The 68565-nt window shown below is 55.7% G+C and overlaps 3 protein-coding genes across 6 annotated transcripts in view; 1 reads left to right on the top strand and 2 right to left on the bottom strand.

Annotated features, from left to right (window-relative positions):
- Window positions 1-1189: 1189 nt before the first annotated feature.
- Window positions 1190-21998, top strand: ALDH3A2 (aldehyde dehydrogenase 3 family member A2). Of its 2 annotated transcripts, XM_081110172.1 has the most exons (12): window positions 1190-1263; window positions 1433-1591; window positions 4058-4289; window positions 4936-5021; window positions 7050-7258; window positions 8671-8788; window positions 11453-11594; window positions 13344-13510; window positions 14662-14761; window positions 16892-17127; window positions 17907-18009; window positions 20438-21998. In XM_081110172.1, exons 2-11 carry the CDS (start codon window positions 1439-1441, stop codon window positions 17970-17972), a joined length of 1509 nt encoding a protein of 502 aa, XP_080966298.1. In that variant the 5' UTR covers window positions 1190-1263; window positions 1433-1438; the 3' UTR covers window positions 17973-18009; window positions 20438-21998. The 2 variants fall into 2 exon arrangements, with proteins under 2 accessions (XP_080966298.1, XP_080966297.1); XM_081110171.1 differs by lacking the exon at window positions 17907-18009 and having other exon boundaries at window positions 1205-1263.
- Window positions 21999-23814: 1816 nt separating this feature from the next.
- SLC47A2 (solute carrier family 47 member 2) lies at window positions 23815-43660 on the bottom strand (the record flags this gene model as incomplete). Its single annotated transcript, XM_081110215.1, has 17 exons — window positions 23815-24294; window positions 25077-25170; window positions 26020-26114; window positions 26185-26317; window positions 31621-31690; window positions 31969-32044; window positions 33077-33185; window positions 34258-34325; window positions 35092-35205; window positions 36155-36252; window positions 36525-36622; window positions 36841-36885; window positions 39884-39926; window positions 40756-40904; window positions 41808-41876; window positions 42105-42206; window positions 43538-43660. 17 exons carry the CDS (start codon window positions 43658-43660, stop codon window positions 24074-24076), a joined length of 1707 nt encoding a protein of 568 aa, XP_080966341.1. The 3' UTR covers window positions 23815-24073.
- Window positions 43661-68179: 24519 nt separating this feature from the next.
- Window positions 68180-68565, bottom strand: part of ALDH3A1 (aldehyde dehydrogenase 3 family member A1) — an 8729-nt gene continuing 8343 nt past the window's right edge. For all 3 annotated transcript variants that reach the window (XM_081110483.1, XM_081110484.1, XM_081110485.1), the window contains exons 10-11: window positions 68437-68565; window positions 68180-68327 (exon numbers count right to left, since the gene is read on the bottom strand). The exon at window positions 68437-68565 is cut by the window's right edge and continues 2 nt beyond it. In XM_081110483.1, coding sequence (XP_080966609.1) covers window positions 68313-68327; window positions 68437-68565 — 144 coding nt within the window. In that variant the 3' untranslated portion in view covers window positions 68180-68312. The remainder of the gene's footprint in view (window positions 68328-68436) is intronic.

Consider the following 68565-nt stretch of genomic DNA (forward strand, 5'->3'; position numbering starts at 1 on the left):
CTTCAGGAGCCATGAATGGCAGAGGAAGGCAGGTGGTACCGACCGGAGCTGCCACACTCCCCTGCTGGAACCCACGAGCCACCCCCCGCTCCGGTGCCATCTGGAGACGCTGTCACCGCCACCCTCCACTTCCCGGGTGTGCCATCCTGCCCACGGCGGGCACTGCGGGTCAGGAGGCACCCGCCTCACTGCTCCTAGGAAGGGGCCACACACCGACTCCAGGAGCAAAAGGAACCCCCCCCCCCCCAACCCTTCCTGCCTCATTTCCCGCTCGCGCCTCCTTCGTTAGAAGCCGGGGGCGTGAGAGCCTGGGCAGCGGTTAATCCGCTGGGGCAGGGGGTGCCGGGCAGCACCCAGGCTGGCAGGTGCGGAGCGGAGAGCCGGGGTCCAGAGTCGTACAGGGAGGCCAGGAGGGTGCGGTGCGCGCCCGGCGGAGGGTGCTCGGGCCTGGGGCCCGGCAGGCGGCTGGTTCCAGCTGCTTTGGATGGCTCCGGGGCTCTGGCCGGGGCACGTGGGCACAGGAGGCACCCCGCTCGAGGCTGCGTTTGTGTCTAAGTTCACGTGGAGATGCCTCTTGGAAGATCAAACAGACAAATGAGGTGCGGATGGACGCGCCCCTCGGGGTCTCGGGGAAAAGGGTGCGGCTCCAGGGGGGGCCCACAGCCTCCCCCACCGCCACCCTGGGGACGCGGAGGGGCTGGGCCAGGCCCCGGGGCGCCCGGCCGGGGAGACGCGCGGGGAGGAAGAGCGAGGCCGCGTCTCCGGGGGCCGCGCCGGGCCTGCAGCCGGGGGGCCGAGGCTGCTCCGGATCCAACGCGGCGGCAGGGCGGGCGGCGCCTCCCCGCGGAGCTCGCCTTAAGGGAGGACGGGAAGGAGCGGAGGGCGGCGCGGGCAGGGCGACCTCTCCCCCGGCCAGGCCCGCGGGCGGCGCACCCACTCTCCGCCGCGGGGGCCCCGCCAGCGCCTCCGGCTCCCGCGAGCGCCCCGCCCCGCTCCCCCTCCGGCGCCCCCGCCCGCTCCCCCCACCCCACCGGCACCCAGGCCGCTCCGGATCCCCCCGCCACCACCCGTCCGGTCGGGAGGCCGCACCCAAACCCACACCCGCCCGGGGTCAGCTCCCGGCGGGGGCGGTGGGCGGGGCCTCCAGCGAGGTCACGCGTCCCGCCCCAACCAATAGGCGCGCGGCTCGGGGTGGAGCCGGCCCGGCGGCGGCGGGCAGTCGGGAGCGGCGGGTGCAGAGGACGCGTCGGGCGGAGTGAGCGGGTGCGGCCCGGGGTCCACCGCGGAGGGGAGCGGAGGGGAGCGGAGGGGAGCGGAGGGGAGCGGAGGGGAGCGGGGGGAGGAGCGAGCGGGGAGCTGGGGGGAGCGAACGGGGAGGAAGCGGGGCGGCCGCCACGCCCCGACCCCCTGACCCCCTCTCTCCTCGGCGCAGGGAGCCATGGAGCGCCTGGTCCAGCGGGTGCGCGACGCTTTCCAGAGCGGCCGGTCGCGACCCCTGAGGTTCCGGCTGCAGCAGCTCGAGGCGCTGCGCAGGATGGTGCAGGAGCGCGAGCGGGACATCCTGGCGGCCATCGCCGCGGACCTGAGCAAGGTGCGCGGGCGCCGGGCCGGGCTGAGGACGCCCGGAGCGGGGGCGGGGGCGGGGACGGGGGCGGGGACGGGGACGGGGACGGGGACAGGGACAGGGTCGGCTCCGGCGGGGCGGGGGGCGCAGAAGGTGCCCCCTCTGCCGACCGCCCCTGCTCGGACAGCCCCGCGGGCGCTTTGCAGACACCGGAGTGCGTGTGCTTTCTGGCTTGTGTTCGTGAATTGCCGTGTATAGTTTTGCCTGTTTTCTATGGCATTTATGGTCCTTTTCCCTAGGAACTTTTTTACGTCCTGGATTTCGGTCATTTGTCGGCGTAATACATTGCAGATCTTTTTCTCCGAGTCTGTTTCTTACCTTTTAACTTTGTTTGCTGGTTCTTTTGAAGAAAGAGGGCTATTGGTTGCCGTTGCACTTAAATTTACACCCATGGCTGCGTTTAGGTCAGTGCTCCTCCCGCCGGCGCACTGGCGACCCCTGGGGACCTCGTGAAATGCAGACTAAGGCTCGGAAGGTCTGGAGGCGGGTCTGAGAGTCCGAGTTTCTAATAAGCTCCCAGGTGACACCAGGCGCCTGTTTTGGAACCAAGCTTTGAGTAGCAAGGTTAGGGTAGTGCTTAGGGCATACGTATATCCCCCTGTGTTTTCTAATACTATTGTCATTTTGGTTTTACTTTTTCTAAATTGTTGATTGTATTACAGATATCTCCTACCCACCTCCCCCTTTATGTTTTTACTTTTTATGTTTATTCCACAGGGAACAAGATTTTGCTCTGGCTTTGTGAGTCTCCCTCTCCCTCACTTCCCCCAAAAGATTATTTTGCAGGGTAGTAGTATCTTAGTAGTAGTAACAACAGGAACTATAAAATTCCCTTTAGTGTGCTTTAGGTGAAGGGCTGTGGTATCAAATAAACAAGATGGACTAATTAAGATTTCAAAACAGTCTGAATCATTTATTCTACAAGCATGAAATGTTTGTGTGAATCTATCTTCCTATATAATAAAATCCTAATATGCAAATTGACCGAACAGCAGAACAACTGGTCTCTATGATGTGCACTGACCACCAGGGGGCAGATGCTCAATGCAGGAGCGGCAGCACTAAGGACCCCTCAGGGGATGTCCGACTGCTGGCTTAGGCCCGCTCCACACTGGAGGTCAGACATCCCGCAAGGGGTACCAGAGTGCGAGAGGACACAGGCCGAGCTGAGGGACCCCCCCCCCCCCAGTGCACAAATGTTGTGCACTGGCCTCTAGTCTATATAATAAAAGCCTAAGCAACCGTTAAGGCGGAATGACCAGAACAACCAGTTGCTATGATACACACTGAACACCAGGGGGCAGACGCTCAGCAGGAACTGCCCCTGGTGGTCAGTGTGCTCCCACAGGGAGACCACCACTCAGCCAGAAGCTGGGCTCACAGCTGGCGAGCACGGAGGTGGTGGTGGGAGCCTCTTCTGCCTCCGCAGCAGCACTGAGGAGCAGCAAGCAGGCGGGTGGTTAGGAGCGAGGGGTCCCAGACTGCGAGAGGGCACAGGCCACACTGAGGGACCCTCCCCCGCCCCAGGGCCTCTAGTGTGTGTGTGTGTGTGTGTGTGTATGTATATGTATATATCCTATATAATAAAGAACTAATACGCAGTAGAATGACCTTCACAGACGACCAGTGGGCGGGGCTGCAAGGGCCGAGCCCCTTGATGCATGAATTTCATGCATTGGGCCTCTTAAAAAAAAAAAAAGAATGACAAGTCGCTGTGACACACACTGCGGCAGCCAACTGGCCCAATTGGTGCCCTGATTGGTCCCCCCCCAATCTTCTTCAGTCCCTCCCTCCGCCGGCCCAGCCCCCAGTCGGCCCCTCCACCTCAATCAGGGTCAGGGCCAGATGGCCAACATCCTGCGTCCCTCCCCCCAGCTGGCCCGGCCCAGCCCTCATGGCCCCTATCGGGGCAGGCTGGCCGGACCCCACCCATGCACGAATTCGTGCACTGGGCCTCTAGAGTCTGTGTGTGTGTGTGTGTGTGTGTGTGTGTGATTACTAAAGAAATACAGTAACTTCCTTGCCCTTGAGAGTTTTAAATTTGAGAGACAAAATATACACAGATAAAATACAAGAATAATTATAAACTACTATATTAAAGTGAAATATTAAGATGCAGGTCAAAAGCATAATTGCTATAGTTTATAAAGTGTGATCAAGGCAAGCCGTTATTAATCAGGGAAGTCATCCTGAAGGTAATGTTTAAGCCTGGTTTTAAATGCCTTGGGTGAGTAAAGAGGTTTTAGAGGGATTGAGTCTATTAGAGAGGGAGTTAGCAGGTCTGACAGCTTGGAGGTGCACAAGGCATCTGAATGGCAAGCCAGCTGGTCTGATCATGCCAGTGTGCCCTGCAGGTGTGCCTGGCCTGAAGTTTCTGACACTCGGGGTTGAGTGGTCATGCTTATGCAAGGTTTACTGTGACTCTCCTGACAGAGTGAGCTGAATGCATACAGCCAGGAAGTCATTACCATTCATGGGGAAGTTGATCTCGTGCTGGAGCAGCTTCCTGAGTGGATTACTGCTAAGCCAGCCAAGAAGAACCTGCTCACCATGATGGATGAGGCCTACATCCAGCCAGAGCCTCTGGGGGTCGTCCTGATTATAGGGGCTTGGAACTACCCCTTCGTTCTCACCATGCAGCCACTGATAGGAGCCATTGCTGCAGGTCTGATGTCAGCTTATGTCTTTATACCTTTTCAGAGGGTCCTATTCTCCTTGATTATAAATTAAGGATGGTGGCTAATTAAGTACGTTAGCTTTGATGGAACGCCTTGGTTTACACCAAGAGAATTTAAGAATATAAAGGCGTGAGTGGAATTGGAGTCAGGACTCCATATTCTAATATGGTTTCAGTTGCCAGCTGTGGCCGTGGATGAACCATTTGATTCTGTCTGGCCATTTCTTCATTCAGATAAGGGCTATGGGAGCAATGTTGGCCTGGGTTTATAGTAAATACCAAGAGATTAAGGTCTCATTTCTGCAGGATCCAGAATGGCAGCTTTATGTTGACAAGGCCTGTTTGCCCAATAATTCCAGGGCAGAGAAGAAAGTCCAGGCGTGGGAGTAGGAGAAAAATGATTGGAAGATAGAGGAGTGGGGGTGGTGAGTGATCGGAAGACAATGAGAACCAGAAAGTTAGCATTGGAAAAGAGAAACTGAGACAAGTTCTTGGGCTCAGGAGGAACAGAATTAGGAGCAGCAGAAATAATTGGCGTCCTTAGCCTGTACTGCCTGCATGAACACCATTTTGGTAGCTATTAAAAATTTAATCAAGTATTAGATGATACTGTTCTGCTTTTTGCTTTGTTTAGGAAATGCTGTGATTATCAAGCCTTCTGAACTCAGTGAAAATACAGCCAACATCTTGGCTAAGCTCCTCCCCCAGTACTTGGACCAGGTAAGTTCCTCCCCCAGTACTTGGACCAGGTAAGAATGCCTTGGCCGTCTTCAGAACATCTCTTTGTTGTGGGAAACGCCCATTTGACCTCTCTTCCAGTCATGTCATGGATGGCTGGGGATCAGTTTGCACTTTCCTTAAGCCTCCAACAGTTGGCTTAATAAAAGAAGTTGGCTCCAAAAAAAACTTAGAACAGCTCAGCTATTGTGTTTATGCAATACATTTGAGCCAATGGCTTCATGGGCACCCCTGCTACTTATAGATCCTCTTCTGCCTTTGGCATTTGTTTGCTCTAACGGGGTTTTCGGTGTGTTCAGTTGGTGAATTATTTAATGAGGGACCAGCACGGCGCTGGGTTCTGTCTTAGTGGAGTGTGACTATATAAGAACACTTCGCTTTAAAACGGGCCTGTTTGTGGCATGAAGCTACAGGGAGGAAATGGCCTCCCAAACCAGAGCTGTCCCTCGGGTTAGTGCTGGCGTTTAAGAGTGTCCGCGCTGAATAGGGGAGATGCGCTCCGACCACAGCTGCTCCGTCCCTGTTCGGGTCGGAGGTCCTCCCGCCAGCGTCACGGAGCTGGCACTGGTGAGTTCTGCGTGGAATGGCTGCAGGAAGGAGCCCTCATTTGACTGCCTTTGGGAGGCAACTTGGAAATATCACACTTGGAAATATCCAGTTGTCCACGTGGATTTATAATCTAACTCCGGCCCTTGGAGTAATATGGTTCTTTGTTGTCTTAACCACAGAACAGGTTTGTTCTAATAGCTGTGGTTATCGAGCTCCGAAGGATGGTGAAAACAGAGAGATGTTGTGGGTTGAGTAGGATTAGGAACCAGAGGACAGAGGTTGCAGGGCCTGCCTCGCCCCTCAGCAGGGGTAAATGCTTCACTTTCTGACCGTCCAGATGGGCATAGTAATGCCCACCCTGCCTCACTTCGCTGCTGGGGCATCGATCACACATGCTCTGTAGATTAAGCCGTACGCAAGTTCAAACGAAACAGTCGGGCAGCTGAACTCTGAAGTGAATGAGGACTAATTAGCCCTCCTAATTAGCAGGAGACCTAATGAGTGGAAACATGAGGTCCACAAACCAACTTTTACTTTCATGCCAGCACCTCAGCATGTTCTGAACACATCTCCCTCCGTCTTCCTCGTCATCTGTCCTCTGTCGTTGGACATTTCCAAATGCACTTCTTCCGTAGTAGTGCCGATGACAGCACCGTCCTGCAAGGGCTCAGCCCAAAGCCGTGGGACTTCTCCCAGTAACAGACGAGGCAATTGCCAAAAACACGTAAGCTAGTAAGTCACAGAGCGAGGAGTCGGTCAGATCTGACTTCAGAGCGAGGGTCCCGCCTGCTGCGCTTTTATCGCAGTCCTCAGCAGGCGGTCCCTTGGTTCTGCCATGGGCTAGCCCTGCGCTGTGCTGTGGAGGGGAATGTTCAGGTTCGGACTTTAATGGGGCCTGTTCCACAGTCACTCGTAGCAGCCACGTTTTCTCACCTAAATCCTCAACGTGCACAGTCCCCATCTTACACATTTCCCTGGCCAAGTCCAGCCATTTGCTCTTCTGTGTCTTCACTGCTGAGCTCATGCAGCAAACACTGCACTCTCCGGGCACTGCCACTGAGGGTGAGGTTCCCAGGTGCCACTGGAGTCTGTCCCACCCTTGTCCTCCCTCTGCTCCCTCTTCTGTCCTCACAGGGCTGGTCACCATCTTTTCTTGGTTTTACTGAATGTTATATGTCCATGTTGAAGAAACGGCTCGTTAGGCCATTGGATTAATTTGGCAATGCAAATGTTTATCTTTCTTTTTTTTTAAAGATTTTTAAAAAATTGAATTTAGAGAGAGAGAGGAAGGGAGAGGGAGAGAAACATTGATCAGCTGCTGCCTGCGTGCCCCCCCAGCCCCGGGGGGCGGGGGCGGGGGTTCGAGCCCTGACTGGGAATTGAACTGGCAGCTTTGAGGTGGGTAGGACAACATCCAACCAGCTGAGCCACACCGGCCAAAGCTGTTTTTCTTTCTTTAAGGACCTGTATGTTATGGTGAAGGGTGGTGTTGAGGAAACCACCGAGCTCCTAAAGCAGCGGTTCGACCACATTCTCTATACCGGAAGCACTGCGGTGGGGAAAATTGTCATGGCAGCTGCTGCCAAGCACCTGACCCCTGTGACGCTGGAGCTGGGTGGGAAGAGTCCGTGCTACATCGACAAAGATTGTGACCTGGACGTCGCCTGCAGGTGAGCTGGCTCCCTGGTCAGGGGGGCTTTCCCAGCACAGAGGGGACTTTTCCTAACAGGTTGATGTATCCTCTTTGCACTGGAACCCTACGCCTCTTGGCCCGAGAGACATGAAGCTTTAGTGGTTGATGTCCTCACGGGTAACAGAATTCTTGCACAAACTGTCTCCTCCTGCCACTGCCAGCAGCGGTGCGCAGTAGGTCCTCACTCCCTAGGAGTCACGGGAGGGCCTTCTGTACTGAGATTATAGATCTACAAGAAATTCTACTTTCCTGCTGGTCGGTGATCCAGGAAGTAGGTAATCCGAAGCATTGTGTATGCCTAATACAATGCTGACATTCCCAACAGAAAGGGCATTCTGTCCATTTCTTAGCTGAGTTCCTTTGTTGATAAAACCAGTATTACTTATCTTTTAACTTAGATTAGCATTTTGCATCTGGGAACTAGAAAACAAAAGGTGTCAGGTTCTCTCTGCTAACTCAGGTTTCGCTAGCAGGAAGGACCAAAACCCAGAGGCTGTGTGCTCAGGGTGGTGTGGCTCCTCTCCCTCAGAGACACGGAGCGAGGGGGAGGTAATGAGGCTTCGCTGGGGTCCGGGCTGCCTTCGTCAGCAGAAGTCTGCTTTTTTGCCAGAATATGGGACCCTCAGTTGGAGAATGTTCGTGTCCCAGACTTTGACCCATCCATGGGCACAGCTTTCGAGGGGAGTGGCTGCTGTTCTGCGTGCCTGAGCATCCTGCCAGCAGGACTAAAGCCGCAGCCAGGAGGGCAGAGCCTGTGTGGAACTCCTGCCATCCCTCATGTCTTTTTGGCTGGAGTGGGGGAGGAAGAGGGTGGAGAGGCTACTTCTCTCTTTCCGGTAGCAGGCAGTGGTTTCTCTGTGCGCCAAGGACTGTTCCCCGTGAGTTGGCATGAGAATTTCCCCGTTCCTTAGAGCACTTCACATCAATTGGAAAATGCACTCCAAGTTCCAGCCAGCTGATTTAGAGACGAATGCTTAAAATATTTTTATTTTTATAAAGATGGCCAAATGCCCTGGCTGGTTTGCTCAGTGGTTAGAGCATCAGCCTGCGCATGGAAGGGTCACAGGTTCGATTCCCAGTCAAGGGCAGGTACCTGGGTTGCAGGTTCGATCCCTGGCCCTGGTTGGGGCGCGTGCATGGAGGCGATCAATCGATGTGTCTCTCTCACATCGATGTTTCTCTCTCTCTCTCTCCTCCCACTCTCCTTCCTTTCCACGTTCTCTAAAAATCAATGGAAAAAAATATCCTCTGGTTAGGATTAACAACAACAACCAAAGATTACCAAGTAAGTGTTTGCACACATGTTAGTTGAAAACATTCAAACAGCACAAAAGAAGTAACAAATGAAGAGTAGACTTACTCCCGTGGCTCTGGGCTTTTCCCCTTCAGACGCATAGCCTGGGGGAAGTACATGAACTGCGGTCAAACCTGCATTGCTCCCGACTACATTCTCTGCGAGCCATCTCTCCAGAGTCAAATCGTGCAGAAGATTAAGGAAACCGTGAAGGTGAGTGTGTAACATGTCTGACTCCGCTGGTTTCATGAAGATGAGTCAGATCAGCTGTTTGCAGGCAGCATCCTTATACCCTCCGTTCCCCGGGAAAATCCCAGTAGTCTGTGTGACTACGTTAACTTCCCGGCCAATTAAAAATGCTCCCTTTCCATGGCGTGTCTGCCGGGAGGCAGGGTGGGTTGGTGTTACGTCCGCTTGTCTAATTGATTTGTTGATGGATAAACTGGTTAGTTGTGGTACATGCTTTAAAACAGCAATTTCAGCCTTTTTCATCTCATGGCGCACAAACGAATTACTGAAATTCTGCGGCACACCAAAAACTATTTTTTCCCCCCAATTTGATGAAAAAAATAGGTATAGTTTTGATTCGTTCACACTGGACGGCTGTTGTGTTGGCTGCTGTCATTATTTTATCTGAAAGGCTAAAGGGAAAGAGGCAGTGCCCCTGACTAAACAGTCGGGTATTGCATGTTTTAACAACGCTTGCTGCACACGGGTAAATAACTGTGTGTGTGGTTTTGAGAGAATGTTGCCAGGCTTTTGTAATCAGGTGGCATAGTGGTCATGCTAATTAAGGTTGCCGGTGGTTGTGTATGTAGAGTGTTTGGAGGAGTGAGTTAATCAACCACCTACTTCTAGTATGTTCTTGACATGGTTATTGGTCTTCCAGGTGTTTAAAGTAAAGATCTCTAGCAAGGAAATCAAGGAAGGCTGTATGGGAGTGTCCTCAGTGCCTTGAAGAAACACATGATTTGGATTGAAGAAAGGAATGGGATAGACCAGTGTGACGAGTTCCCCAGTGGGAGGGGTCACTAAGCCCCCTGGGTGGGAGAAATTACTGGAACAGTCGTTCACTTGGCAGGTGCTAACTGAGCACTGAACAGAAGGGTCAAGAACAGAGAGCACCGCTTTCGATCCGAGAACTGACCTGAACGCCAGGAACTTAGGGAAGTGCAGGGCCCCAGGCAGGACCACTGGGCCTCACGTGCCAAGGGGCTTGGAGAAGTGATGGGACGGAAGATGGAGCCAGACGAGGAGAAAATGAAAGGAGCATTGGCCAGACGCGGGGAATGTGAGATGGCAAAGAGGGGATTAAAAATCCCTGTGAGACATGAGTCCTTGAGAATCGGAAGTTGTGCTTTGTTGAGAATGGTGGCGAACCTGGCTTCAAAGGAGTAAGACCCCGTGGGCTTTGAGACATTTATTCTCTGAGCCCAGTTCTCAGCTGAGGTCCCCAGGGAGCCATGTAGGAACAGTTCCCGGTCCTCACCCTCCAGCTGTGGCTCAGTTGGTCTAAGGTGCCACCAGCATGGAAACCCGTGGTTGGTGGCACGGGGGGGTGGGGGGGGGGGCAGGAACATACATGTCAGCAAGCTGCTGGGATGATTTTTGTTTGTTTGGGGGCGGGTTGGTTTGTCTGATTTGAGAGGACGTTTATGGAAGCTGGGGCAGTGAAACTAGGGGCGCTTAGGAGAGAGGCAGCACAGGAGAGCCTAGGCCGGGCTGCTCTGGCTCTCTCGGGAGTCAGGGAAAAGGGGCCTTGGAGACAGGTTCAGGGGTCCCCTGGTTGCAAGTCTCCTGGGGTCCCTTGGAGTTTCAGAGGTGCCTGTCTGAGCGGAAAGGAAGGCGTGGCCGCTCCTTGCCAGAGAGTCTTGCCCAGACCTGAGCTGTGTGTGCAGGTGGGCAGCAGTGCTCATTTTGATTGAGAGTAAGCTGAGAGCTGTCATGAGGCTTTGAAGTGACGCAGCAATTCAGTCATTTCGTGTTTGTTTTACATAATAAATATTGATTCTACGGCCTTAGAGGGTTTTGCCTTGTTCAGTTGACCGGGCTCTATTTTGATCTGAGTGGTTGCCCTGTCATCTGTGACGGGTGGGAATGCCCGTCTGGAGAACATGGAGAACGATGGAAAAGCATGCAGCTCAGCCACCTGCATGCAGAGGGCTGGATGGTAAATATTCTAGGCTTTGCAGGTCCTGGGGTCTCTGCTGCAGCCACAGCTCCGTGCAGGGAGCAGCCACAGCCATAGGGAAGCAGGGTCCTCAGATGGAGCAAGACCTTCTACCCGCTCTCGCGGCCCCCGCTCGGGCTCGGCCCACAGGCAGACGCCCGAGATCCCTCTGACCCGGAGACCGTGGAGAATGACAAGCGTGTGCAGCTGCTTGAACTCCTGTCCTTGACATGCCAAGAGGCCTGGATGTGCCTCGATGGCAGATTCTCCGTGACTTGCAGCGGGTGACGTCTGGTGAAGCCATTATAAGTTGGAAATACAAGTGGAAGTTGGTTTGGCACCTAACCTGCTGAACATCCTCGCTTTGGGCGGCGGAGCTTAAACGCGCTCAGCACTCACATTAGCCTGCTCTTGGGCACAGCCACCCGCTGCCGCTGCCCAGCCGGAGCTAGTGCACACCGTACCTCGCTGGCCCGGGAAAAGGTCAAAGTTCCAAGTACACTTTCTGCTCAAGTTGTGTCACTTTTGTGCCGTCAAAAAGTCAGAAGACCTAAAGTTGGGAACAGTCAGTACCAGTAAAGCACTTGGTGGAGGGAGATGTGATGATATAAAACCAGATCGATTTCTGAGCATGAGTGGATTTTGTACTTTTAAAGAAGTTGAAATGTGGGTCTTTTGTGACAGTTAAACACTGTTGTTTTAAATAGGAATTTTATGGAGAAAATATAAAAGAATCTCCTGATTATGAAAGGATCATCAATCTTCGTCACTTTAAGAGGCTCCTGAGTCTGCTCGAGGGACAGAAGATCGCCTTTGGTGGAGAGACGGATGAGGCCACCCGCTACATCGGTGAGGGGAGCCCCTTCCTCACGGGAGAGGGCAGCTGGACAGTGTTTACTGACACTAAGCAAACAGATATTTAGTGTAAAATAAGCTTAAGTGCTGCTTCAGGTAAGCTGTACAGATGATCACACACACACACTCACGTTTAACTATACCACATGTGTTGCACTAGCTTTTCTGTATTGACGCATATTTTTCTTTTTTTTTCTTTTTTTTTTTTCTTTTTTTTTTTCCAAAATATATTTTATTGATTTTTTACAGAGAGGAAGGGAGAGAGGTAGAGAGTTAGAAACATCGATGAGAGAGAAACATCGATCAGCTGCCTCCTGCACATCTCCCACTGGGGATGTGCCCGCAACCCAGGCACATGCCCTTGACCGGAATCGAACCTGGGACCCTTCAGTCCGCAGACCGACGCTCCATCCACTGAGCCAAACCGGTCTCGGCATGACGCATATTTTTCTTCCTAACTACCCCGAGAAGCAGAACTCTGTAATTACTTCCAGTTTACGCCTGGAAAAACAGCTCAAAGAAATAGCTGAGCCATCATTCCACAATTAGCCACTGGCAACGCTTTTGCAGAAATTATTTTTTGATCTGTCATGCTTGACATTGGTTCACTTTCTGTGGCTTTTATTTTCTGCCATAAACCTATATTAGTTTTGAATTTTAAGCACCTTTTCCAAAGTAATATATAACAGAGGACTGACACATTGAGTTGGCAAAAAAGCTGCCCGGACCAGCTTTTCTGCTCTTATCAGGTAGGATGCTGCGTATTACAAAACCCACTTAAAATTCACAAGGCTCAACCCATCAGGAAGACTGTTCTAGGATAAGGAGCAGCTGAGTGCCGCCTGTGAATTCAGTGGCTCAGTAATACCTCGGGAAGCCCCGTGGTTGGTCTTTCTGTCCTCCATCCTCAGCCTGTTGACTTGCCCACCACTTGCCCGTCCCCGGCTAATCAGTGGCCAGGGGGACGGTCATTCATGATTAGCTCAGACTAGTCAGGAGCTTTCCTCTGACCCGGAGTCAGGGTCACCTGATCTGAGCTCATGGCTATGCGAGGAGGGTGGACACCCACACCGAACCCATTCTCTGACCCGGGGGAGCACGGATGGGGGTGCACATGGACACCCCTGAGTGCTGGCAGAAGCTGGTCGGAGACGAGGAGTCAGGGAGGCGCACAGTCGCTGCCGTCAGGTGCTTCCTTCGTAGTTGACTGTCCAGCGTGTGACAGGTCCCTGGGGTGTGCTGATGCGCCAGGAGGCTGGGGTGCTCGCCCAGCTCCTTCCGCGTCCACAGTGCCTCCCTGTGCCCCTGCCCGCAGTGGATGGAGCACTGAGCTGAGGGCGAGGGAATCTTGGCCATTTAAGTATGTTTTCTTAACGTGTAACCGAATGGAATGCAGGCAATGAGACTGCAGGAAAACACTTGTAAGCAGTGCTGATGTGACCCAGAGGGGCTCTCTGCTCCCGGAGCTGTGCGCACAGCCTCCTGTTAGGCGTGTGCTGTGACCGGGGTTAAACATGAGCAGGATGCATCCAGGCACAGCTCTTTCTCTTGGTTTGCATGGTCACCCCGAGTCAGGTGCTTGCAGACATTCAGTTAGCACAGGCTGGTCCCATACTCGGGGCTTTCCCGGGCGGGTCCTTGTGGGGGGAAGGGATGGCGAGGCGGCCTGCTGAAACGGGGGGCGGGGAGGGGGGCTGCATCTCTGTCTCCTATAGCATTTTCATGTGCTTATTTTGTTTTCAGCCCCAACAATACTTACTGACGTTGATCCTGAAACCAAGGTGATGCAAGAAGAAATTTTTGGACCAATTCTTCCAATAGTGCCTGTGAAGAATGCAGATGAAGCCATAAAGTTCATCAATGACCGCGAAAAGCCATTGGCTTTCTATGTGTTTTCTCATAACAACAAGGTAAACGTTACAGAGCGCAGCACACTCACAGCCACTATTGTAAGTCCGGGGCCCTTTGGCAGCAGAGCCAGTGGTGTGTTTTGTGTGATACTAGGTCCCACCACCTCTTCTCGGGAAGCTGGGGCTGTGGTGACTGCCTACCCCCTGGGGGTAGATCTCCCCTGTAATCGGGAGCCTCGGGCCGGCATTAGAAGCTTTTCTGTGCCGCTGCTCAGGGCTGGGGGGCAGCAGTCTCTGGCTGCCGGGAGGTGGTGCGATGTCTTTAGCTCCTCCTTGCTGAGCGCTGGCGAGAGCTGTCCGCCTTGCTTGCCGTTGCGGGGAGCGTCCGGCAGGTGAGCACTGCACGTGTGACCCCAGCCTGGGCAGCCGCACCCCTTTTCTGAGTGGCTTGCCCACGTGCATTACAAGGGGACTGGCTGCTGCTGAGGGGCAGGGGCCTCGAGGTGGGCACGCGGGGTCCAGAGGCTGATGGAGCCGGCGGTCGAGGTCTGAGGCGCTCCCCGGTGCAGCGCTCGGGTGTGGGGAGACGGTGTGCGGGCTGCGTGAAGAGCGGGCTGGCCACGCACAGGCCTGACATCTCAGAGGCCGTAGTGGCGATGCGGCCTGGAAGCTCAGGTCCCGGGCAGGTGCGCTCGGTGGGTGGCCTGTGCGCAGTCCCCGCGGCGTTTCCGGTGGAGCGCCCGGGCCGGTCGGCTCCCGGGTGACGTGGCACTGACCCGTCAGGTCTCACTGTCCCCATTCGGGTCTTAGGACACCGTTTCTTACATATTTGTTGCATTTCATAAAAGCTAAATGATATCTAGAAGTCATACTCTGTAACTTAAAGCAGAGGTGGAGAAGTAGTAACAGTTTAAAAAACCAGAGTAGAGACCGGACCCTCCCTTATTGTTAAAAAGGCTTCGCTGCCATTTTGGGGGTCCAGCTCGAAGGGCGATTCGGGGCTGCCTCCGTGAAGTGCTAGCCGTGCGCCTGCCAAGTTCAATAGGGGTCACGTTTGCTGTCTGCCCTGTGCGGGCGCCTCTCCTGTACGGGCTCATGGTTTGAGAAGAGCAGGGGCTCCCCGAGTCCTATTGGAGGTGAAGCGCGGCTCCCCCATGCCCGCGCGCAGCCTGAAGCGCTGACCCAGCCTCTGACCTCGCTCTGTCCCTCAGCTCGTCCGGCGGATGATTGACTGCACGTCCAGCGGGGGTGTCACGGTCAACGACGTGATCATGCACTTCACGCTCAGCTCCCTGCCCTTCGGAGGCGTGGGTGAGTGTCCCCGCGCCGCCCCCAGCCGCGCGCTTCCCGCGGGTGGTCCTCTCCGAGCGCCCTCCCGGTGCCCAGCGCCCGGCGCCCGGTGGCGAGTCCTCTTCCTGCTCCCTCCGGGCCCTCTGCGGGGGCCCCTCTCTGTCCTGCCACCACCTTCATCCTGAGTCGCACCTGCCACGGCCTCCAACTATGTTGTTCCTTTTGTTGCTGTACGTGTTGATTGTCCTTCTCCCACATTTAGGGGATTTTGGAGCCAGCAGTCAGGTCCCTCCATCTTGGTTAGGGAGGTAGTGAGTGGCAGGGGAGAATGCCAGGAGCACAGTGCCAGGCTGCTCGCCCTGAGCTGTCCCCTGGGCACTCACCTCGGTGGCGCTCTGGGGCACAGCCTGTGGCTCCCTCGGGGCTGTGACCTACCGGCCTCTTTCACACCTGGGAGGACTGACTTGACTTTCTATTTAAGGAGGGAGGGATCTCTTGGGGGTCGAGCAACATGATCTGCTGGTGGATTGGAGTGTTTGGGTGTGGAGGGAGGTGGTGAATGAAGGAAAGGATGGTTAGTGAGATTTGGGCTGGAGTTATGTGGTCTCGCTGCCCACATCCTTCAAGGATTAGAGTGGACGCCGTTGTGCCTGGTTCCTCCCTGCCCGCAGGATCCCGCGGCGCCCTGCGAGGCCACAGGGCCTCTAAGTGCTGATCCAGTGACGGGCTCAGTCCTGTCTGACTGGGTGCACTTGGCACCATTGACCAGATGCTCTTCTTTGTAACAAAACAAACCTTCCCCCCAAATGGCTGAGTAAGAAAACTCGGGAAAGATAGAGGAGCCCCAAGAAACAAACTCAGATTACCCATAACCCACTGGCTAGAGATAGCCTCTGCTGATGTGTTTCAGGTTCTTTTCAAAATGCTGACCTTTTGATCCATGTTGCCAGATTTCCCTGCCGCTTCAGCTGCCATCTAAGTGATGGACCAGTGAACTGTCTCCCGGCACCGGGTGTCTGGGCTGCGCCACGGTCCCGCACACGTGATGGCCTGTGCCACGGCCCCGCACATGTGATGGCCTGTGCCACAGTCCCGCACACGTGATGGCCTGTGCCACGGTGCCGCACACGTGATGGCCTGTGCCACGGTCCCGCACATGTGATGGCCTGTGCCACGGTCCCGCACATGTGATGGCCTGTGCCACGGTCCCGCACACGTGGTGGCCTGTGCCACGGTCCCGCACACGTGGTGGCCTGTGCCACGGTCCCGCCCATACACATGATGGCCTGTGCCACGGCCCCGCACACGTGATGGCCTGTGCCACGGTCCCGCCCATACACATGATGGCCTGTGCCACGGCCCCGCACACGTGATGGCCTGTGCCACGGTCCCGCCCATACACATGATGGCCTGTGCCACGGTCCCTCCCATACACGTGATGGCCTGTGCCACGGTCCCGCCCATACACATGATGGCCTGTGCCACGGTCCCTCCCATACACATGATGGCCTGTGCCACGGTCCCTCCCATACACATGATGGCCTGTGCCACGGTCCCGCACACGTGATGGCCTGTGCCACGGTCCCGTACACATGATGGCCTGTGCCACAGTGCCGTACACATGTCTGTCCAGCACACACAGTAGATTTGAGACGTGAAAACTGGCCGAGAGCATGGCTTTTGAGAGGCAGAGACTGACACTTGCCTGTCACCACCCAGCGGTGTCACCTGTCGCCCTGGTCTTGGGTGCCTTCTGGGAGCTTGGAGGCAGCCGGTGGGTGCGTAGGGCTGTGGAGTGGAGCCACGTGCCGGTCTGGGCTCCATCCTGGCTTTGCGTTTTCACCTCGGGCAGTACCCGCCCTTGCGGGCTCCCTCCCCTCTGGACTCGGGGTGATGCACTTAGCACTGTGGGGGGTGGTGAGTGAGGTCAGAGGCCGCACAGCACTGTCCCTGGCGTCCTGAGAGCCCTGCCGGGGAGCTGCCCACCTGCCCTCCTCTTGGGGAGCCTCCTGTTTTATAGGGAGGCCCGCCTGGTGGGGACGCTGGGAAGAGTGTCCTGAGAGGAGCCCCTGCGCCGGCCCAGAGGTGGAGCCGGTCCGAGGCAGCAGTGCCGCCTGCAGCACAACCGCGGCGTCTGTTCCTGTCTTTCAGGTTCCAGTGGGATGGGAGCTTATCACGGAAAACATAGTTTCGATACTTTTTCTCACCAGCGTCCCTGTTTATTGAAAAGTTTAAAGAGAGAAAGTGCTAACAAACTCAGATATCCCCCCAACAGCCAGTCAAAGGTGGATTGGGCAAAATTCTTCATTTTGAAACGATTCAGCAAAGGAAAACTCGGTCTCCTGCTCCTCGCCGTCCTGGGCATTGTGGCCGCCGTGCTGGTCAAGGTAAGTCCCGCGGCGCGTGCCGGCGTCAGGTCCTGCCTGGGTGGCCGCCAGCTGCGTTCCTGCTGCCTGGGGGGGCTCCTGGGATCTTTTCATGAACTCTGGCTCAGATGAAGGCGGTGGGCCGCACAGCCTGCTGGCCAGCCTCCTGTTTTTGCAAAAAGGTGGGGGCACAGCCACGCCCTCGCTGGCTTGGCCTCTGGCTGCTGTTGTGCTGACTCGAGGCCACAGAGCCCACGGCCTGCGGCACAGTCGCCGACCTCTGGTCTCAGACTTCATGCCACGAGGACCGCCTGGCCGAGCTCTGAGCCCCCCGGCCCTCTGGTGCTTTGCTCTGGGGCCTCGGTTTCAGTTTTGTTGGTGAATGTGCCTGAGAGGGCGGAGGAGCTCTGGTGGCCGTGGTGGGGAAGCGACCGCTGAGGGAGGTCTGGGTGCTTTTCCTCCAGGTTTGACTCCCGTACGATTCTCTTGGTGACGCGACATAGACACGGGCTTGCTGAGAGGCCCTGACCGCCGCCTCCCAAGGCAGCTTGTGTCCTTGAAGGGCGAGCCGGTGCGAGCTGGGGTGGGAGGGCAGGCAGTGGTTCTGGGCTGACTCCCCCCCCACCCCCCCCCCACCCGGCGGCACTGAAGGGACTCGTCTGTGAGGAGCAGGCTGGGGGAGCGGCGGAGCTCGAGGTGCCGTGGGAATAGCGTGTGTGTGTCTGTCCTGTTCCAAAGCAGCAGGGCTTTGGTGGACTCGGAGATCCCAGTTGCATGTGAGGTCATTTGGGTTTTCTCAGAAACACCGGGCTGTGCTGAGGAGGGAGGCCCCGCTGGGCCTCCTGGCGGCCCAGGGAGCCGTGTGAGCGGACGTGTCAGAACCCAGCTGTCTGTGGGAGTGAGGTAGGACTTCTTCTCTCTATGCAGCGGGCTGGGGCTGTGGAAGAAACAGTGTTCATTTGCCTTCGATTTGGACTTTGGCCCGAGTGTCAGATGTTAAAACTTAACTTTTCCACATTTCAAAAGGGTGAGTGAGGGTGGGTCGCTAGAATCTTAAAAAGTATAGAGGTGCCGTAACCGGTTTGGCTCAGTGGATAGAGCGTCAGCCTGCGGACTGAAAGGTCCCAGGTTCGATTCCGGTCAGGGGCATGTACCTTGGTTGCGGGCACATCCCCAGTAGGAGATGTGCAGGAGGCAGCTGATGGATGTTTCTCTCTCATCGATGTTTCTAACTCTCTATCTCTCTCCCTCCTCTCTGTAAAAAATCAATAAAATATATTTTTTAAAAAAAGTGTAGAGGTGATGGTTAGCTGGGTCTGGATGAAGGTGCATCAGTTTTACAGAAGGACAGGCACTCACTGCCCCTTCCTCTCCCCATCCCTCCACGCTCCAGAGCCGGACCGCCAGCCAGTATAGACCTGCAGTCGCTTTAGACACCGAACGCTTTGTTTGATAATTTGAGAATCTTCTAAGAATCTCTCAGTCACTTTTAGTTTTGTTTTGAGTTGTTTGGTTTTAAAATGTGACTTTAGGATTCATGGCAGCACCCGGCGTGTGCGCTCAGGGCCTTCCATTGTTCGCCTTGCTGCGGCCCCAGCGCGCCCGGAGCAGCTCTCTGCCGGCAGCAGCCTGGTGCGGCTTGCTGCCCCTCTCAGCTGCAGCTCCTGGGCTGGGCTGGGACTTCTCAGCCTCGTGGCAATTTGGAGCCCGGCTGACTGCTCTCGGGCCTGCCATGCTCTCAGGAAGGCTCCGCGTTAGGGTCTGGAGAAGCAGCGCCGTGCAACAGTGCGTCGCTGCACCCGGCGGCGTGGCTCCGTGCGTGAGCATCGACCTGTGAACCCGGAGGCCACAGTTCACTTCCCGGTCAGGGCTCAATCCCCAGTAGAGTGTGTGCAGGAGGCAGCCGACCAATGATTCTCTCTCACTGATGTTTCTCTCTCTCTCCCCTCCCTTCCTCTCTGAAATCAATCTATATATATATAATGTGGCTTTGATTCCTGGCTTTGAGATCAACCTAATTATGACGTTGGGCAAGGCCTTTCCTTAGGCCTCAGCATCCTCGCCTGTAGGCAGGGGAGGCATCAGGCTTCCCAGGTCCCTTCCAGCTCCACCTCTCAGGGCTCGGTCCTGTGAGCTGGTGTGCTAGCTGTTCAGGTTGGTTGAATTCAGTGAGACTATGGAAAGATTTGGTTTTCTTTTCCTCTTAGCTGCTTCTCTGCTATTCTCTCTGAGCTTGTATCCTTTTTTTTTTTAAATCACCTTTTATTGTAAATAAATGACCGAGCCTATATTGGTCATTTTCTTGAGGAATCTTTATTATAATTATGTGTGGATGTGATTGTATTCATTTTGCTAGAATTAGGATGGATTTAAAACACTTCTTTAAAAATCCTCTCCCAAGGATATGTTTTTACTGATTTGAGAGAGAGAGGAAGGGAGAGGGAGGGAGAGACAGAAACATCAATGTGAGAGAGAAACATCGTTTGGTTGCCTCACACACACACCGACCGGGATCGAACCCGCAACATTTGGAGTCAGGACGGTGCTCCAACCACCTGAGCCGTGAGGCCAGGGTGGGTCAGAAACACGTAAATGGGAAACGGAAAGCGTGAGTGCTGATCTCCAGAGAGCCTTTCGGAGCCTCGGGCAGTTCTCTGCAGACATTGGAACACGCGCACAAGTGCGGTCTGAGCTGCGGGAAGCCTTGCGGAGGGCGCGGAAGGGTCGGGGGTACAGAGGCTGGCGTTGGTAAGTGTCCTCCGGCCTCTGGAAATTACATGACAGTTGAACTCTAAGGCGTGTGGCAGCGCTTCTTCAGCCTCACAGCATGGCTTGGAGTTAGTAGGACTTTGGAATTTTAGTCGTGTTTTAAATTAATTTTTAAAGGGAGAGAGAGAGAGAGAGAAACATCGTTTGTTATTCCACCTACTTATGCGTTCATTGGTTGATTTCCTGTACGTGCCCTGACCGGGGAGCACGCCCTCAGCCTTTCTGTATGGGGATGGCGCTTTAACGAGCCACGCTCCGCCATGGTGAAGCTTTAGTGGGACTGCAGCTGCCAGCAGTTCTCAATGTCAGGTAGCGGCTGCTCGCAATGCGAGGACAGTAAACAAGCATTTTCAGCTCCCGTCTCTAGCCAGGGCTGTCCCACTGGCCTGGAACAGGGCGCCGCCGCCGGCACCAACCTGTGTGGTTACAGGTGTTGGGGGAAGAGCATAATCTTGACCCAGTTCACACCGCACTTAGACCCTGAGGGATACGCGTTTGGAGGGGGCATCCTCGGCTCCCGCCCCAGGGCTGGCTGGTAACCTGGTCTCTCTCTCCTCTGCAGGCTGTGTACTACTGAAGCGTGGCCCTGCTCAGCCCCCTCGCTGCCCCCACCGAATCATTCCTCTGTGAAGTAGTTCATGAAGCCATAGGTTTAGCATCCTGCCAAAAATGGAAAGAGGACACGCAGCCCTGTACTCCACCCTGACGCCATTGCCAAGCGCCACGAATGCAACTTGCATTTCAGCCAAATCCCAGCATTCCCCCCTGAGGACACTCAGAACCCACTCTCGACTGTGCTGCCCGGGTTGGGCCGGGGAAGGAGAATGTCTGGAGCTACCCCTGCGTTCCCTGGGAGCTCGGAGGAGCCTCAGACCCGCCCAGGGACCGCCTCCCCCATTCATGGGACATGGGACACCCTGCCCCGTCCCTGCTGTTGCCTCCATCACTCTGGAAACTTTCAAGAGTTCAGTCCGGAGAGATGAGGATGGATTTTCCCCGGCTCTAGAACTCGGGGAGAGGGGTCCCTGTCCCTTGCTCACCCCTTGGGACTTGTGGACCTGACCTCCACGAGTTGGCCCGCCCATCAGGCCAGTGGTGCTCCTCCGTTCTCGTCCGTTCACCGTCCTGCCTTGTGTTTGGTTGTGGCATCTCTTGTCCCTGCCACGGAGGCTTATTGTGACGGTAACCCCGAAGCATCCTGTGAACCCTAGGGCTTCCGGGAAGACAGTGCCCGTTTCATTCGGGTGTCACCTGCCACTCTCACGGTGTAGGCGTTACAGATCCTACATCTTGCAAAACCTAACTGGCATTTTCAGACGGAGTAGAAGGAGTTCTGTACTTACAATCCTTACCCTCTGTCAGGACCCTGACATTGCAAGTTAGTGGTTTTCCAGGGGCAGATCTTCACGTTGTTTATTCTCTAGCAACAGTGCAAGGAAGTTTCACTTCTTTAAGCTGCAGAGAGGCCCCTTGTGGGGAACCCATTTCCTGTCTGTCGGGGACAAGAGGCCTTGGATGCTCAGGGCCTTGGGGTGGTCCTTTGGAGAAACCTGCAGGAGGACTCACACCGTAGCAGTTGGCCAGGCTGAGGGGATGGAGGGCCAAGCAGCTGCCCGCTGGGGAATGTGCTCAAGAGGAGCCCAGAGGAGGGCGGGCTCCCCGTGGGGCCTGCTGGAGACTGGCGGCCTGAGCCCACCTTCCCCCAATTTGAAACAGACTCCGCCCACCCGACGAGAGAATGTAATTTGCTATGGAATGTGTAATCAGCTTCGTTGGGTGAGTTTGTTCCTTGAAGACGGTCTGAAGTGTGTCTTTATCACAGAATGAGGCGTCAGGAATTAATCACTACACTGGTTTAGGAAAAAGCTGCTTAAACTGTAACTATAGAATAATCATAATTTCAAAATGGCATTTTCATTTAGTAAATTGTAATTATAATTTCTAGTTAAACTAAATTATTGGCTTGTCTACTAGTACATTCCGCTTCAAAATAAACCATTATATTTGATGAAAGGGTATGATTTCCATAACATTCTTAGTGTGGAACCTCAGACATGATCTTTGGGCAGAATTCTTTGATCATATATTTTCTCCAACTATAAATACATATTTTGTCTTTACCGAAGGTGGTGTCTCAGCTTCCTTTAAGCCATGCATCGTCGTGTTAAATTCTGGCTGAGGGGGTTTTCTCAAGCTTCGCTTTCTGCCCTTTGTAGTTTGGTTTTTGTTGGGTTTTTTTGTTTTTTGTTTTTTAAATATATTTTTTATTGATTTTTTACAGAGAGGAAGAGAGAGGGATAGTTAGAAACATTGATGAGAGAGAAACATCAACCAGCTGCCTCCTGCACACCCCCTACTGGGGATGTGCCCGCAACCCAGGTACATGCCCTTGGCCGGAATCGAACCTGAGCATCCGCAGGCTGATGCTCGATCCACTAAGCCAAACCAGCTAGGGCTGGTTTTTGTTTTTTAAAATACCTTCGTAGTAAATCGTTTTTTTCCAACTACATCTTCTGGGCTGTTGTAATTTATAATAAATGGATATGGTCTCTGTCCCTATTCCTGCCCCAGAATTCCTAAGTGATGAGAGTGACTAAGGCATCTTGTTAATGTTAATGGTAAGGGTTTTCGGACAGGGCCCCGAGGATGAGGGATGGGAGACGGTTGCCAAGGAAACCAGCCCCACCACCTTTCCCTGCTCTGTGCCTGTGCACCTCCCATCTGGCTGCCCCCGAGTTACATTTTTTAATCAACTGGTCATCCAGTCAGTAAAGTATCCCTGCCAGTGAGTCCCTGGGCCACTCTGACAAGTTAATTGGCCTGCGGAGGGGTCATTGGAACCTCCCATCTGTGCTGGTTGGTCAGGTGACACCTGGACTTGTGTTCAGAGCCTGAAGTTGCCGGTGGGGGCAGGGGGGGGGGTGTCCTGTGGGACCCAGTCCCTAACCTGTGGGAGCTGATGCTGTGTCCAGGTGCATAGTCAGAACTCAGTTAAGCTGTGGGACATCAGCTGGTGCCAGAAATGCTCGGTGGCCGGGAAGGAAACCTCAGAACTGGTGTCACATCTTACCCTCCGATCCCCATTTGCTGGTAAGCACGTTCAGAGGCCACGAATCCCACTGGCTTCACACAAAAGGTCCCACACCGACCTGCCTCCCGGCTGTTGGAGACACCAGTGTATTGAGTGCCCACGGCCGGAAGGGCCGTCCAGGTGCCCGTGTTTCCACGGCTCGTCAGGCTGTGGGCCGTTCCCTCCTCGCCCGGGAACCCCGGACACGGCTGGAGAGCCAGTGGCATTACCTCGCCACGCTCTGCACCTGGTGCGTGACGGGTGCTAAACGCTCGCGAACAAAAGGCATTTGTGTCAGACAAGGGTGTAGGCTTGCCCTCCTGTGGGCCGGAGGCTGGGTGTCTGTGGACGCTGCGAACAGGAGACTGATTCATAGCACGTTGGCCTTTAAAACAGGGAGCTAGACTCTGCGTCCTTTTCTCTGTCCTTGATCGCCCATCCGGTTGGTGTGTGAGTGTTTACAGCCGCTGATGCTGAGGGACTGGCCATGGAGGCCGGCCTGCCTCTGCCCTCGGCCCTCTGCCCTCTGCCCTCTGCCCTCTGCCCTCTGCCCTCGGTGGCGGTGTGTGTGCGGCTGAGACAGCAAGGAGCCCGCAGATGTTCCCCGGGCTCAGAATTCAGGCCAATACTGAGTTCCTCCTGCAGCAAAGTGAGCTGGGCTGGCGCCCTCGTGAACGAGTTTCTCAAGCTCTCTGACAAGTGAGACGCCAGTGGGATGAGGGGTTGGGGGAAGGTGGGGGGTGGGGTTACGGACAGCCAGCCTCACTGCCGGTGGGGCGTGGGGCAGGCAACAGGCGTGGTCTCGGCCCACTGGCCCCTTTTCCAGAGCTTCGCGAAGGCTGCGGACAGACTGGGCCGAAGACGGGGCTAGGAAATGCATACTTTTTAATGTGATGGTGTTTGTTTTGCTTTGAAATGTCCAATTGGAAGCCGTTTGCATTATTGAGTAAGTGGCGATCCCAGGAGCCTCGCCTTCCAGTCGGGGGCAGAGAGAGAGAGCCACTGACCACAACACAATCTGCGCAAGTCAGACCTGTCGGCCGCGCTGGGCCCTCTGGGGGAGGGGCGGTGTGGCCTCGCACTGCCTCCCGTGGAGCGCGGCTGTGCCGTCCTCAGCGAGCCGCTCGGCTAGTGCCTGGAGGCCAGGAGGCTGACCACGAGCCCAGCGGTCAGAGTGGCCGACGCGGCCCCCAGAGCAGCCCCGCGGCGGAGGGCCAGCTGCCTCCCCGACAGCCCGCTGGGAGGAGCTGGGAGCGCCAGGGCTGCGTCTGGAGTCCTGAAGTGGTCCGCGTGGCACCCGGGGCTCGAGAACATCGTCAGGGAGACGCCAGGGCAGGTGCCTGTGGCCACTGCGGAGCAAAGGGGAGCAGCTCAGCGACCCCAGGCCAGGGAGGGTGGAGGGGGGAGCCTGGCTGTGCCCATCTGCTGCAGGACCCGCTGACTGAGCTCAGCCCCCACGGGGGGGCGGGGGGCACCGGAGGGGACCTGCGGGAAAGTGCTGTCAGCTGATTTTACGCACAGATAACGTTACCACGGAGGTCAGGGGCGGCGTCCGGGGCTGAGCCTGCCTTTGTCATGACAGGGCCCTCACTGGTTTCGAGTGCGTGTGACCTGCCTTGTGGATCATGCGCCCAGGCTGCGGTGCGGCCACTGTGCCAGCTGGGGCACGGCTGGCGCTCAGCACGGCCGGGGCAGGAGCCTGTGCCCTGAGCAGGGCCATCGTTCCACCACAGACACCGGGTGTAAACAGGTGCCCGCCTCCGGTGCGGTGCAGGGAGGTAGGTGGGCAGTGCCCGCTCCAGGTAGCGAGCCAGGCAGACCTGCCCCCGCCAACAGGACAGCCGTGGGCCAGGGCGTGGCCTTCTGCCCTGAGCGGAGGGGGTGCTATGACCGCCCTCTCGGGCCTCACCTCTTGCCTTTGCCAGTGGAGGGACAGCGAGGAGGAGACCTAGCTCCCAGCCCTGCTTCCCGGCTCGCGGCCTCACGCGGCGGAGGGCACGTGTGTGAGTGTGTCTTCCGGGGCTCAGACATCCTGTCCCACGGAGAGCCCTGGGCTTGCCTGGTTCCAGCCGCCCAACAGGCAGCCCTTGGCCTTTGTGTCTGAGCCCAGCAGAAGCGCCTCCAGCATTACCTGCAGACCCGGCCCCTTCCTCGGGCCCGGCTCTGGGGGCCCCGCTCGCAGGGTGCTCGGTGCCCTGCTGCCGCAGCCCTGCGTACTTCTCAGCCTGCAGGAGAGAGCCCGTGGGTCAGCCTGCCAGCCCTCCGGCACCAGGAGCTGGACCCCAAATCAGGAGCTCCCACTCCCCCCGACCCCGACCTCCGTGCTGGGACTGCGCTCTGCTTCCCTCCCTGCTCCAGCTGCCCCAGAGCGCAGCCCTGCAGAGAGGAGGGGGAGCGATGGACCGGGTGCGGCTGACCGGTCAGGGCTTCTATGTCAACGGTGAAGATCCTGGCGGGGGTGCAGCGGTGCTGGTCTGGGTGCCGCCTCAGGCAGCCTCACGTCCTGCTGGGTAAGCCTCACCCACCTGCCTGCCTCTTCCGTGGCGGCTCCCTGCCTGCCTGCGGGGCGGCAGGCCTCCCTGGCCGGCCTGTGACACCGGCCGCTGAGGCCGCACAGGCTCGGGGTGGGGCAGGCCTTAAATGGTGCTGCTTTACATCGGTGCTGCCATCGTCTTACATGCCAAGATGACTCGCTCCCCACACGAGGGCACAACCGCACCCCTGGGGACCAGGGGCTTGGAGAGGACACCCCTCCTGCTCTGCCCACGGGCTGGCCTGCACGCGACGGTGGACAGGATCTATGACGGCTCGCCCGGCGGGCGCACGCGGGCTCAGGCAGTCGCACTAGCCGTTTGCCTGGGGTTCGGCGGCCGGCTGGCCGAGGGGGCTTTCAGGGGTGCGCGTCTCTCTAATCGGAGCGTGAGCTGCTGCCATAGCCCCATCTGGGCTCCATCACAGGACAGAACAGGTGGGTCCGCTGAGGCCCCACGAAGCAGGTGCCGGGGCCGCTCCGGGGGGCATCACTTCACCGGGCTGGCCGGGCGAGCGTGTCCCCAGGCCGGCGGCAGACTCACCTCCTCCGCAGCCAGCGCCCAGTCCATCCGCGCAGTGTAGGCGGCCAAGGCAGCCGCGGCCAGCACGCCGCAGACCAGCATGCCCAGCCAGAGGCCTGTGGGCACAGTGACAATGGGCACGTGTCCAGCGCCCACCCCGCCCTCTCCCTCCTCCTCCCCACATACCCATGGTTCTCATTCTGACCACAAAGGCCAGAACGATGCCCAGTGGGAGGCCGATGGCGTAGTAGGCGATGGCATTCACCAGGGCTCCGAAGGCCTGCCGGCCGGTTCCTCTCAGGACTCCGCCGTAGACACACTGGGCGGGAGCAGAGGGGCGGTGAGCAGGGATGGGGCGGAGGTGGCAGGCAGCAGGCACTTGCCAGGCGGTTTACTGAGCTCCCACGGGTGGTGCTCTCAGCCCCCTTTCCCCTGCGGAGACGGAGCCCGGGAGCCCAGGTCACGCCCCGTGTGGCACAGCGGCTGGGTCTCGGGCACAGCTCAGGGCCCGCCTTCGCCTCCACGCCTCATCGCCGCCTAGAAAGGGCGGTAAAACCCGAGACTGCCCGCCAGCTGGCCCGGAGATGGGCCTAACACTCATTCGGAGATGTGAGGTGTTCCTATTCTTGCCGTAGCAAGTCATTGCAAACTTAGAGTTAAAAACAAGACACTATTGCTTTGTAGTTGGGATTGGAAGCCGGATGGGTCTCACCACGCTGAAGTCAAGCCTGCTGCCTTCTGGGCCAGAGACAACGTCTCCGCCTTTCCCAGCTCCGGGAGCTACCTGCACCCTGGGCGCCGCCGCTCAGGCCACAGTGGCGTCGCTCCCCCCTCGCTTCCCTCCTCTCCTTCTCTGGCTTGCCGCCTCCCCTCGCATGAGGCCCCTGGGATGACGCTGGGATCTGGATAATCCAGGATCGTCTCCCCACCCAAGACCCTCAACATCGGAAAATTCCCAGGTCCCAGGATGAGCACGTGATACTCCTGCGGGCCGGGCCGTCATTCTGCCTTCCGCCTGCAAGCGAAGGTGCTGTGCTGTCCACATGAGGCAGGCAGCCGTGCCCGCTCCGGGAAGTACGACTCCTGCTTTATTTCCTGGCCGCGTCCTCCCGAGGGACCCGGAGCTAATGAGCTGAAGAAGCGCAGGCACCGCTCAGGCTCGTCAGCGCTCAGTCGCTGGTGCTTGGCTATTTTTACTTTGTTAAGAGGAGGGCTGTGGAGTATGTTGTGGCTGCTACACACTTGAGCAGAGAGGTCATGCCCTGGGGACAGGAGGTGCTGCCTCTTGAGCTTTGAAATATGTGCACACATTGCTCATTGTTATATATCAAGATATAGAAGATGATACTTTTGATTAAGAAAAAGACGTCTCCAAAATTATGCTCGATATGCTCTGGGCCAGTATGTCTCAACCTGGGCGGTTTGCCTCCTGGAAGTGTTTGGCAATGGCTTTGATTGTCACAACTGGAGGGAGGGCGGGGGGCGGGTGTGCTCCTGGCATCTAGTGGGCTGAGGCCAGGGATGCTGCTGAACATCCTCCAGTGCCCAGGGCAGCCCTCCTGCAACAAGGAATGCTCAGGAGGGCCACGCTCGAGAGGCCTTCAGAGCACAACGCCGTGGCAGGCAGCGCACAGGCGGGCCGGCGGCTGCGGGTCTGCCTCGGAGAAGCAGTGGGCTGGTGGACTCAGTAGCGAGCTCCAAGAGCTGAGACAGGCGGGAGAGCTGGCTCAGTTCTCCACGTACCCCGCGGTGGCTGGAGGCTGAGCGTGTGTGGAGCAGAGATGAGCAGATCCGTGCCACCCACACCTCCCAGACAGTGGAGCCTGGGCATGGACAGAAGAGACACAAGAGGACCCAGAAGGAAGTCAACGCTGAGCAGACTTACAAACAGCCTGAGTGTGCCCCAGCCCACACTCGGATCCTCCAGCAGGAAATGGGAGCCTTACCAATGGTCAGAGGTATCTGACCACAATCTCCAATCGGTGATTGGCTGGCCACTGAGCTATGCAAACAGGGAAGTGACCCCTAGGAAGCTAAGCTTAAAAGTAAACAAGACACACACACGCACACAAAACTAAGCAGAGATATCAGCTGCAGGTTGTGGAGGCAGGATTCACAGAAACAGTGCAGGCAAGTTCCCAAACAGAACAACAGGCCTTGGGGAGAAGTCACACATGACAAGCTCCAGGACGGACCTATGCCAGGCCACAAAGCAGGTCACAGTACATTTTAAAATATTGAATTCATATAAAATATGTTCTCTGGCCATAACAGAATGAAATTAGAGATGCCTACCAGAAAGAACCTGGGAACAACCCAAATATTCAGAAATTAACACACTTCTAAACTCAGGAGTCAACAACCCACAGGAGGAATTTTAAACATTTTAAACTGAATGGAAAGGAAAACAACATGCCCACGCCTGTCAGGTGCAGCGGAAGCAGTGCGTGCTGGGGGATGTGTGGCTGTGAATGCCTACCCAGGTCAGGAGAGAAGGAGCTCCGTCAATAGCCTAGCATTCCACCCGCCGAAGCCCGTGAGGAGAGCAAACTGTACCAAGGAGCAGAAGGTGGGCGTGACCACGGTCAGCGTGAGGTCATCGGAACCAAACAGTCTGCTTCCTTGATGAGATCCGCAAAACTGGCCAACACCAAGGAGTCGACGTTGGTAAATAAGACCAAGACAATAGCAGAGTGAAGCCACAAGTTACCAAGATCGAGAATGAAAGAAGGGGCGTTGCTCCTGGCTATAAAGAAAGGATTATAAGGGAATACTATGTGCAACTTCATGCCAAAGAATTAGCTTAGTTGAAGTGAATACACTCTTAGAAAAACAAATTACCAAAACTAACTCAATAATAGAAGGGAAATATACCTATAACAAGTCAATAAATTGAATTACTTTAAAAATCTTCTGACAAAAGCTCAGGCCCAGATGGTATCATGGGTGAATTCTATCAGATATTTAGAGGAGAAGCAATGCCAATCCTTCACAAACTCAAAAAGTGTAAGAGTAGAGAACACTTCCAAAATCCTTCTATGAGACCAATGTCACCCTCACACCAAAGCCAGGTCAGGATATTACAGGGAAAAGATAAAAATTACTGACGAGCACTGGCCGGGCGGCACAGCTGGTTGGCGCATTGTCCTACACAACAAAGGTTGCAGGTTTGATCCCCGGTCAGGGCACATGCCTCGGCTGCAGTTGGAGCACATATGGGAGGCAACTGATAGATTTTTTCTCTCACATTGATCTCTCTGTCTCTTCCTCTCTCTAAAAAAAAAAAGCAATAAAAACATATCCTTGGGTGAGGATTACAAGTATAATAAATAGAAAATTCAAAATTACAGGCGAATATTCCTCATGAATATAGATGTAAAATCTTTTAACGAAATATTAGCAAGCCAAATGCAGCAATATATAGAAAAGATATACACCATGATCTGGGGGGGGGGGTTTACCCTAGGAATGCAAGGTATAACATTTGAAAATCAGATCATGTAATTATACCACATGAACAGAACAAAAACCATAGGATTATCCCAATAGATACAGAACAACATCCTTCAAACCCATGAGAAAATGTTTCAGTGCAGTAGGAGTAGAAGGGCTCTTCCTTACCCTGGTAAAGGGTGTTTGTAAAAACCCTACAGGTAACATATTTGATGCTGAAAGACAGGATACTTGCCCCAGCATTGGGCACAAGGCACAGAGAAAGAGCTTTCCACGTCTACTCAATATTGTCCTGAGATTCTAACCAGATGAAAAGGAAAAAGGAAAACTCTTTATTCATAGCTGACCCGATCCTATAGGTAGGAAATCTTAAGGAATCCACATACGAAAAATGACTAAAATGAATTTAACCAGGTCACAGGATAACAGATCAATAAACAAAATCCCTTCACTGTAAACTCTGTTGGCGATAGTTTGACTTCTTTCCTGCATGAAGCCAAGAGCCCACAGTGAGTGGTGGACCCTTGGGCCCCCGACCCCGGGGTGCCTGCATCACAGCCACTTCGGGAAACAGTTTGGCAGTTTCTTAGAAATTTAAACATAAACTTATTATTCAACCAAACAATTCAAGTCCTAGGACTGTACCAAGAGAAATGAAACCATACGTTCACACAGAGACTTGTACGAGAATGTTCCCAGCAGACTTAGTCATTACAGCCAAAACCAGAAACAACCCGGGAGCCCACTCCCTGGTGACTGGTAGGCAAAATGTGCTACACCCACACAATGGAGTATTTATTACTGGGTCACAAAAAGGAACGAAATCCTGAAAAAGCACTACAACATGGATAAACCGCAAAACGTCACCCTAAGTTAAAAAGGCAGCCACAAAAGACGACCTATGTTCCATTTACATGAGCTGTTCATAAAAGGCAAAGTTCACACACATATGGAAAGCACCTCAGGGGGTGCCTGGGGCCGGCCAGGGGCAGGGATTGACTGTGAAACAGGCCCCCGGAAATTTGGGGGCGATGGACAGATTCTGAAACTGGATTGCCGTGATGGTTGACAACTCTACATTTACTTAAAATCATTCAATTATTCACTGAAAGTGTGTGAATTTTATGGTATGTGATTATAATTCAATAAAAGTATAAAAACGAAAATAATGTCCATGGAAAACATAAATGAAGAACCATGTCAACATAGTCGGGAGGAAAGGCCCCTCGCAATTGCTAGTTGCAAAGTTGTGTCCAAGTTCCCTGCGGTGAATGTGAGCGGAGAAGCACTGCCTGGGAGGGAGGCAGGCCTAGCTCCCCGAAGCACGGCTCTCCACCACTGCCAGCGTCAGGGGGAGCACTGTGATCAGTCACCCTAACAGCACCTCTGACCCCCACAAGGTAGTTCCCCTTCATGGTCCATGATAAAAGCTACAGCTACGACGACAGAACACAGCCTGGAGGACGCGTGCTGCGGGGAGGGGGGGGGGGGGGCGGCCGGTGCTGCGCCTATGCTCTCTGAACGCCGGGCCAGACTCAGAGGGAAGTCCCAGGGCGTAGCAGCGGGGCAGTGAGCGCCGGGCCCTGGGAAGCCCCCGCAAACCAGCTCTCCCGGGGTGGATTCCGGAGCTGGGCTCTGCGCTGCTGGGCTCGCCTAACTCAGGTGGCAAGAGGAGACACAGGGTTCCTACTCCTGCTTGGGAATGAGCCCGCAGTGCTCTCCTCGTCCACGCCGTGCTTTTTCAACCCCCCAGAGTTCAAATCTGTGCTCAATGGAACCTCCCCTTAGTGGGCAGAGGAGCAGAAAATTCCAGTCCCTCTGCATTCGGGATTGACCCCCGCCCTCCCAGAGATGTCCCTTCGCACTGGCTACAGGTGTGGTTGCCGTCGAGCTCCTGGCCAGGCAGGGCCCAGGTCAGTGCCTGTGGCCCCGGCTCAGGGGAAGGAGGACGGGCAAAGATCTGTGCGCTTACGCTGGTGCAACTTTTCAGTTTTGCTCACCTGCATTCATCGTTTGGCTTGTTGGAGTTGCGGGAGGCAAGGGAGCCGTTGTTTTGAATAAAAATCGACCTACTATGAGTAAATACTCCGGGCACTCACTGTACAGGTAGCCCTCTCCATGCAGCGATACATAGAGAGGCCCCGGGGAGGGCGGCACAGCGGTACTCACACAGATGGCCTCAAACAGCTGGAAGACGATGTAAATGGGCATGACCTTGTTCACCAGGGCGATGACCTCCCTGCAGGGGAAGCAGGAGCGAACCTTCGATGGGAGCACTGAGACAGGACTTATTCTGAGACCTCCCTCTCTTACACCTCCTCCCAACATGGTCACCCATGAAACCCAGCTCCCCTGGCCCGAGTCTCCATGTCTGTGGGTCTCTGGACAGGCAAGTGGCGGAGGCCAGGCCTGGGGGAACGGGCCCAGATGCTGGCGTCTCTCTGTGAGGGCAAAGCCAGGCTTGTGACAACCCCCTGTGACGTTTCCCAGAGTCGGTGAAGAAAACCGATTACCTACTCATCATTGGTGAAGATATAACCCAGGTTGTTTTTCAGGAGGCTCAGCAGGGCGCCGATAACCAGCGAGGTGCCAACTGAAAGAGACGGAGGAAGAGCATTCGGCTAAACGCAGCCCATGGCGAGTCCAGCCGGTCGGCACAGGTCAGCCCAGCCCCCACACCAGGGCCTCACGTCCTGCATTAGAAGCCAGTCGCTGGGACTGGGACATTATTTTGCCGCCCTGTAGGAAGGACAACATATAAAATGCCTTTCCCGTGGTTCTCCAAGTGGGGTTCCTGGGCCAGCAGCATCAGGATTGCCTGGTCACGTGCTGGAAATACCAATTCTCAGACCCCCATCTCTATCCTGCGAGCCAGCATCTGCCTGGGGAGGCCGGGGCCTGTGCTGTGGGCGGCCTCTAGGGCAGTGGTCAGCAAACCGCGACTTGCGAGACACACGTGGCTCTTTGCCCCCTTGAGTGTGGCTCTTCCACAAAATGCCGGCTCTTCCACAAAATACCGACTTTTGCACATGGGCCACGAAGTTTCAATCACGCTGTATGTGCGCGCCCGCACATGGTATTTTGTGGAAGAGCCACCCTCAAGGGGCCAAAGAGCCGCATGTGGCTCAAGAGTCGCGGTTTACCGACCACGGCTCTAGGGAACCCAGTGCCACCTGAAGCCTGAGCACCCTGCTCTCCGCAGAGGAGCTGATCTGAACCTGTCGGCCCAGAGCTGAGCCCGGTGAGGACAGCAGGTTGGTTCCTTCTGAGGGGTGGCCTGGGCGGCCCCAGTCCTGGGGGTGCTGGAGGGCAAGCCTGCAGAACTCCCTGGGCGGCCGGAGGGAAGCGCCTGGGGAGGGTCACACTAAGGTGAGTGGTGGCAAGCTGCCCCCAGAAGGCCCGGAGCCCAGCAGAGGGGTGGGGAAGGAGTGCAGCAGGCTAGAGTGGGGCTGAGGTACCGTCCATGTATCAGCCAGGGCTGCTCTGGGCCCGACACAGGTGTAGCCGGTGGAATAGGCCTGGCCGCTCCATGGCAGCCCTGCCGCCAGCACCCAGGCCTCCCCGGCCCAGGCCCTTGGCCCCCCAGCTTGCCAAGTCCCCTCCCCTGGGAGAGGACTCCCCCCACCTGTGCAGAGCACGCCTGAGACGGCGGATCGCTGGGCTTGCACGGTGTCTGCAGCTCCCAGGGACGTCCCTACTCGGACGCAGACAGAGATGCTGAGCCCCATGGGAATCTGGGATCAAGACAAGAAGGTGCTGTCAGTGGAGCCATCCTGGGCCCTGGGATGGGGTGGCTGGCTGTGAAGCAGCCCCCCAGCCCCGGCCGAGGAGGAGCAGGAGGGCTGGGTGGATCCCAGGCAGCGTGAGAAGAGCTGCTGCAAACAGGCGGTGGCCTCTGATGCTGGGCGATGGGGCGGGGATAGTGAGCCAGCAATCGCCGCCCCATCCTCCCCATCAAACGTCACAGGCAGACGGGCCTTGCAATCAAACTCACTGTGTTCCCCAAACTCATGAGAAAGTGAATGTTTAAATGGCCCTAAGTTGCCAGGAAAGCTCCCTGGAGGAAAAAAGTGTTTCCGTAAAAACCATCTGTAAAAATAAGAATCACCTTATAAGTTAGTTTTGTAAGTAGGTTTTTATGACCCTTTGCTCAGCCTGCGGTCACAGCCTGCATGCCCAGGAGCCTGGCGGGTTCGCGCATGAGTGACACGGACAGCCATGTCTCTAGACTCTAGAGAAAGGAGGGACCCTGTCGGAGAAGAGGATCCCCCGGGACTCTGTCACCCCGTTCTCTCTAAGGCAGCGGTTCTCAACCTGTGGGTCACGACCTCTTTGGCGGTTGAACGACCCTTTCACAGGGGTCACCTAAGACCATCCTGCATATCAGATATTTATATTACGATTCATAACAGTAGCAACATTACAGTTATGAAGTAGCAACGAAAACAACTTTATGGTTGGGTCACAACATAAGGAACTGTATTTAAAGGGCCAGAAGGTTGAGAACCACTGCTCTAAGGGGTGCAGGGATATGGGCCCAATGCTAAATGGAAAATGCAGAAATCCAGATATGGTGTAAAATCTCCTCATTTTAAAATGGTGTTAATTAGAAAAGAATTCTTCTACCACCAGGTGAGTTCAGTGTCAGCCCCGGGGTGGCTGGGGTTGTCTGTGTGTGAGTCTGGCAGGGCCTGGACTTGACGGGCATGGGGAGCCCGGGAGGGCCCCTTGGGACAGAGTGACAGCCTGCTCCCTCCTGTGCCACCCCAGGACAATGGAGGTGCTGGTCGGGCAGAGGGCACTCACCATGTAGGTAACGGTAGCCACCTCATAGATGACGGCCTGGGCAGAGAGATCCACCATGCTCAGCAGGCCTGCACAGGGGAGGGGGGATGAGCAGGCCTGCACAGGGGAGGGGGGATGAGCAGGCCCGTGCCAGCCTGGAGGCCCTGGGCTGACGGGCACCCTCCGCTTTGGGGTAAGTGGCTTTGAAGGGCAAATTCACAACCAAACATGTCCTGCTGGGCCTCCAGCCTTCCAGGAAAGCCCTGCCCAGCCACGGAATTTCCTGCAGGCTGTTCCCGGGAGGGTTTGGCTTGCGAGCTGAACGCGAAGCGTGCAAAGACAACTGGGCCACAACCCGCATGCCCAGGAGCCTGGCGGGTTCGCACATGAGTGACAGGACCAGGAACCCCAGCTGGGCAGCGGAGCAGCTCTGGACAGCGCTCTGTGGCAGGCCTGGCTGTCCTGGCTGTCCATGGGGGCAGGGCCGTCTGGAAGGTCCTGGGCGAGTGCAGCCCGGTCCAGCTCTCAGGCAGTTTGGACTCCGTGCTGAGTGCTCAGGGGAGAGCCACGCCACCAGGCCCACGCGCACTCGTGCACCATCCATTCCACCTCCCACTCGCTCGGCGACTTGCCACCTGCACTGGGTGCCCACTCGGTGCCAGGGCAGTGCTGGCATCCACCACAGAAGGCCAGGCCTGCCCCCGGGAGCTCACAGACTGAGGGGAGACAGTGCACCACCGACCTGGCCTTGGCGACGGGCCAGCTACCTGTCAGGGAGGGGCTTCTGAGCTGGGTGAGCCGTCCACGGGGTCCCCCCACCCCCACCCCTGCCCCCGCCCCCACCCTTCCACATACCCATGAGGAAGCTGCCGATCTCGTAGGCCCACCACTCGATGCATATCATGAGCATGCTGGGGAGGGCCAGGGAGAAGAAGGGGCCCCAGTCCTGCAGGCACTGCACGGACCAGCCTAGGAGCAGAGGCCTGAGCTGAGCAGCCGCCCTGCGTGCCCCCTGCCAGGCCCCGACGGCCATGGGCTCTGCCCACGTGGCATCTTACACAGGGCCTGTGGCTGGCCCAGTGCTGGTGGGGGCTTGGAAAAGGGCGTGGAGACAGGGCACCCTCCACCTGGCCAGGGCCACGGAGCAGCCGGGGGTGGGGGCCGGCGGGGGACGGGGGGAGCCCCGGGTGCGGGTGGGTGTCCGCTCCATCTGTGATACCACAGGATCTAGGGCAGGTGCCCTGCCCTTCTGGGCTCTGCCTGCTCGTCCGGAGATTTCCGTCCTTATCTTTGCCCTGCTTCTCAGAAGGGTCAGGGGAGGGCGGCATGACTGAGGCCAGAAGATGAGCCCTAGGGCCGTGCGGACATGGGAGGGGACACCCTGGCCTGGATGAGGCCCGGGCCTGAGCTGGGCCTGAAATGCCTGGAGACGGAGCCCACAGGCTGCCGTCAGGTGTCAGGAGGCAGAAAAGCTCGGAACCGGGAGACTGGGAGCGGACAGGCATGGGTTCGAGGCCAGCCCCCACGTGCACCATCTTTGGCATTTTGGGGAAATCACTGCCTCTCCGGGTCTGTTTCCTCCGTGTAAAGGGAATGGGAATAATAAGGGCCCTTAGCCGGGTCAGGGGTGCCGGCCGCCGGGCTGACACCGAGGACTTTGCCTGTGGCTATTACTCCTGAGTGAGACCCAGGGGCCAGTGGAAGGCTCCCTGCGCCCGACTCCTGCGGGGCTCTGCACCGTGGGCATGGGGTGAGGGGACCCCAGGACTTCGGGGTGGGAGTCCTGAGGGGTAGAGCAAGGCCCTGAAGGGAAACAGAAGCAGGTCGGGGATGGGGCTCCTCCAATGGGGCTCCAGCCGGCCCTCTGCCCGCCCAAGCAGCGCCCTGGGCCGCACAGGGGCCGAAGCAGGCGGCCCACCTGCCCACGTCTCCCGGTGCAGCTTTCTCAGCACGATGTAGAGCAGCAGGAAGACCGTCTGCACGAACTGGGAGAGGGTGTTGGCGTAGGCAGAGCCCCTGGGAGGGGAGACGGCAGGGCTGGGCTGAGGCCAGCATGGCAGAGGCAGGCAGGGCTCGCTCAGGCCCCCGGGACCCGTCTCGCCCTGTCTCTTTGTTGGGGCGTCCCCATCAAATTCCTCATGACCCCCCCCCCCCCACTTCTGGACGGTGCGAGCAGCCTCCACAGTCTTTGTCGTGGGTGAAGCAAGGATGACAACTAACCTGCCCCAGGCGGGGTGGGCACTGGGTGCGCATGTCTCTGACAGGCCCCCGAAGCCCAGCGGCCTCACCTGACCCCCAGGCTCAGCACCAAAACCAGGACGTAGTTGGCCAAGGCGTTGATGAAGTTGCCCACGAGGCCGCTGAGGACTTGGGGCCAGACGATCCCCTGGAATAAAGGAAAACCGGCCTGGCCTTGCTATGGGCTGGGCAGGACCCGGCATGGGGGCACATGTAGGGGTGCAGAGAGGCTGGAGATCGGGCTCCCCACGGGCCCCGCACCCGAGATCAGGGCGCGCAGACTCAGACTCGGACACTGAGAGGGAGAGAGCCCCCGCCCCCGGGCCTGGGCAGAGCGCTAGCCACCCTCCAGCCAGGGACTTGTACCTGGTTTTGCAGGTATTTTGCCAGCAGGCTGTAAAGAAAAATCACCTGCATAAAATAAACACACCCACAGGTAAACAACCACCAAAACATGACCAGGTGAACGTTAACAGGGATTTCTTAGGGATCTGAGTTTGGGGCAATTACTTCGCCAAACTACGTGGGGGCCCCACAGGTAAGCTTCACCTGGGTGCATGCTCTGGCCCCGCCCATGGGAGAGGCCTCGGCCTCGGCCTCAGGTGACAAGCCGGCAGGGAATGTGGCTCTGAGAGCGCAGGCAGCAGGCACCTGCCAAGGCCAAGGGCTGGGGGGTGCTGGCAGCCACCCCAGGCCTCCCACCCGCTTAGGAAGGCTGCCCAGTGGCCTGGTTCAGGACACACCAGATCCTGAATCCATAGGCGTGACCACCTGGCACCTGGCTCTGGTTGCTGGAGACAAGAATCTGGAGGGAGTGGTGGGAGCTGAGCAAGGCTGGCCGCACCAGCAGCCTCGCTGCGCAGGTTTAAGGCCCCGTGAAGGGCAGGGCCTTTTTTCTCTGGAGCACAGGGGTCTGGGGCGTGTGTGTGTGTGTGTGTGTGTGTGTGTGTTGTCTGTGCTCTCTCTGTCCTCTGTCAAAGCCTGGCCGGGCCTGTGCCGTGTGCCCCCTCCCTTCCTTTAGCCTCCACTCGTTGGGTGTAGCACAGGGTCCCGAGCGTGGAGCTGGAACCGCACTGCCTGTGTTCAAAGACTGGCTCCCCCACTCAGGAGCCGTGTGATTCTCGGCATTACCGGCCTTTGCCTGTTTCCTCATCGGCCTGGGATACCTAATGTGCGTGCACACGCATAAGCAAGGTGATTACACAACAGTATTCGGCATATTTAAGCATCCAAATGCTAGGTAAGCATTATGTAAGTCTTATTATTGCTCATGAAACTTCGCAGCTGCGTCTTGTGGGAGGGACTTGCTCTTTGTAACACGGGAGTGGCCTGGGATAACTCTGTGGGGTGCGTTCCCCTGCGCTGGCACATGGCCCCGTGGGACAAAATGCCATCCTCCTGGTCTGAAGAGCAGAGCCCGGTATCTAGGGAAACCAGCCCTTCCTCGTGGTTTCCATGATGCGAAGAAACCCGGAGCTGACCGGGCCGGCCAGGTCGTGCCACTGGCCTTTCAGGGTGGGGGGCCGGGGTTCGCCCTGCCAGGCCTGGGCGCCGGTAAAGCACTCGGAAGCCCCGTGGCCCATTCCTTCCCCGCTTTCTCCTCAAGAACATTGCCCCCTGGTGCCATGGAGGATAAAGGGGCTTGAGAGACAGGAAGACAACTCCAGCTGGCAAGGCCAACCCTGACACAGAGCTGCCAGGGAGTGACGTGTGTCACTGAGCTTCAACCCACTGAGCGTGGCCGTGGATTCCAGCGCAGTCTCAGTGGACACGCTGCTTATTTAGCTCTCAGTAAGTTCACGGAGAAGAAAGAAGGGAATAGTCAATAATGAGTCTTAGAAAAATTTGTTAAATAGATTAAAGTCTTACATGTAAAAATGAAAACCATGAAGGGGTTCAAAGAGAATGTACACAGATGTTTATATAATCTTGATACAGGTAAAGTGTTCTTAAGCTCATCAGATACAGACACTATACGGAATAGGATGTGTCGATCTGTTCCGTACACATTAAAAATCCTTTAAGTGGCCCTGGCCAGTTTTGCTAAGTGGATAGAGCATCGGCCTGCGGACTGAAGGGTCCCCGGTTCGATTCTAGTCAAGGGCACATGCTCAGGTTTCAGGCTCAATCCCCCGGTGGGGGGTGTGCAGGAGGCAGATGATCAATGATTCTCTCTCATCATTGATGTTTCTATCTCTCTCTCCATCTTCCTTCCTCTCTGAAATCAATAAAAATATATTTTTAAAAATTCTTTAAGTCAAATATATCAAAAAATTGAAAGTCAAGTGACAAACTGAAAAGCGCAACATATGTGTCAAAGGGTTAAGCTATTATTTAACAAATTATTATAATTAGAAAGAGATTAACCCATTATAATAAGCAATTCACAGAAGAAAAACAAATGATCAGCCCGGTGGCGTGGCTCAGGGGTTGAGCATCCACCTATGAACCAGGAGGTGGCGGCTCAATTCCCAGTCAGGGCACAGGCCCGGGTTGGGTGCAGGCCTGCAGGCGGCAACCGATCAATGGTTCTCTCTCATCATTGATGTTTCTCTCTCTCTCCCCCTCTCCCTTCCTTCTTGGAATCAATAAAAATATATTTTTTAAAAAAGAAAAACAAATGATTGATAAATCCATGAAAAAATGTTTCATTTCACTGACAATAAAATACATGTTAAAACAATTTATTTCTAATTGGAAAAAATTAATAATACTCTGCTGATGAGAGTGTTGTGAGTGGGAGTAGAAATGCGACAAATTGGTATCAAAAGCTGTTGGCGGAGTAACTCCAATTCTACTAATGCATCTTAAGGAAATCATTACAAGTGTTCACAAAGTTTTTCTATAAGAATGTTTATCAAATCTTATTTATAATAATGAATATAGCGAGCAACCCAAATACCTAACATATAGGGATTGGTTAAAAACTTGTGGCACAATGAGGTACTATGTTGCCTTTGAATGGGTGTGAAGGAAGCTGTTTAATCATATTAAGGGACTAATGACATATTTGAAAGGGAAAGAGCAGGTTATAACACAATGTACACACACTGGCCTCATTTCAAACTGCATATGTGTATGTGGGTGTGAAACCACGCATCCGTGAGTAGAAATAGTCCTGGAAAGAGAACCTACATTCTCTCTGGATGGTAGGATTATAGGTGATTTGAGATTTTTCTTCCCCAGGCTTTCTACAGTAAATGGTTTCCTAATCAGAAAAACATGTTCGGTTATTTTTAAAAGTTCAATCTGCATGGACCAGAAGGGGAACTTCTCTCGGACCCCTGCCAGCATCCTCACTGCAGTGGGAAGTCGCTGCAGGCTGATGCCTCCCAGCAGACCGGGTGAAAAGGCGAAAAGCCCGAATTTGGGAGAGGGGACGCCCACTGCCTCCAGGCTCAGCACTCACCGGAAGTGCGGGCATGAAAATCAGCACGTATTCGTGGGTGAGCCTACAAGAGAACAGAAGCTCCAGAGCGGGCAGGCTGTGCCCTCCTCAGCCGGGGCACCCTGGGGACCCCGGGTTTGGGGAGAGATATCCCAGGCCCTGCAGGTATCAGCCAAGACCAGTGGGTGCTGCCAGAGGAGGAACCCAAGGACCAGCCACAGGGGCCTCGGGGCCAGGGGACTTGCATTTGGAGTCACGTGTGGCTTGTAAGGGGGTAAAAAAAGTTCTCTGATCAAGAACTAGCACATGAGTGCACATACGATAAAGTGAACAAGGCACTCCATGAGGGGCGTTTCTAAAATTAATGATAAACGGTGTAGTTCATCAGAAATTGGTTCAGTCCTCTTTCTCCTTTTTGGAATATGGGTAGTGCACACTTCATTTCTTTTTTTTAATCCTCACCGAGGATATTTCTCCACTGATTTGTAGAGAGGGGGGAAATCGATGTGAGAGAAACACATTGCTTGGTTGCCTCCTCACGGGCCCTTGAGCAGAATAGAACCCGGGGCCCTTCGGTCCACAGGCCGACGCTCTATCCACTGAGCAAACCCGCTAGGGCCACACTTGTTTCTTCAAAAAGCACCTGTGCCGTGCCAGCTGGTGTGGGACACGAATGCAAACAACATGCAAATCCCTTATTGGCCTCTCCTCCCAGATGAAAACCTGCCGTTTGTCTGCCCCCTGCTGGTCGCAGGCAGAGCAGCATGCGGTGCGGAAGACCCCCCAACCCTAACCTGGACCCGCCCAAGCGGCACCTGTGTTTCTGACCGGGAAGCCGGGCGCCCGGGGGTGGGGGGGGGGGCTCCTTTAGGGTCCCCTGCGCGGCCCCTTACCTGGACACGGCCGGGTCCTGCCGGAGCAGCAGCAGCAGGTGCTGGGTGTTGAGGAAGAGCGCCCAGCAGGGGAAGCAGCAGAGCAGCAGGATGAGCGCGCCCCGCTGCAGGATGACCCCCACGTGCTTCTTGTTGGGGCTGCCGAAGCTCTGCAACAGGCGCCGGCTCAGCGCCCCGCGGCCCGGCCTCGGGGGCACCCAGCGCCCGCAGCAACCCCGGCCTCGGGGGCTCCCAGCGCCCGCAGCAACCCCGGCCTCGGGGGCACCCAGCGCCCGCAGCAACCCCGGCCTCGGGGGCTCCCAGCGCCCGCAGCAACCCCGGCCTCGGGGGCTCCCAGCGCCCGCAGCAACGCCCGGCCTCGGGGGGCAGACGCCGGCCCACGCGGCCCAGGGGGCTCCCGCTGCAGGGGCCGCGGCCCAGGCGTCTCAGAGCTGTTCACAGAGCACCGCCCCGTCCCCCGCCCCCCCCCCCGCCCCCTACGCCGCCCAGTCCTTCCCGAGGCTGTTTCCCCGCGCGGCCCGGGGGCTGGAGAGCATTCGCCAAGTCACCGGCTAGTAAGTGACAGCAGGGCCCAACCCAGGTCCCCAGGTCCCCCCGAAGCCCAGAACTCGGGTCCCCAGGTCCCCAGGTCCCCCCGAAGCCCAGAACTCAGGTCCCCAGGTCCCCAGGTCCACCTGAAGCCCAGAACTCGGGTCCCCAGGTCCCCAGGTCCCCAGGTCCACCCGAAGCCCAGAACTCGGGTCCCCAGGTCCCCAGGTCCCCCCGAAGCCCAGAACTCGGGTCCCCGAGGCTGGGCGCCCTCAAAATCTGACACACGAGCAGGGACCCTCTCCACCCCTTCCTGCCAGGCTCGCTGCCCGGCCCCGGGGAGGTCTGTGCTCCTGGCAGCACTCGGTCCTTAGGGAGCAGGTGGGGGGGAGGCAGCTGCCCACCGGGTCAGCTTGACAGGCTCCCACTCCAGGGAGCACCGAGGAGCCTTTGGGGGTCCCCACCCCGCTTTGGGCAGCGTGGAGGGACGGCTCTGCCCTGCCCGGCTCCCGGAGGCCGCCTACCTGGGACATCAAGGTGTCGCATGCCGAGGAAAAGCCCAGGCCCACGGACACTCCGCAGACATTGATGAACTGATGCCGACAGGAGGGAACAGGCTGGTCAGGCGCTGCCCGAGGAGGGCGGGCATCCGGGCAAGGCCGCCCAGCAGCAGCTGAGACCCCTCCCGGCGGCCTGCCCGCAGGCTGTGTGCCATCTGGTGAGGGGCCCGTCCCCGCTGGGATGCAGCTGTCAGCCCCTGTGCTGGGTCTTTGGGGGGGCAGGGGGGGAAGGGGGCGTCCCCGAGTCCTGCCTGTACTCACGGCCACGGAGAGGGTCACCGAGGCCAGCTCCACTCTGCCCAGGCGCCCACAGAACACCGAGCTCACGACATAGATCATGAAGGACAGCACCTGGAACAGGAACTGGACAGGGCAGCCTGGGTCAGGGGCGCCCGGCACAGCCCCGCGATCACCAGGGACCCGCAGAGTCCCTGAGCCCCGGCACAGCCCACACCCGGGAAGCTGTGTGCTCAGCCGGCCCAGCTGCCAGGGCTGCAGCCAGGAGGCAGCGCTGCTCCCGCTGTGCCCTCCACAGCGGTGTGGACCCCCGGCTGCAGGTTTATTGCCTAAACGTGCAGCCATGAGACACCGGGCAGGAGCCCAGGATTATCGCAAGCATTCGCCACTGCTGCCCATGCCATGGAACCATTGGCCAGGCCACATACAAACAAAAAGGAGGAATAAAATCCATCCAAATCTTAGCAATGGCCCTGGCCAGTGTGCTCAGTGGTTAGAGAGTCCGCTTGCTCACCAAAGGGTTTCGGGTTCGATTCCAATCAAGGGCATGTACCTGGGTTGCAAGTTCGATCCCCAGCCTGGTCGTGGTGCGTGCAGGAGGCAAGCAATCGATGTGTCTCTGTCACATCAATGTTTCTCTCTCTCCCCTTACCCCCTCCTCTCCACTCTCTCTGAAAATCAATGGAAAAAATATCCTCAGGTGAGAATAAAAAAACAGTCTTAGCAATGACTATGTCCAGGTGGTGGGATTAGAGATGAATTTCTTTCTTCTTTATAACTTTTTGTTTTGTCTGAAACTTTTACAAGGAACACATATCAATTAGTTTTTGTGATAAAAAAAAAATGTATCTGAAGACAGTTTCCTTTGTCGATAAAAAGGGCAGCGCCCGGCTGGTGTGGCTCAGTGGTTGAGTGTTGACCCATGAACCAAGAGGTCACAGTTGGATTCCCGGTCAGGGCACATGCCCGGGCTGTGGGCTCGGTCCCTGGTAGCGGGCATGCAGGAGGCAGACAATCAGTGATTCTCCCTCATCATGATATTTCTATCTCTCTCTCCCTTTCCCTTTCTCTCTGAAATCAATAAAATATGTAAATAAATAAATACATACATGAAAAGGGCAGCGGGCCCCCTTCCCCTGCACACACCTCTCAGGGGAGGCCTGTGGCTCCTGCATCGGTGGCTCTCACTTGTTACTGTGAGACCTTCCACCCCACCTGCCTGTGGGTTTCCAGAGGAGGACAGGAGGTCCCTCTGAGCGTGGCCAGGCCCCACCTCTACCCCCGGCACCGTCCAGGGACAGCCGTCCGCGGTCACCTGCTCTGGGCGGCAGCCCCTGGTGCAGTCTGAAGGTGGCCAACCGGGGGAGTCTCTAGGGAAGGGTCGTGGGCAGCCCCTGGCACACCCAGGTCATGCCTGGAGCAGCTGGCCCCGCCCGCCCCGCATGCCACCTCCTTACCAGGGGTCCAGACAGGACGAAGAGCCTCCACGCCTCAGCCCGAAAGCCCACGGGGACCAGCTTGCCGAGGGCAGGGCCGCAGCCCCCGCGCTCCGGGCGCACTGCGTCCTGGAGGCTGTCCATTCGAGCCCTGGCTGCTGGCTGGGCTCCCGCGCTGAGCACCCCTTGGCCAGCCTCACCGGGCAGCCGAGTCACCTTGCAGCTGGCTAATGAGTAAGGAGCGGGAGGAGGGCTGCCTTGAAGACCAGCTGTGGGGTAAGCCTCGCCTCCTGGGCAGCCCACTGGCCCTGGCCCCAGGCCAGGAAAGGGCAGTACAGAGCCCTGGCCGCCTGGGAGGCACCTGGGCTGACGCCTGTGGGGGCCTTGTGTCTGCTCTCCCCCTGGGTCAGCAGCGAAACCTCGGAGGGAGGGCTTGGGGGCAGAGCAGGGGTGTGCTGGGCGAGGGGGGCGGGGACCCTGGGAGTCTCACATGTTGGTGTGGTTGTGCCCAGATGGCGCCCATTTCACAGATGAAGAAATGGAGACAGAGAGCCAGGCGGCAGAACCCAGGCTCCAACCAGGTGGGCTGCCTCAAGAACCCTGCCCTGAGGAGGGAGGGTCAGGTGGGAGCTGGGGTGGGGGCTGGGGCTAGGATCCCTGGGCAGAGACCCCTCGCCCTCTCTCTGCCCCCACCCCGTAGGGCGGCAGCCCCGAGAGCCAGGGGCCCCTGCCTGGGCAGCCAGCCCCCTGCGCTCGGCGTCTGTTTTGCTCAGTGAAGCAGTCACTGGGCCTCCTGCCAGGCTCCTTCTGCCCCCTGGTCTACAGTCTCTTCCCGTCTAAGAGGGTTGGTGCGCCCCCAGGACAAGCAGGCAGCCCACTCTGGGGAGGCTCGCAACTGCCCCTCACAGGGCTCCGGTCTGGGTGGGGCTTTGAAGTGTGGGCTGAGCCAGGAGAGGAGGCGTGAGCGAGGGTCCCACAGGACTGGCAGGCAGGACAGCTGGCCTGGGGGCGGCGAGGCTCCAGTCCCCCAGGCGCCCAGCGGGGAGCTGCAGGGAGGGAGGACTCAGGACACAAACAGGAGATGCTCATCACTCCTTCCCGTGGTGGCTGCCAGCGTGCCCCGCCCCCAGGCTCCTGGGCATCTGGGCACCTGGGTGGTGTACTCTCCTCATCCACCAAGCGCCACTGGAGTGCTCTGCAGCCTGTGCACTGAACAGTACATTTACCACCAAGAGGGACGAGAAGAGGTAGTGCCCCTGCAATGGCTAGTGTGTGACTCAAAGGGCGGGGGCGGAGCACAGCTGCGCACTAGGCCCCAGGCGCGCGCCCCTCCAGGGCCTGGGCAGCGCTCAGCTGTTTGGCTTCCTCTTCTGAAAGGGTGACTGAGCCGGGGTCCCTGTCACGTGAAGGGCCGGAGGCTGGCAGTGGTGCCTCCTGTCAGCTGGCACTGCCACGCGGGGACGTGCGTCGTCTCCCCGGACCCTCTGAGCAGCCCGGGCCTCCGAGCCGGCCTGGCCGGAGAGCAGCCACTCCAGGCGCCGCGGAAGCTGCATCCGGACGGTCGGCCGGAGCTCCGTGCGGCCGGCCCGGCCTCCTGCGGCCTCGGGGCCGTCACAGACACGCTCCATCCTGGTCTCCGCGCCTTGGCCCTGAGAAGGGCAGAGAGAGAGTCGCCCGCCTCCGGGGAGGCGCCAAGGACTCACCGTGAGGACTCAGAGCTACAAAGTCCTGGTTGGGGGCGGGAGGGCAAGGGGGGCAGGGAGTCACTGCAAGCCCCCTGCACACCTTGGAGTTAGGGAGACTTCCAACCCAAAGAGGGAGCCTGCTGGTAGCTGGTACCCATGCCTGGCAGCTCCCCATGCCCCGGACCAGCGCGGCGCAGGGACGGCCCGGCGGGCAGCTGACTGCCGCGTTCCGCCCGGCACGGCGGAGCCAGGCCTGTTTCCTGGTTATTTGTTAACTGTTAGCTCCGTACCCTCGGTTACACTTCACCAACCCGGAGCCGCTAGGTGTGCCCTCGGGCTCCCTGAGTCCCCCCTTCACCCCCCCTCATCCCCCCCTCCATCAGAGGCCTGCTGATTTCTGGGTTTCAAAGCCAGAAAATGCCCTGAGGTTAGAAAACAGTGGCTCGAGCCTTCTGGAGGGCGTGTGGCTGGGCGGCGCTCCGGGTGGCGGGCACCCTCTGATTCAGCCCGTCCTCCGGGGAGGGGCCTGTGCCAGGAAGTCGCCTCAGTTAACCTGCCGGGTGACCACGCACTTTGGCCGGGCCGGACATGGGGTGATGTCAGTGTGATCCTCCTGGTGGCCTCGAGGTTTCCGTGCTGAAACCTCGTTACCTTCTCTGTACCCCGTTTCTAAGCCTCCAGTCATCTTGCTGGAGTTTTCATTGGCTGACCACTGCTACCAACTGGTCATAAATACTCCCTACTGAGTGTGTCTCTACTTTGTAGAAGACTAATCCTTACTCGCTTTTTAGAAAAAGACAAAACGTTTCTTTATTGATTTGAGAGAGAAACATCGACGTGTTGTTCCACTATTTATGCACTCTGGCTGCTTCTTGTATGTGATTGCCCGGGATCAAACCCACAGCCTTGGCGTATCAGGATGATGCTCTAACCACCTGAGCTCCCCGGCCAGCGCTCTGTCCCCAGGGGAAAGCCCAGGCCAGCTCTGCTCACCGCCCCTCAGGCTGCCACCCTGGCTCGCTATGTGCAGCCTCCCTCCCCCGGCCTCCCCTTCATCTGGCCTCCTCACCGGGCCTCCGGGCTCTGGCCTCCCTGCTCCCAGGCCGAAGGCTGCCCGCTTCAGTGTCCTCGAGAAGAGGCCGAGGACACTGTCAGCAGCTGGCCAGGGGAGCCGAGAGCAGCCCTCTCAGGCTGCAGGGCACGCACCTCTCATGCTCGCCTCACAAACAGAGGCCCTCTGGGCTCATCTGGCCTTTTTGTTCTGTACCCTTGACGCTGCATCTTGGGGGCCTTGCTGACACTGAAGGGCCTGCCCCGCCCAGGGCTGGCCACTCCCAGGGATACACACAGCTCTGCACCTACCATGCCAACCAACCCCCAGGGCGTGTGTGCCCAGCACCTCTATGCGCGCCCAGCCGGCTGCCCTAACCACGCAGAGCCCGCTGCCAGACACCCAGGCCGCGGCAATCATTCCAGCGCATCCTCGTAAACCCTTCCTTCCCAGGAAGGGACACGCAACGCTCTTGCCCACGTTCCCTCCTGACTGAGCCTGGGGCTCCCCACTGTGGCCCCCAGTGACATGGAGTGCCCCCTCCTCTTGGGGACTTAGTGAAAGAAACGATCTTTTCAATGGCAATTGTCTCCTGATCTATTGCCCTTGTCAGAGACCCAAAGCTTGTGATGAGCAGAGTCTGGGCAGCCGTGGCCCCTGGGAGGCAGCCTGGGTTGTGCTATCAGCCCTCAGGCCCCTGTTTTTACCTTCGTTCAAGGACACGCTCACCAAGGGAGTCCTGGGCAGCGGTGGAGGGGCCCTAAGGTGCGTGATGCACTGTGGGAGGTAAGCCCTTCGTGAAAAAATGCAGTGCAGGTGGGGACAGAATCAAGGCCCAAGTGACAGAACGCACTGGAAAGGTAGGCCGCGTGTGTCACCGGGTGCGGGAAGCCAGAGCCCGCACAGCAGCTATGGGCAGCTCCTCCGTGAGGCAGGCTGCGCTGGGGAAGACTGTCTGGTTACTCAGTGGTTAGAGCATCGCCCCACGGACTGAAGGGTGCCGGGTCTGACTCACGTACCTCAGGGGCACTACCTTGGTTGCAGGCTCCATGCCCAGCCCGGGTTGGGAGGCGTGCAGGAGGCATCCAATCAATGTATCTCTCACATCAATGTTTCTCTCTTTCTCTCTCCCCCCCCTCCCTTCCACTCTCTCTAAAAATCAATGGAAAAGTATCCTCTGGTGAGGGATTAACAACAAAAATAATAACAAATAAAATAAAATTTCTGGGCGTGGCCTGGTCATTTGCATTTTTATTTTTAATTTATTTTACTTATTTCACAATTGCAGTTTACATCCAATATTATTTGGTATTAATTTCAGGTGTACAACATAGTGGTTAGACCTTTATACACTTTACAAAGTGTCCCCCATTTGCAATACCCAACTGGCACTGTACAGTTATTACTATACTAGAGGCCGATGCATGAAATTTGTGGAAAGGTAGGCCTTCGCAGCCCTGCTGTCTCACAGCCCCATCCCCCACCCGCACCCGCCTTGGTCTGGCCCTGCCCACGCCCACCGCCACACACCCCCAGCTCCCCAGTTCCACGGAGCCCTTCGATCGATTGCCCCACAGAGGGTGGGCTGGGCCTCCCTCTTTGGGGCGATCGCAGAGCTCCCCCCACCCATGGATCACCCCACTGGCCAGTGGCCTGGGCCTCCCTCTGTGGGGTGATCGTGGGCCAATGGTGGGCCCCCCGGCCAATCGCATGGCATCCGCCTTGGTTGGCCTGGTGCCAGTGTGTGTCATAGCGTGGTCGTCCGGATGGTCGTTCTGCTGTTCAGCCGTTCGGTCGATTTGCATGTTACACTTTTATTATTGTGGATTACTGGCTGTATCTCTTACGCTGTACTATTGTGTAACTACCAATCTCTACTTCTCAACCCCTTCGCTTTTTTCACCCAGTCCCCCATTAAGACTAATGTTCCCTGTGTCTGTGAGTCTGTTTCTATTTTGTTTGTTCCTTTATATTGTTCTTTAGATTACACGTATGCTATTTGTCTTCCTCTGACTAACTTATCTCACTGAGTATAATACCCTCTAGGTCCATCCATGTTGTCATAAATGGTAAGACTTCATTCTTTTTATGGCCAAGTAATATTCCATGTTATTTATGTACCACAGCTTTTTTATCCACTCATCTGTTGATGGACACTTGGGCTGCTTCCATAGCTGGGCTGTCTATATTAATAAAAAGGTAATATGCTAATTAGACCAGATAGACTGGACATCTTCCGAACGTCCTTCTGGAAAAAGTCGCAGCTGCTGTGGGCCGAGAGCCAGTGGCGTGGGAGAGGCGGCAGCGTGGGAGAGGCGGCGTGGGAGAGGTGGGGGCGTGGGAGAGGCGGCGTGGGAGAGGCGGGGGCGTGGGAGAGGCGGCGTGGGAGAGGCGGCGTGGGAGAGGCGGGGGCGTGGGAGAGGCGGCGTGGGAGAGGCGGCGTGGGAGAGGCGGCGGCGTGGGAGAGGCGGCGTGGGAGAGGCGGCGTGGGAGAGGCGGCGTGGGAGAGGAGGCGGCGTGGGAGAGGCGGCGTGGGAGAGGCGGTGTGGGAGAGGCGGCGTGGGAGAGGCGGCGGCGTGGGAGAGGCGGTGGCGTGGAAGAGGCGGCGTGGGAGAGGTGGCGTGGGAGAGGCGGGGGCGTGGGAGAGGCGGCGGTGTGGGAGAGGCGGCGTGGGAGAGGTGGCGTGGGAGAGGCGGCGGCGTGGGAGAGGCGGCGTGGGAGAGGCGGCGTGGGAGAGGCGGCGGCGTGGGAGAGGTGGCGTGGGAGAGGCGGCGTGGGAGAGGCGGCATGGGAGAGGCGGCGTGGGAGAGGAGGCGGCGTGGGAGAGGCGGTGTGGGAGAGGCGGCGTGGGAGAGGCGGCGGCGTGGGAGAGGCGGCGTGGGAGAGGTGGCGTGGGGATGCGGGGGCGTGGGAGAGGCGGCATGGGAGAGGCGGCGGCGTGGGAGAGGCGGCGTGGGAGAGGCGGCGTGGGAGAGGCGGCGTGGGAGAGGCGGCGGCGTGGGAGAGGCGGCGTGGGAGAGGCGGCGTGGGAGAGGCGGCGTGGGAGAGGAGGCGGCGTGGGAGAGGCGGTGTGGGAGAGGAGGCGGCGTGGGAGAGGCGGCGGCGTGGGAGAGGCGGCGTGGGAGAGGCGGCGTGGGTGAGGCGGCGTGGGAGAGGCGGCGTGGGAGAGGCGGCGTGGGAGAGGCGGCGTGGGAGAGGCGGCGTGGGAGAGGAGGCGGCGTGGGAGAGGAGGCGGCGTGGGAGAGGCGGCGTGGGAGAGGCGGCGTGGGAGAGGAGGCGGCGTGGGAGAGGCGGTGGCGTTGGAAAGGCGGCGGCGTGGGAGAGGCAGCGTGGGAGAGACGGCGTGGCAGAGGCGGGGGCGTGGGAGAGGCGGGGGCGTGGGAGAGGCGGGGGCGTGGGAGAGGCAGGGCGTGGGAGAGGCGGGGGCGTGGGAGAGGCGGGGGCGTGGGAGAGGCGGGGGCGTGGGAGAGGCGGGGGCGTGGGAGAGGCAGGGCATTGGAGAGGCGGGGGCGTGGGAGAGGCGGCGGCGTGGGAGAGGCGGGGGCGTGGGAGAGGCAGGGCATGGGAGAGGCGGGGGCGTGGGAGAGGCTGCGGCGTGGCCCCTTCTGCAGAGGTGGCGTGGGAGAGGCCTTGACGTGGGCCGGTCCAGCGCAGCAGCCCCTTCTGCAGAGGCAGCAGGAGAGGGGGCTGCGCGTTCCAGTCTCAGTGCTGCCCCTTCCACAGAGGCAGCCACAGAGGCACTGGCTCGGGCCTGGCCTGGCACCCCGTCTTCCCAGAGGCTAGACGGGGTGCAACCTGCTGTGCGTCAACCTCCCACAGCCCCTCCCCCAGCTGGCCTGGCCCCACCAGTGGGCGGGGGGCAGGGCCTGCACTAAGAAGTGAGGGCCAAGTGTCGGCAGCCACGGCAGCCGGCAGTGGCAGCAGCAGCAGGGTGATAGGGGCAGCACCTTCCCCTGATCGGCCCAGTCACCTCCCACAGAGGGAGGCCAGACTGCAGCTTAGGGGAGTGGGCCTAAGCCATCAGTAGGACATCCCCTGATGGCCCCCAGGCTGTGAGAGGGGGCAGGTCGGGCTGAGGGACCCCCACACACAGTGTACGGATTTTTGTGCAATGGGCCTCTAGTTGTAAATAATGCTGCAATGAACACAGGGGTGCATATATTTTTTCGAATTAGTGTTTTGGGTTTCTTTGGATATATTCCCAGAAGTGGAATAACTGAGTTATAAGGCAGTTCCATTTTAATTTTTTGAGAAACATCCATACTGTTTTCCACAGTGGCTGTAGCAGCCTGCATTCCCACCAACAGGGCACCAGGGTTCTCTTTCCTCCACATCGTTGCCAACATTGTTGTTTGTTGTTTTATTGATGACTAGAGGCCTGGTGCACGGAATTCATGCACTCAGTGGGGTCCCTCAGCCCGGCCTGTGCCTTCTCGAAGTCTGGGAGCCCTTGGGGGATGTCCCACTGCTGTGGAGGCGGGAGAGGCTCCCGCCATGGCCACTGCGCTCACTAGAGGTGAGCCCAGCTCTGGCTGAGTGAGGTCCCCCTGTGGGAGCACACTGACCACCAGGGGGGAGCTCCTGTGATGAGTGTCTGCCCCCTGGTGGTCAGTTTGCGTCATAGCGACAAGTGGTTCCACCCTTCGGTTGATTTCCACCCCTGCCTGTGTCTTCACACTGACCACGCTGAGCAAACCCTGGCCTTATTGTCCTTTACATGGGAGGCCACCGACCAGGCAGGGCCACCTCGCAAGACCCTCTGACCAATCCAGTCACATGCCAGCCGGGGGGACAGCAGACATCCCCACTTTTCTTCACACCTGCACCCCTTTCATGAGGCAGCCTGCTGAACGTTGCTGGAGGGAATGTTCATTGATTAAACAAGGAGGCCTCTGGACTGAGGTGGCTCTAATACCTTAGCAACCCACTTAAGCAAACCCAAACCAAGCCTGTAACTGCCTCAAGGTTAAGAAATCAAAACCCGAGGACAACCCATCACACAGCCAACGAGGCATTTCCCAGTCAGACAGCGGCTTAAGCTGTAGCCAAGCAAAGCGTTTCCGTCCTTCACTGCGGCCTCTTCTCTGTAAGTCTCCCTTCAGCTGCTCCCAGTGGCGTGGTCCTGATTACTTCTGTCTGGTGCTGCCTAATTCAAACGGATTTTTGCTCAAATAAACCCTTAATTTTTTTTAAGCTTTTAAAAATGTGATTAAGAGTGGTAAGTTTATTTACCTGCAATTCTCCTGATCTAAGAAAAAAAAATGTGTATCAGTTTGCAATACATATGCAAGAAAATAATGGAAACATAAAGATTAAAGGTAGGCAAAATCTTACCAGGGAAAAGAACGAAAGCAGAAGGCATTCTAATAATAAAATGAAGACAATAAGCAAGTGGAAGTACATTTTAAAATCTTTTTGAATAAAAAAAACTTTTTTAAAATGATACAGTAATACACTACCATTGTGCAAATGCTACCACAAAGAGTGACGGTTCCTCCATTCCCTTCTGGCCTCTTCTGAGACTTTCTTACATATTCTTATAAACCTGCTCTCTCGGTTGGTTTCTTAAAAAATATACGAATAGGGTAATACTGTCTGTAACTTGCTTTTTTCCCCACTCAGTAGTACAACATAAACCCCTTGTGGTTCAGTATCTACAGATCTGACTCATATTTAATGAGCGGATGTCACTCATGGTCAGTGTTGTGGATAAACTGTAATTTATTTTACCAATTTCTTTAATGACGGACAATTAGGTTGACTTCCTTGTTTTGCTATTACAGGTAATGCTGAAATGAATAACCTTTCACATATAATATAAATGTCTTTGACATATAATGTTAAGTATTTACTGCCACCTGGAAAGCGTCCAGAAGCAGGAATACATGGATCCTCCACAGCTCCCACACGGTCCCGAAGGCACCGGCCCACGTGCCCACGCAGCTGCTGTGGGGAGCTTGGTGCCGCCGTCTGTCTCCACTCTGTCCCCACTCTTTCAACTTTTAATCAGCCTCAGTTCATCTTTAACAGGAGAAAGGAAATAATAATTGAAGCCCAGTTAAGTTGACTCGGGTTGTATTCTGGTTCTGCCACTTTCTTACTGTGCTGTCCTTGGGCAAGTCACTTATTCTCTTTAGCTTTTCTTCCTTGGTCACACGAGGAATTACCACATGGCCCAGCGAATCACACCTGGTATAAACCCAAAGGCACTGAACGCAGGGACTCAGACAGACACCTGTACCTGGTCCGTAGCGGCATTTTCACAAGAGCCACAGGTGGGAGCAACCCCAGTGTCCACTGGTAAAAGGGACCAGCAAAAGGTGGCTGTACAGCCAGTGGGTCTGACTCATCCTTAAGAAGCTCTGACATTCCCACACAACGTGCGAAGGTCATGACCATTGAGAACATTAAGTGAAATAAGTCGCAAAAAAGACAAAACGTGTGCCTCCGTTCACATGAGGTGCTTACTGAGGGCGCCCGAGTAACCAAATCACAGACACAGACAGTAGAAGGGTGTTGCGAAGGCCGGGGCTGGGGCAGGGGAGCTGGCATTCACTGAATATAGTTTGTTTTGCGACATGAAGAGTTCTGGGGATAAGACTGGACAACAATGTGAATAGACTTAACACAACTGAAATGCAAATGTTTAAGACTAGTCATTTTATGTTATGTGTATTTTACTACAATGGAAAATGTTTTTAAAAAATCAAATGCTCCTCGAAAGTATTGATAAAAGAAGTAAATGAGTTAATATATATGGAAATACCTGGAACACTAGACATTTAAGAGAAGTTAGGGTCTTTTTTCTTTCTTTCTTCCTTAAATCCTGGTCCTGACTCCTGATGTTTTAAAGATGTAGACCAGTGATTTTCAACCTGTGTGCCTCACGAGTTTTTAAAACACACAGCACCTGACCAGTCAGGGCACCGACCTCTCTTCCCTTCGATCAGTGGTTCTCAACCTTCTGGCCCTTTAAATACAGTTCCTCATGCTGTGACCCAACTATAAAATTATTTTCGTTGCTGCTTCATAACTGTAATGTTGCTACTGTCATGAATCGTCATGTAAATATCTGATCTGCAGGATGGTCTTAGGCGACGCCTGTGAAAGGGTCGTTCGACCGTCAAAGGGGCCGCGACCCACAGGTGGAGAACCGCTGCCCTAGATTATCAAATAAAAACATGACAACAGCCAGCACAGCAACAGCTGTCCGGTATGAATGAATCTAAATTGTACTTTTTTTTTTTTTTTTTTTTTTTGGTCACTAGAGGAGCCCAATTTATAAATAGGCCAGACTTTCCCTTTATGTCAATGAACACTGAAAAAGCTCTGGGGTTCTTAAGTCAATAATCTGCATAATGAATCTTGTTGTAAAACGAATCTTTCTGAAGAAGGAGAAAGAGAAGGAGGAAGAGAAAAAGACTAAAAAAACACCTTGAGCTTGGCTTGTGGCATTTTGATTCCTGCAGATTTCCCGTAGAATGTCTTGTTGAGTGTAGAAGTGAATGTGTTAATGTAATAGCATATGTAGGTAGAGATGTCTCTACGTTATGTGCTAATTAGACCAACAGCATTAGACATATTTTCTTAATTGGTCTTATACCAACCTTTTCGGGTAGATAGATATGCTAACGTTCATTTTTAAAAAATTTATATTTATTGTTGAACATATTACAGATGCTGCCTCCCTCCACCGCCGCCCCCTCACATTGACCTCACTCCCACCGCATCCCCAGGTCTTCCCTGCACTATGGTCTATCCACGGACAATGTATATATACATATAAGTTTTTGGGTAATCTTTCCCTCCCCTCCCCCTTCCCTCTGAAATTCGTCAGTCTGTTCCATGCTTCCCTGTCTCTGGATCTTTTTTGATCCTCAGTTTATTTTGTTACTTAGATTCCACATATGAATGAGATCATGTGATACTTGTCTTTCCCTGACTGACTTATTTCACTTAGCATGATACTCTCCAGGTCCCTCCATGCTGTCTCAAAGGGTAAGAGATTCTTTTTTACAGCTGCATAGTATTCCATGGTGTAAATGTACCACAGCTTTTCTATCCACTCATCTGCTGATGGGCACTTGGGCTGTTTCCAGATCTTAGCTACTGTAAATAATGCTGCCATGTGCATATGGGGTGCACATATTCTTTCTGATTGGTGTTTCTGGCTTCTTAAGATATAGCCCTAGAAGTGGGATCACTGGGTCAAATGGCAGTTCCATATTTAATTTTTGAGTAAAGTCCACACTGTTCCCCACAGTGGCTGCACCAGTCTGCATTCCCGCCAGCAGTGCACTAGGGTTCCCTTTTCTCCATATCCTCACCAGCACTTGTCATTTGTTGATTTGTTGATGGTAGCCATTCTGACAGGTGTGAGGTGGTACCTCATTGTGGTTTTAATTTGCACCTCTCGGATAATTAGTGACATTGAGCATTTTTTCATGTCTCTTGGCCATCTGTATGTCCTCTTTGGAGAAGTGTCCATTCAGGTCTTCTACCCACTTTTTTAATTGGATTGTTTGTCTTCATTTTGTTGAATTGTATGAGTGCTTTATATGTTTTGGAAATTAACCCTTTATCAGATGTATCATTGGCAAATGTGTTCTCCCATACAGTGGGCTCCCTTTTCATTTTGTCTATGGTTTCTTTTGCTTTGCGGAGCTTTTTATTTTGATGTTGTCACATTTGTTTATTTTCTCCTTAGCTGCCTTTGCCCTAGGAGATGTATCCATAAACATATTTCTATAAGAGATGTCTGAGATTTTGCTTCCTATGGTTTCTCCTAGGATTTTTATGATTTCCCTAGGTCTTCTATCCATTTTGAATTTATTCTTGTGTATGGTATAAGTTGACTGTCTAGTTTTTTTTATTGTTGTTTTTTTTTTTTTGCATGTATCTGTCCAATTTTCCCAACACCATTTATTGAAGAGACTGTCTTTACTCCATCATATGCTCTTGCCTCCTTTGTCAAATATTAATTGAGCATAATGGCTTGGGTTGATTTCTGGGGTCTCTGTTCTGTTCCACTGGTCTATATGCCTATTCTTGTGCCAGTACCAGGCTGTTTTGAGTACAGTGGCTTTGTAGTATACCTTGATATCCAGTATTGTGACCCCCAACTTTGTTTTTCTTTCTCAAGCTTGCTGTGGTTATTTAGAGTCTTTTTTGGTTCCATATACATTTTTGGAGTGTTTGTTCTAGAGCTGTGAAATGTGGCATTGGTATTTTAATGGGGATTGCATTGAATCTTCTGATTTCTTTGGGTAGTATGGACATTTTAATGATGTTAATTCTACCAATCCATGAACACAGTATATTCTTCCACTTGTTTATATCTTATTCTATCTATTTTTTAAATGTTATGGAGCTTTTTGAGTTAAGTTAACCTCCTTGGTTAATTTATTCCTAAGTATCTTCATTTTTTTGTTACAATGGTAAATGGGATTTTTTTTTTTTTTAGTTTCTCTTTTTTAGAGTTCATTTTTGGTGTATAAAAATGCCATTGAGCCCGGCCAGTGTGGCTCAGTGGTTGAGCATCGACCTATTAACCAGGAGTTCACGGTTCAATTCCTGGTCAGGGCACATGCCCGGGTTGTAGGCTCCATCCCTAGTGTGGGGCATGCAGAAGGCAGCCAATCAATGATTCTCCCTGACCATTGATGTTTCTATCTCTTCCTCCCTCTCCCTTCCTCTCTGAAATCAATAAAAATATATTTTTAAAATGCCATCAATTTTGGGGTATTAATTTTGTATCTGCTACATTGCCGAATTCATTTATTAAATCTAGTAGTTTTTTGGTGGAGTCTTTAGGGTTTTCTATGTGCAATATCATGTCATCTGCGAATGATGAGTTTTACATCCTCCCTTCCAGTTTGGATGCCTTTTGTTTTTTCTTCTTATCTGATCGCTGTGGCTAGTACTTCCAGGACTATGTTTGCCGGGAGCCAGTCCATCCTTGCTGTTTCAAGGGACCTGGCATATATAGCATACTGTTCTTAATATGTTTGCTCCCCTTAGCGCTGTGTGTTTTAACCAAGGTCACCTCTCCGAGAAAGGTTGTTTCCCCAGGTAGGAATTTTTCCCTGAAGTTAGGGAGGGAATAAAACCCCTTAACTAAGTGCCAGGCGGGTAATTAATCACTTTAACTATGAACAATCATGCTTAAGCTACATAATCTTTACTCCCTGGAATGGAGATAAGAAACGCCCTAACCTTTGTAATAGAGATTGATAGGATTGAATCAACTGGTATAAATACAGATGTAATAAGACAGCAAGACACAGAACTTAGGAGACAGAAAGAAGACAGCACCTACACAGAACCTACAGACAGAAGAACTTCGCTGGAGAGAACATGGCAAAAGATCCTGGACTGAACCTGACTACAGAAATTGGCAAGAGAACCTGACTAGAACCTGGTGACTGAACTTGGCTGGAGAACCTGGACAGAACCTGGCTGGAGAACCTAGCGAGGGAACATGGCTACAGAACCTGGCTGGAGAATCTGGAGAACCTGGCTGGAGAACCTAGCAAGAGACCATGGACACAGAACCTGGCTGGAGATCCTAAGCAGAACCTCCCTGGAGATCGAGACCAGAACTTGGCTGGAGATCCTGGCTAGGCTGCTGATCAACTGAACGCTGTCTCCTTGTCATTCCTTCTTCGCCGACTCCGTCCACACCTTTGGGGACCCCTGGACACGCTGGGGTTGGACCCCGACATATGTTGAATAAAAGTGGTAAAAATAATCTTCATTTTAGAAATGAGAGAACCTAATCAGAGAAATACAGTATTGCCCAAATAAAGAGGCAGAGCCAGAATTACGAGGCTGTGTCTGTATCACCTCCAAAGCACATGTTCTTTTTAATACATCTGGGATGGCAAAGAGCTTTTCTCATCCTGGCCAGTGGCTCAATGGTTAGAGCATCCACCAAAGCACCAAGGGGTGGTGGGTTCAATTCCCAATCAAGGGAATGTACCAGGATTGCAAGCTCCATACCAGGCCCCAGGCGGGGCATGTGCCGAAGGCAGCCAATCAACATGTCTCTCTCCCCTTCTCTCTCTCTCTCTCTTCCTCCCTCCCTTTCATTCTCTCTAAAAATCAATGGAGAAAAGATCCCTGGGTGAGGATTAACAAAACACACAGAGTCGGTTCTCCAGGAGTCCAGCTCTGCGCCTTCGGGCAGGGGGCCTCGCGCCGTGGGCTGTGAGCCTCAGACAACTCCGCAGAACCGAGCGCTGCGTCCGCTCGCCCGCCTCGTGTGCCCTGCCACCGCCTCTCCGCCTACATCATACTGGGCACAAGTCTGGAGCAGAAATCGGAAGAAAGCCTTTTTCTGTCCGTCTGGCCAATGTTGGCCTGTCCTCTGAGAAAGAGCCCAGCACCGGATGCTCAGGGGGGCCCATGCCCGGTCCTGCCGGCGAGGGGCCGCGGTAGGCCTTGTGCTCGCACCCCTGTGCTTCCTCAGGAGAGAAAAGCTGTCTCCCCAGCCCCCAACCCGTAAGCGCCGACCAGGCAGACAAGCTTTGGGGAGCAGAGAGCTGTTGTCTTTCTCAAGCACAACAGTCACTAACAAACATTCATTTCCCAGAAGGGCACATGAGGACATGTGAGCTCATGTCTGGCCCTGATTCAAGGCAAGATGATCTGTGAACACAGTGCCCTGGGCCAGGCTGGGCAGCATTCCCAGGGCGGCCACGGCAGTTACTGGGGCAGTGTGGAACCCTCAAGGCTCCCTTGTCGTGGAGGGAACAAAGCGGGGAGCAAGGTCTTCTTTTAGAGCGTGGGTCAAACCACACAGGGGAAAACACCTTCCCAGGCCCGTCCTCCCTCCCCAGCCAGGCTGCGGTGCCTCCCTCTCCTGCTTTGCTCAGAGGCTGAGGCCAATCCAAAGTGTTGACAGAGAGCAGCGCGCGCCAGCAGCTCACTAGGGCCTGGCAGGGAAGGGCTGCCCTGGCGCCGATGACCATTGCCAGGCAGGAGCCCAGAGGCCGAGGGCCAGCCCTGGAGCGGGCGCGAGTGGAGCTGCACCCCCAGGAGCACATGCCCCCCAGGCGCTGGGCTCTGGGTCCGGGAGCGGGCCTGCTGAGGCTGCCAGCGCTGCGGTCTGCGCCTTGCACGGGGCTGCCTTGCCCGCCCACACAACCTCTGTGGCCCTTAGAGAAGTTAAGCAGCATAGGCCACACCCATTGGTATTTTCAAAATTTTGCATAAACCAAGTAAAAGATGCAGTTCCTATAACTAACCCCCCGGCTGGAGAGGCCACAGGTGCTGGCACGGCTGAGCGGCCAGCAGGAGCCCAGGGGGCAGCAGTCCAGGGAGGCCGGTGCTGAATGGCAGCTGTGGTTGGCCATGGCCATGGCTGGGCCACCCTCTCAAGACCATTCGTTCTAAATTCACTAGGTGTGTGGTCTCTGGGCCTGGTTCAGAGTAAGGGCCCTGACCAAGGCTTAGAGAACCACGGGCTAGAAAGAGGACGTAACATTGGCCCCTGATAAGGCACCAGGCCAAGGCCTCACGCTAATCCTAGGAGCTAAGCATCGATGTTATAACTTCTTGGAGCAAAGAAACAGGCTCCCAGGGGCTGAGCAGTCACCCTCCCTTCACAGGCTCGCCGGTTCTCAGCATCGTCCCCTTTCCTGTTAGCAGCTCTCAGTGTGTAAGGGCCAGACGGCTAGAAGATAGATTCCCAGGCCCTTGCAGCCAGAGCTGTAGGTAAGAAGTAAGTTCTGTCCCTGAGACGCTTGTCAGGATCTGAGTGCTTGGCTCGGTGAGCAAGGCGTGGCCTGGGGTTCCTGCACCAGCCAGCACATGCCCAGCGCCACTTTGTAGGGTCAGGAGGCAGTTACGGTGGCAGTGCCACTGCCTGGCACAGGGTGAGTCCAGAGGTGGAGCAGAGGGGTAGCTCTCCTGGTGGCGGTTACAGGCATCCTGGGAGCGCTCCCAGGGCCAGGCCCTCCCTGACGTGGTAGAGACCTAATCCTCTGCATTAAACACCTTTCTGTTGGAAATGCCTACCGTGGTTTCCGTGTCCTGTTCTGGTCTGATTGAGACAGTCCTGGAGCAAATACGAGGCGAAGCGGGGGGCCACAGCCGGCGCCCCCAGAGGCTCCGCAGCCTCCTGCTGGCTGGGAGAACTCAGGGGAGCAGTGCTCGTGGGTGATGAGAACCAGTCCTGACACCTGCTGGTAGGAGTGGGGAGGGGCCCGGGGCAGAGGAACCGCTGGAAGCATGACAAGGGCTCAGGAAGTGGAGTCAGCCAGCCTGCGGGAGGGAGTCACGAGCCAGGGGTGGGCCCAGATGAGCCCCAGCTGAGGAGGGGAGGGCAGGTCTGCCCTGAAAACAATGGTGGGTTCCTCCATCCATTATTCAAATGTAAATAACTGAAAACACACTTCAAGGTGGTTATTTAAAAAGTAGGGGAGGGACAACTTAGTCTCACATGAAGGGGGTGACGGGAGTCCAAAGAGGGTGGCTCCCCTGGCTCAGCGACATCCCCGAGGGCCGCTGCTCTCGGGGCTGCTCAGCCTCAGGGCTGTCCTCCGGGGCACCGGCGGCGGCTCTCACTATCCCAAAGGCCACACGCAGACACCCCATCCTCCGAGCAAGGGGACAGCCCTTCTTGTGCTTCTGTTTTCACCCCGAGAGCCTTCCCCGAGTCCCTGTCACTGCCCCCAGACCCACAGCCACATCGGGGGCACCTGCCGTCCTGTTAGCCACTGGCCAGGAAAGCGGCTTCACGCGGCTTCTGCCTGTTCGGCCGCTGCACTAACGGCACCCGAGGGGCTCTTTACAGATTAGCTAACCCCCCGTCGTCAAACGCTCGGATCCAGTGGTCGCAACAACAGCCCCGCTCGGGCACGCGGATGGTGGGGGAGGCGTGCGTGTGGGGCAGGAGGTCGATGGTAAATCTCTGTACTTTCAACTCAGCTTTGCTGTGCACCTGAAACTGCAGTGAGAAATAAAGTCTAGCCTGGCCGCGTGGCTCAGGGGTTGAGCGTCGACCTATGAACTAGGTCACAGTGATGGCGAACCTTTTGAGCTTGGCGTGTCAGCATTTTGAAAAACCCTAACTTAACTCTGGTGCCGTGTCACATGTAGAAATTTTTTTGATATTTGCAAGCATAGTAAAACAAAGACATATTTTTGATATTTATTTTATATATTTAAATGCCATTTAACAAAGAAAAATCAACCAAAAAAATGAGTTCGCGTGTCACCTCTGACACACGTGTCATAGGTTCGCCATCACTGCCTAGGAGGTCACAGTTCAATTCCCGGTCAGGGGCACATGCCTGGGCTGCGGGCTCGATCCCCAGTGGGGGGCCTGCAGGAGGCAGCCGATCCATGATTCTCCCTCATCAATGTTTCTCTCTTCCTCTCCCTTTCTCTCTGAAACCAATAACAAATTTTTAAAAGAAATAAAGTCTGTTTAAAACATTTTAAGCTTAGGACCCTAGGCATTAGTATTGTTTTTAAGCTCCTAAAATTGTTATAATATTCCTGGTTTAGACTATTTGGGGACAAATAGTCTGAACTGGGGACAAAGTGACCTTTCCTTGAGGTGAATGTCTGAACAAAATGGGGGTTCTGTCAGCACGGGGGGTGGCGTTTGCATGGGCAGTTATGCCTCCGCTGGGCTCCCCAAGGCCCACACAGCAAGGCCGGTCAGGAGACGCTGAGGAGGCAGGAGGACCTGAGCAGGGCTGTCCTGCTGGCCGGAGGCGGCGCTGGGAACCTCAGGTGCAGGCGGGGTCCGGAGTCCACCTGGGTCCTGGAGGGAGACGGTGGGCTTGGCTGTTTTACCTTTAGAGCGGCCAGGCAGCGGCGGGGTTCTGGGGGTGTGAGCTCCGGGGGAGGGGACAGCGCTCGCACCTGGGGACGTCCAGCGCCGCTGCCGGTCGGGGGCAGGTCCCCGAGGCGGTGACAAGGGATGCGGGACGAGCCTTTCCCTCGGGCACCTCCTCACCTGGCCATCTCTAAACGCCAGCAGATTCTCCCGCCTCGGTACACCTGCCCTTCTCCCAAGTGGCTTTTGTCTGTTTATTCATGTGTTTCTTGTCCGTCTTTGTCTACGGGACACAGATATTTGCTGGTCAACAGATAACAATATTCTTCTGCGTGGCCCAGCATCTTTTCAGCGGTGAGTGGGGAGTGAGCGTGGTGACCTGCGTGTGACCCGCAGGCTCCTTCCTGCCAGGGCCGCTCTGCAGCCGCAGCCTCTGATTTTGCAGGCACAACCGGTCTGTTGTGTTAACCACAGGCATTTTGGGGTTAACTTGTTACCGCAGCAGAGCCTAAGCCATCCTGACTGAGCCACTCCAATCAAAGGTCAGTCTCTCAGACAGACAGACCTTGTCCGTCTTTTCACCACCATCCCCAGGACAGTCCATTGAGTGAAAGATGAGTGAAGAAAACCTTCCCTCCTGTTGAATAACAACAGCTAACCTGGAGCATTTGAAAGAGACCGTGACTGCAGCAGGTTGTGTTTGTTTTTCTTTATTATCTTTTGTTTTGTTTTGTTTTGAATCTAAACACTAGAAGCAACCGGGCAACTGAACGGAAGAGTGGCCCACTGAGGCTGCGCTGCCCGCCACCTGCCAGGCCGCCTGCCAGGAGCACGGGCGCCCCCTCTGCACTTTGACCGGCTGTAGATGGTGAGCAGCTGAGAAGTGCTGCCGCTTTTGCTCGGTAACACATGAGCTGCGACGAAACTGGGGCATTTATGTTTTGGACAAAGGCAATTGTTTAGAAAGGTTGACTCATAATTGCGCAAATATTTCTTTCAGCCCATTCCTTTATTAAAAAACAGCAGTGGAAAGCAAAAACAGGAAATGAATCACAGTGTTATGTTGGGGCAAGATCAGGTTTTTTCAACTGTTCTCTTTTGAGTTCAAATCCAGTTTGAAAGTGTAATTAATCCAGAGCAGGCCAGGGTGAGGACATTATGAATAAAGCAGGTTATAGTGTAAATTGTAGGTGTTATAATAATAACAGTAAATAAAAAACAGAGAAAGAGGAGGGTGAAGGAAAGGAGGGGAGGAGAGAGATGAGTGTGCTTCATTCCCCCTCCGTACACCTCAGGTGAAGCCTCTGGGAACCTTGAGCCACTCTTCCCCGAGCTGAGTTCTCCCCGCAGCTCCTCTGAGCCACTCAAAGTGCCAGTGCAAGTGGCATTCCCTGGTGTCAGGAAGGAGCAGGTGCCCCAGAGACTGGGTGCTTGTAACTGGCACCGTGAGACCAATGACGTTACTTCCCGAACCTCAGCTCCCTGATCTGTAAGCGGGTCCACAGCCTTCTGCGGGGCTGACGGAGCAGGGTGATGGGAGAAGGAGGTGGGCAGCCGATGCGCTCTCCTTCCTCCTGCCTTCGGCCTGGGGTGGCTCCGCGCTCTCACTTATCAGAGCGATGACTGTGGGGCCTCAGTGCTGGGAGGACAAGGCACCCGTTGTCCTAAACCAGGACATTGTCTTTGTCATTAATATGGTTTCACCTCACAATTGGCTCATGTGAGCTTGTCGTCATCTAAAATAAAGTAGGAAGAAAGGACTCAGAGCAACCAAACACCAAGGGTGCCACTTAACTTCCTTTACTGAAATATTTATTGAGCACCTATATGTGCTAGTCATTGCTTTAGCCTTTAGGGATTGAGAGTGAATACAGTGGACAAAGGTCAGTGCTTGCATTTTCACAGAGAAAGACAAGCAATAAACAGGTAAACAAATCAACAAGGTAAGGACGGACTATAACAACCTCTCAGAGGAAACAAAGGTTAAGTGATATACAGTGATGGAAGGACTGGGAGGTGGTGTGAGCTGAGAGAGTGATGGAAGGACTGGGAGGTGGTGTGAGCTGAGACAGTGATGGAAGGACTGGGAGGTGGTGTGAGTGAGACAGTGATGGAAGGACTGGGAGGTGGTGTGAGCTGAGAGAGTGATGGAGGACTGGGAGGTGGTGTGAGCTGCGACAGTGATGGAGGACTGGGAGGTGGTGTGAGTGAGACAGTGATGGAGGACTGGGAGGTGGTGTGAGTGAGACAGTGATGGAGGACTGGGAGGTGGTGTGAGTGAGACAGTGATGGAAGGACTGGGAGGTGGTGTGAGTGAGACAGTGATAGAGGACTGGGAGGTGGTGTGAGTGAGACAGTGATGGAAGGACTGGGAGGTGGTGTGAGCTGCGACAATGATGGGAAGGACTGGGAGGTGGTGTGAGTGAGACAGTGATGGAAGGACTGGGAGGTGGTGTGAGCTAAGAGAGTGATGGAGGACTGGGAGGTGGTGTGAGCTGCGACAGTGATGGAGGACTGGGAGGTGGTGTGAGTGAGACAGTGATGGAGGACTGGGAGGTGGTGTGAGTGAGACAGTGATGGAAGGACTGGGAGGTGGTGTGAGTGAGACAGTGATAGAGGACTGGGAGGTGGTGTGAGTGAGACAGTGATGGAGGACTGGGAGGTGGTGAGAGCTGAGACAGTGATGGAAGGACTGGGAGATGGTGTGAGCTGAGACAGTGATGGAAGGACTGGGAGGTGGTGTGAGTGAGACAGTGATGGAAGGACTGGGAGGTGGTGTGAGTGAGACAGTGATAGAGGACTGGGAGGTGGTGTGAGTGAGACAGTGATGGAAGGACTGGGAAGTGGTGTGAGTGAGACAGTGATGGAAGGACTGGGAGGTAGTGTGAGTGAGACAGTGATAGAGGACTGGGAGGTGGTGTGAGTGAGACAGTGATGGAAGGACTGGGAGGTAGTGTGAGTGAGACAGTGATAGAGGACTGGGAGGTGGTGTGAGTGAGAGAGTGATGGAAGGACTGGGAGGTGGTGTGAGCTGAGAGAGTGATGGAAGGACTGGGAGGTGGTGTGAGCTGAGAGAGTGATAGAAGGACTGGGAGGTGGTGTGAGTGAGACAGTGATAGAAGGACTGGGAGGTGGTGTGAGTGAGACAGTGATGGAAGGACTGGGAGGTAGTGTGAGTGAGACAGTGATAGAGGACTGGGAGGTGGTGTGAGTGAGAGAGTGATAGAGGACTGGGAGGTGGTGTGAGTGAGACAGTGATGGAAGGACTGGGAGGTGGTGTGAGCTGAGAGAGTGATGGAAGGACTGGGAGGTGGTGTGAGCTGAGAGAGTGATGGAAGGACTGGGAGGTGGTGTGAGCTGAGAGAGTGATGGAAGGACTGGGAGGTGGTGTGAGCTGAGAGAGTGATGGAAGGACTGGGAGGTGGTGTGAGCTGAGACAGTGATGGAAGGACTGGGAGGTGGTGTGAGCTGAGAGAGTGATGGAAGGACTGGGAGGTGGTGTGAGCTGAGACAGTGATGGAAGGACTGGGAGGTGGTGTGAGTGAGAGAGTGATGGAAGGACTGGGAGGTGGTGTGAGTGAGAGAGTGATAGAGGACTGCGAGGTGGTGTGAGCTGAGACAGTGATGGAAGGACTGGGAGGTGGTGTGAGCTGAGAGAGTGATGGAAGGACTGGGAGGTGGTGTGAACTGAGACAGTGATGGAAGGACTGGGAGGTGGTGTGAGTGAGAGAGTGATGGAAGGACTGGGAGGTGGTGTGAGTGAGACAGTGATGGAAGGACTGGGAGGTGGTGTGAGCTGAGAGAGTGATGGAAGGACTGGGAGGTGGTGTGAGCTGAGAGAGTGATGGAAGGACTGGGAGGTGGTGTGAGCTGAGACAGTGATGGAAGGACTGGGAGGTGGTGTGAGCTGAGAGAGTGATGGAAGGACTGGGAGGTGGTGTGAGTGAGACAGTGATAGAAGGACTGGGAGGTGGTGTGAGCTGAGAGAGTGATGGAAGGACTGGGAGGTGGTGTGAGCTGAGAGAGTGATGGAAGGACTGGGAGATGGTGTGAGCTGAGACAGGTGAGCATGGTGAAAAGATGAAAAGATCTAGGAGAGGGTCCCCCACCCTGTGGAAGGGGCGGGCTTTGGGGGGCTCTGTGTGTTGAATGTGGAGTAGGAGTTACGGCTGCAGCCAGAAACCACGACAGGTTCAAGACACACAGCACCTCTCCAGGCAATGCGTGGACTTGAGGGTTTTTTCTAAGTGCACTGGGAGGCCACAGAGGGTGGCGTTGGGGAAATATAATTAAAACTAAAATTTTCTGACCCAAGAAACCCCTGTACAAGGCAGTGGAGAGAGAAAGCACCTTTATTATTGTATTATTGACTAGGCATGTGGCCAGAACAGGGTGCAGCCACAGGCAGCCGCTGAGAGTCAGACAGAAAGAGGCTGCCACCGGCACAGGCGGAGGCCACACGCTGACTAGCCGCCAGCCCCGCTGACCGCACACAGCTCCCCGCGGGCCTGTAGTCGGGAGACAGCCTGAGTTCGCCGTTGGCCTCATCCAGAGGGAAACAAACTCCCCTGCCTGTGAGGAGCTGGTGCTGCAGCTTGGAGCGAGGCACAGCTGGTGGATCCCCCCCCTCCCCCATTCCCCCAGGTAGGGGCGCTGTCTCCCTGGACGGCCTTTCAAAGAGATGGCTCCCAGGTGCTTGAGAAAAACCGTCTTGGCTTATAAAGCTGGCCACAGGCTTGTTTACCTTCTGGAAGGATTCACACACGATTCAGAGAGAGAAAAGGCATGCAATCACACGTGTTCTAAAGTGAGTGCTCTCAGCAAAGGGAGGGGAAGGAGGTGCCTTCATACTTTTGACGGGAGGAGGGGGTGTTAAGCCTCTTGTTTTTCATTGTTGGTCCTCACAGTGGCATGATTGGCTCTTGGTTTTAGGAGGACCACCTGGGTTCTCAGGGACGAACGGACTGTAAGGGAGTGAGCGCAGGAGGAAGACCACCGAGGAAGCTGTGGACGCGCCGAGCCCGGAGCGGGTGGCGGGAGAGGAGACACACCCCAGGGTCTGCGGAGGTCCTGGGAGGTCCTGGCCCCGAAGGAAGGCAGGAGTCAGTCCTGGGTTTGGGCTTAAGCAGTCCTCTGAGGATGAGGCCACGTGGGAAGGAGTGGCTTAGAGGGGAAATCAAGAGTTCTGTTGTGGACACATTGGCATTAATTTCTATTAAGAATCCAAGTTCAGATTTTTATCAGCCAATTGCCACATCATTAGTCTTGGACTGACTTCTTTGGTTGTCTGGTAAGTTAATGTTCAAGAAAAAATATTAATTTTTATTAAAATGTTCTATTATTTTATGTTAATGATTACTCATTTATTACAGCCCTCTTTGTATTCAGCATGTCTCTATCGAAATAAACCTACGTTTCCATGAAAAAAAAAAAAATCCAAGTTCATGTCAAGTAGGCCGTTGGATACAGGAGTCAAGGCTCAGGGCCAGAGCTGGAGACATTATTTTTGGAGGAGAAACTGGTGAGGGAGAACTGAAGTGTGGGGTCCCAGAGACCCAGAGATGGGACAGTGTCAGGAGGAGGGGTGGCCAGGTGGGGTGTGGTGGGGGGGCGATAGGGAATGACTCCAGGGTCTGCCCACAGGGGGTTGGTGGTTCAGGGGACTGGAGGTGATGGAGGCTCCCTGGCTGGGTCAGGTGAGTAGACGGCAGGAAGACGAGAGGAGTGAGGCAGTAGCTGGAGGGGCCGTGGGTTTTGAGAAGATTCTGGTTTAGTTACGATTCAGTTATTTGAATATTTGCACAAGGTAAAGTATTTAAGCGATCCACAACCGTCCAGTCTGCGCGCACCCTCTCCAGCCCCTCATTTGAGGGTAGCAGCCCAAGGGCTTCTTGGCTTGTGTTGGGGTTGGGGAATGTGAGCTACTAGGCAGTGATGGCGAACCTTTTGGGCTCGGCGTGTCAGCATTTTGAAAAACCCTAACTTAACTCTGGTGCCGTGTCACATATAGAAATTTTTTGATATTTGCAACCATAGTAAAACAAAGACTTATATTTTTGATATTTATTTTATATATTTAAATGCCATTTAACAAAGAAAAGGATTCACACACGATTCAGAGAGAGAAAAAGCATCCAATCACACGTGTTCTAAAGTGAGTGCTCTCAGCAAAGGGAGGGGAATGAGGTGCAATTGGCTGATTAAAAAAATGAGTTCCCGTGTCACCTCTGACACGCGTGTCATAGGTTCGCCATCACTGGCCTAGAGACTGGAAAGATCCAGTGCAGACGCGGGGCTGGCGATGGCGGACAGAGGAGGGCCTTGCAGAGGGGGAATCAGGAGAGGAAGGCTGGGAGAGGCAGGGCCTGGCCGCGTGGAGGGTTGGCCTTGGCTGGGCAGAGACACCCGTGCAGTTGGGGAGCGATGGCGTGGGCTGAGGGCCTAGGCAGGGCCTGCACGCCCTCCGTCCGGTCCCGTCGGGGTGGCGCGGGGCCGGCTGTGCTGCAGTGAAGTCTGTAAGCACCAGCTCGCTCATCCCCAACCCGACTGTGCACAGCGCGCCCCAGCACCCCAGCTGCCGAGAGGGCGCAGCAGAACCAGCAGGGGGGCACCCGCAGCCTCTCCCCACCTGCCCGCCACCTGGTTTTTGCTCCGACTCTGCCCGAAGCCCTGCTCCAGACGGTCACTGGGCCCCATCTCGGTTCCTCAGGCCCCTGAGGCCAGCCGCCCGCACTGTGGGTGCTGAGGCTCGCCTGGCTTCCCGCCCTCTGCCCTGAAATCACCCAGGGGGCCCGTTGGCGGCTGCGGGCCTCGCTGGGGGACCCCTGCCCGAGGTGCCAGACCTCACTTGCGGGGAGCGCTTCCGTTCTCGGTTCTGGAGCCACTTGTCCTCCAGACTCAGCCTCCTAGTCAACCTCGGCAGACACCCCGGAGATGAAGCCGACACCCCCAGTCTAGATGAAAGGCGAACATCTCTGCACGCATCTTGCCGTGAGGCCCAGAGCAGGGTGCTCATGTGAGACTTTGGGGAGCCCTTCCCCTCACCACTTGTCAGGATGCCGCGGGTGGGGATGGGATAGGACTGCAGGGTGGGTGGGTGCAGGGCTGCAAAGAAGGACGCACACGCAGGTGTCTGTTTGGAAACCTTTATTGGTCCTGCGTGTCCAGCAAGGGAACTTGGACTGGGGGGCGCCTGGGCTCAGGGGCAGGAGGAGCAGGAGGGGCTGCAGGAGCAGGTGAAGGCACCGCGGGCGGCCAGGTGCAGCAGGCTCAGTGGCGGGTCATCTGCGAGGAGGACAGGGGGCGGGCGAGGGGCAGTGAGGCCCTTGTCCTGCGCAGGTCCAGAGGCTCCCCGCAGCCTGGCCTTGATAGCAGCCCTACCCCCCACTCTCACCTTGGCCAGGCTGGGGGGGTATCTGCCTTTGAGGGGATCTTCCTTCTTCAGAGACCTCACCAGGCAGGAGCGGCGGTGGGAGAAGGTCATGAAGCTGTACTTGCCGTGGTAGCAGCCCATGCCGCTGTG

This window comes from Myotis nattereri (assembly GCF_964212035.1).
Source record: "Myotis nattereri genome assembly, chromosome: 16".
NCBI lineage: Eukaryota > Metazoa > Chordata > Mammalia > Chiroptera > Vespertilionidae > Myotis > Myotis nattereri.

What these genes read in the sequence shown, in the direction of transcription:
- ALDH3A2 (XM_081110172.1), top strand. Translation starts at nt 1,439, where the DNA reads ATGGAGCGCCTGGTCCAGCGGGTGCGCGACGCTTTCCAGAGCGGCCGG. An exon ending in TCGCCGCGGACCTGAGCAAG is followed by an intron (nt 1,592 to 4,057) that starts GTGCGCGGGCGC and finishes CTCTCCTGACAG; the next exon opens with AGTGAGCTGAATGCATACAG. An exon ending in GACCTGGACGTCGCCTGCAG is followed by an intron (nt 7,259 to 8,670) that starts GTGAGCTGGCTC and finishes TTTCCCCTTCAG; the next exon opens with ACGCATAGCCTGGGGGAAGT.